Source organism: Orcinus orca, chromosome 16, assembly GCF_937001465.1.
Source record: "Orcinus orca chromosome 16, mOrcOrc1.1, whole genome shotgun sequence".
Taxonomy (NCBI): domain Eukaryota; kingdom Metazoa; phylum Chordata; class Mammalia; order Artiodactyla; family Delphinidae; genus Orcinus; species Orcinus orca.
Window position 1 is genome coordinate 50,283,118 of NC_064574.1, and position 68,709 is coordinate 50,351,826.

The 68,709-nt window shown below is 59.7% G+C and overlaps 3 protein-coding genes and 2 long non-coding RNA genes across 5 annotated transcripts; 3 read left to right on the plus strand and 2 right to left on the minus strand.

Annotated features, from left to right (window-relative positions):
* The first annotated feature begins 5,034 nt into the window (after positions 1–5,034).
* Positions 5,035–6,765, plus strand: SSTR5 (somatostatin receptor 5). The gene has a single exon (XM_004270347.3). It carries the CDS (start codon positions 5,077–5,079, stop codon positions 6,172–6,174), a length of 1,098 nt encoding a protein of 365 aa, XP_004270395.1. The 5' UTR covers positions 5,035–5,076; the 3' UTR covers positions 6,175–6,765.
* Positions 6,766–16,985: 10,220 nt separating this feature from the next.
* C1QTNF8 (C1q and TNF related 8) lies at positions 16,986–19,240 on the minus strand. The gene is given in 4 exon segments (XM_004270475.2): positions 16,986–17,536; positions 18,249–18,330; positions 18,333–18,454; positions 19,132–19,240. Coding segments are annotated over 4 exon segments (864 nt in total).
* Positions 19,241–22,999: 3,759 nt separating this feature from the next.
* Positions 23,000–29,047, minus strand: TEKT4 (tektin 4). Its single transcript, XM_004270346.3, has 6 exons — positions 28,415–29,047; positions 26,306–26,376; positions 25,837–25,980; positions 25,051–25,273; positions 24,134–24,288; positions 23,000–23,284 (listed from the first exon to the last, which is right to left on the minus strand). The coding sequence occupies exons 1-6, from the start codon at positions 28,946–28,948 to the stop codon at positions 23,068–23,070; spliced, it is 1,344 nt and encodes a 447-aa protein (XP_004270394.1). The 5' UTR covers positions 28,949–29,047; the 3' UTR covers positions 23,000–23,067.
* LOC117201510 (uncharacterized) lies at positions 25,311–28,578 on the plus strand. Its single transcript, XR_004483569.2, has 5 exons — positions 25,311–25,778; positions 25,924–26,015; positions 26,344–26,401; positions 27,804–27,899; positions 28,440–28,578. It is a non-coding gene; the product is annotated as an uncharacterized LOC117201510 (long non-coding RNA).
* A 23-nt stretch (positions 29,048–29,070) lies between the features above and the next one.
* LOC117201509 (uncharacterized) lies at positions 29,071–39,842 on the plus strand. The gene is made up of 3 exons (XR_004483568.2): positions 29,071–33,934; positions 35,071–35,361; positions 35,480–39,842. It is a non-coding gene; the product is annotated as an uncharacterized LOC117201509 (long non-coding RNA).
* Positions 39,843–68,709: the final 28,867 nt, after the last annotated feature.

The following is a 68,709-nucleotide window of genomic DNA, read 5'->3' on the forward strand; positions in this document are numbered from 1 at the left end:
TCCGTCCTGAGTCCCTCCCCTCCCCTTCCGTCTGCTCCCCAGCCTCGGCGCCATCCTCTCCCACTCCCTCGCTCCCCACCCTCGCCATCCTCCGGCCTCTGGACCCGATATGCCAGAGTCAGGGCAGAAACCTCAGGGAGACTGGGTCGACCCGCTCTGGCTCTGCCCACCGTGCCTTTCCCGGCCCGACCTCCTCACGGAGGGCGCCGCAGCGGGGCTCGCCCAGGGGCTGGCGAGGGTGGGCGGCGCAGCCGGGAGGGTTCGCGAGGAGGCTGTGGCTGGAGTGGGTGCGAAAAAAGCAGACCGCAGAGGGCGCAGGAGCCGCGGGGGTCCCTGGGTGGGGGGTGCTGGCAGAGGGGAGGCGGTGGTCCGTGAGCGGTGGGAAGAGTGCAGGCAGTGTCGGGCCAGCTCCAGGGCCCTGCCTTGCAGAGCACAAGGTGCCTGGTCCTGGGGTTCCCGGTGTGCTTCACCCTGGACTGGGGAGTAGAGGGGTTGGGGCCCTGGAGGCTGGGGATGGAACCCTGGCGTGTCCAGGCCTTGGCACCTGTGCTCTGGGGGCCACCCTCTCCAGAAGGGAGCACGCGGCCTGGAAGTTCACCTGTGTGCTATCTGCCCACCCAGGGTCCAGGTGGGGCCCTCACCTGCCCACTTGCCTTGTCCCTGCCCCTCCTGCCAGCCTGGGGTTCTGGGGAGAAAGCGAGTGGGAGAGCGCCTGCTGCGCAAAGTGTGAGGCAGTCCTCGCTGCTGCTAAACCTCCTTTGAAGAGAACAGGTTCCTGGGGACAGCGGCCACTCGAGGGGAGGACGGGGAGCCTCCCGGGCAGACGTGGTCGCTGGCACCGATAACAATGACCCACCATTGGTTCCCAGTGAGATAGTGGCTGGGAGTTCTGAGAAAGTCTGCTGGGGGCAAAATGTGGCTTTGGAAACTTCTTGCAGGGCATGCAGACCCTGCAGAGACCCTGAGGAGGGGGCTGTACCAGCCTGGCCTCCCTGCTGCTGCATGGAGCCCACCCTCACCCACCTCGGTTTCCCCCTCATGTGGAAGGGATACCCCAGACCAAGGCTGCCTTAAGGACAGATGGAGCGTGTTTCAGGGGAGGGACAGGAGTGGGGGTTGCCATCGGCTGCACCCACGATCCAGGCCGTCCCAGGGGAGGCAGGCCTGGGTGGGGGCCCTTGGGTGGTGCTGAGGCCTGTCCTCTTAGCCACGACATCCTCCGCCCATTTGCCCCCACCCTGCACAGGTGAGGCCCCAGGACCAGCAAGCCTCGATCTCGACCTCGGTGGCTTCCACAGCTGCCCCTGGGCTGCAGGGCCGGCTCCTTCCTGCTGACCTCACACTGGGTGAGCCTAGAAGGGATTGGACCACGCTGATCCCCCCCCAGGGCATGGAACACTTGAGCACCGAGGCCCCCTCCCAGCTCCCCTGGGGAGGCTCTGGCACATTCTCCACAGAGCCCAGGGCTCCTGGTGCTGGGGAGGAGGTGCTGGGCTGTTTGGGGCACGTGGGCGGGAGCGGCTATTGAGCACTACTATGTGTCGGGCATCTCAGCAGCTATTGAGCGCCACTGTGTGCCTGGACTCATTTCCTCTGCTCAGTGGCTTTGTAGGTGTCACCTATTACAGGGAGCCAGGGCTCAGAGAAGTGGTGTGACTTACCTAAGACCCCTTGGCCAGTGTGTAGGGAAGGGCTGGGGCAGGGGGTGGGCTCTATTCCCTGTGCCACAGCAGTGGGCAGGTGGTCCCTTCCTGGTGGGGGCCTCTGGGTCAGAAAGCCCCAGTGTTGGCCCGTGGTCGTTCCTCAGCTAACCCCCCCCCCGAATCCCTTACCCGCAGAGGGGAAGGGCTGGAGGGATAAGTTCCCCACGAGCGTGTGATTTCTGTGCCTAAGAAGATTGCTCTCTCTGAATGATGGCTCTTGCAGAATTATGTTCCAAGAGGCAGGAGCGGCACGATCAACCTAATTTTGTTCTTCACTTCTCTGAAGTTTAACTCAGGCGTTGGGGTATCTGGGGGGATGCAGGGGCCTGGCAGTCTGCTCAGCACCCTCTGGGTTCTGGGCAGCAGGAACACCTGGCCGCTTCCTGAAGACAAGGTGCTCATCTGATTTAGAATCAAACTCACGTTCAGGTGCGTCCGAGCTCCTTCTTCTCCACCCAGCCCCCAGAAAGCCTCTGCTTTGGGTATCTTTGGGAAGAGGGTGTTGCCCCAGGACTCTCCACCCTGTTGCTCACACAATCCACCTGGCTGTCTCCAGACCAGCGTCCTTCTAGAATTCATTCCCCATTAGCACCTCAAGGGAGCTTTAAACATTATTTTACATTTAATTTCTTTTTAAAATTTGAGGGGGCCCCTCTGTGCCAGGCCCTGGGGAAAGGGATCAACAGGTCAATTCCCACCCACCAGATCAAGCCTGCAGGTGTCCAGTCTCAGAGTGTCTGGGGTGTCCCTCCTGCCACCTGGGCACCAGCCCCACCCACCCCTGCCCCCAACCCAGAGCACAGCCCAAGGGACCCCCAAGCTTTGTATTTTAAAACATCTTTTTTATTATTTATTTATTTATTTTGGCCACGTCTCGCGGCATGTGGGATCTTAGTTCCCCAACCAGGGATCGAACCTGCACCCCCTGCAGTGGAAGTGCAGAGTCTTAACCACTGGACCACGGGGCAAGTCCCCCCCACCCCCACCCGCCGCCAGCTTTGTCTTGAAATGCGTCATCCCTTGGCAGCCTACCTTGGCCTTTTTTTTTAACAGAATTTTTGTCATACACCTCATATCAGGTCATGATATACAGCAGGTGTGCTCAGCACCTGGACCAGCAAATTCAGCAACGCACAGAGAAAGGTCTCTTTCCCCTTCAGGCCAGCTGGAAGCCTCCTCCCGGTGGGGATTCCAGGGGTGACAGCGTTTCTCTCTCCCCCGGCTGCCCCAGTTCCCCCCCCCCCACCCCGCTTACGGAACCTGTTGTCCTATCCTAACCCGCACTGTTCTGGGTTTCCGTACAGGCAGCCCGTCTGCGTTCTTCAGGGTTTTCTCTTCGTCCTCGACTCTCTGTAGGTTGACTCTGACGCTGCTGCATTTTTTCTTTATCCTGTTAGGGACAGGGTTTCCCTTTTGAGCAGGACTCTTGCCCTGAGTCAGTTCTGCAGGTACCTCTGCACCCCCACCACTGCACCTGCTCCGAGGGAGTCCTTCATCCCCTCTTCCGATTCCCCCATTCTCTCTTCATCTGTGTCCAGACTTTTGTGGGGCTTTTTTTTTTGTCCAAATGATGTTTTTCACACCCAAGAGTTGTAATTTTCAAAAATAGACACTTGTTCATTTTACTCCTTAGACAGAAGCCAAATTCATTTCAGAATATTTTTATCCATTCCTAGAGGATTCTAAACATTTTAACACATATCTTAAGCACACTTGTTCAGTCATTTACTTTTATTTCACCTGAAACGAATCCACTGATCCACTTTCTCACTGTTGATTTTCTGGGTCGCGTTTCCCAGTGTCTGTTAGCATCCGGGTGTGTCCGCCCATCTGGAACAGAGGGTTTTTCCCTGTCGTTGTCAGAGTTGGTTATTCTGCCCCCTTGTCTACAAGATTTCAGTTGCCCTCCCCAACCCTGGGGTCCCCAGTCCGGGCCTGGCGGCCTCTGTGCTGAGGTGACTTGGGAGCACGGGGGGTCAGCTGACCCTGGCTTGTCATTACGGCCCTTTCCAGCCCCGCTCAGGCCCTTGTCTTGGTCCCCTGGGGGCACTTAGACTCCCTGCTAGCCCCACATCCCCTGCCGGAGGTGTCAGCCCCCATCTTCCCTTCCTCCTCTTCTCATCAATGGAGGTATTTATTTTCTCCTGAGCATCACCGTTTTTATGAACAATTTAAACATAGAGAAAAGTACAAAAACAATATAATGGATACACGTGTGCCCATCACCCTGACCTGCAGATGCCATTCCCCCACCTTTGCCTTGGCTCTTTCTCTACAAAACCCCATCACCCCGAAGCCTTCCCTCCGTCCACGCTTCCCATATCGTTCCCCCGCCACACACGCACACGTGCATTTCCTCCTGGCCAGTGGCCCAGGCTGTAATTCGTCTCTGCCTGTCATGTGTTTGCTTGTTCATGGTGTGGGGTCCTCATATACCCCTTCCCGCTCGGTGCCCTCTGCCTGGGGCTTCAGACTTGCTGTCCTTGGGCTGGGTGATGGACCTGCCAGAGAGCATGTGCATCTATGTCCCTGGTCGTCTCCTTGGCCCAGTGACATCCATGCTGTGGCGGATAGCTGTTGGGGGCAGGGAAACCAGCTCCTCTTGGCCATGCGGCTGGGGCTTTGCTGGGGTGACACGGACGTGGCTCACCAGTTGGACACTGGCAGAGCCTCTGCAGCCTGAGTTCTGGTTTTTCAGCCACACGGAAGGCCCGGCACCCTCCGATGGTTCCAGGAGGCAACCCAGAGTCCAGCTTTGGGGTCACCCAGGAGAGCGGGCTTGGCCGGTGTCACTGCACTTCTGGCTGGCCTGGGCTTGCAGTGCCCAGTCGATGTTTCAGCCTCCTTATCCCTCCCCCCACCCCTCTCCACCTGTCCTGCGAGTCCCTGGGGAGGTGACTCGCACCATCCTTAGTCCCTTATCTGTGAGTTGGGTGTATCAGTGCCACCCCCAGGACTCCACAAGGCCTCAGAGAGACGGTGCCAGCCACAGACTCGAGAGTGGCCATGGGTGAGCCAGGAAGGGGAGCATTGGGGTGGAGAGGGACGGTCAGGTCTCTGGAAGCCATCGTGGTATCGACAGACGGCGTCTGGGCTCACAGGGCCGCCTGCCCGTTGCCCCCACGGCAGCTGTCCTGCTGCTCCTTCCTCTCTGGGCTTGTTTTCCAAACAATTTGCTTAATGTGATTCCCGGCCCAGTTGAACATGAGTAATCATGTTTACCTGGCGCCACGGGGTAATCCTGCGCCTCCTGGGCCAGTGGGGCCGGGCGCAGGGGAGACACCCTCCTGGTCAGTCACTCCGTGTGCTTCATTCTCTTGCAGTGGATGCGCCCGGCGCTCCCGCTCACCCTGCCCTGCCCGCGGCGGCCACGATGGAGCCTCTGTTCCCGGCCTCCCCACTGACCAGCTGGAATGCCTCCTCGGCAGCCACAGGCAGCGGCGACGAGAATGGGACGCTGGCGGGGCTGGTGCCCTCACCGGGCGCCCGGGCGGTGGTGGTGCCCGTGCTCTACCTGCTGGTGTGCACAGTGGGGCTGGGCGGCAATGCGCTGGTCATCTACGTGGTACTGCGTCACGCCAAGATGAAGACGGTCACCAACATCTACATCCTCAACCTGGCCGTGGCCGACGTGCTCCTCATGCTGGGGCTGCCCTTCGTGGCCACACAGAACGCCATCTCCTACTGGCCCTTCGGCCCCGTGCTCTGCCGCCTGGTCATGACGCTGGACGGCATCAACCAGTTCACCAGCATCTTCTGCCTGACCGTCATGAGCGTGGACCGCTACCTGGCCGTGGTCCACCCCATCCGCTCCGCCCGGTGGCGCCGCCCTCGGGTGGCCAAGCTGGCCAGCGCCACGGTCTGGGCCTTTTCTCTGGTCATGTCACTGCCGCTGGTGGTGTTTGCAGACATCCAGGAGGGGTGGAACACCTGCAACCTCAGCTGGCCAGAGCCTGTGGGCCTGTGGGGTGCTATCTTCATCATCTACACGTCCGTGCTAGGCTTCTTTGGGCCGCTGCTGGTCATCTGCCTGTGCTACCTGCTCATCGTGGTGAAGCTGAAGGCGTCGGGCATGCGCGTGGGCTCCACGCGGCGGCGCTCAGAGCGCAAGGTGACCCGCATGGTGGTGGTGGTGGTGCTGGTGTTCGTGGGCTGCTGGCTGCCCTTCTTCATCGTCAACATCGTCAACCTGGCCTTTGTGCTGCCCGAGGAGCCCGCCTCCGCTGGCGCCTACTTCTTTGTGGTCGTGCTGTCCTATGCCAACAGCTGTGCCAACCCCTTGCTCTACGGCTTCCTCTCCGACAACTTCCGCCAGAGCTTCCGGAAGGTTCTGTGCCTCCGCAAGAGCTACGGCACTGAGGACGCGGATGCCACGGAGCCACGGCCGGCCCAGAGCAGCCGGCTGCAGGAGGCCATGCTGCCCGCACGCAGCTGCGAGGCCAACGGGCTCATGCAGACCAGCAAGCTGTGAGCGTGGAGGCCGCGGGAGGGGACCCCGGGAGAGGCCGTCCTGGGTGTGTGGAGCGGGGGCAGGTGAGGGTACAGGAACCCACTGCCACCTCTTCTGCTTTCCTTCCCGGAGAAGGAGGGGGACTGGAGCAGAAGAGGAGAAATAGCCAGACAGCAGTGGGGGGAGCGGCCTCCCAAGGCAAACAGCAGACTGGAGAGGCCAGGCCGAGTGGGGCGTACGCAGATGCCAAACCCTGGAGGAATTCGGCTTCCTGTCCTCTCCACCCCCGAGAAATGCGCTCCTCCCACCCCCCAGGCCCGAAAACGGGTCCCAGAGAAGATGCCCTGGCAGCCTCGCTGGGAAAGGCCTTGGGCTCCCTGGTGCTTGGGCCTCTTTGCGAGGCTGGAAGGAGAAGAGCCAGAATGTGGGGGTCACTCACCCGCAAGCCCCCATCTGAGACAGCCCTGCCCAGTGCCGCCCCCAACTCAGTTGTCCTCAGTTGTCCCAGAGCAGGATGCCGACACCAGGAGGGTGCGGGGAGCAGGCAGAGCCGTGCTGAGCAGGGGAAAGCCTGGGTCAGCGCTACCTGGGCCTCGGCACGGACCCCAGACAGAGGCCAAGCCCTGGAAACGAGATCACATAATAAGGGCGCTTGTGTTTGACAACCGCTCCCTGAATAAATTAGAGAATAAATGTTTGACTCTTTCCCAGAGCAAATATTGTCCCTGGAGCCGATTGAAGCCAGTGCAAATCAGAGCAAGTGGATCATACTCGGCTGGATGGGGGTAGGCAAACACCCAGCTGGAAGTGGGCAGCGGGACACTTAGATGATAAGGCAGGGGAAAGTGTACACAAGCCAGCTGAAAGGAACGGCAGGGCTGGGGCTGTCCCGGCTCGCCTCCTGGGGGTGGCAGGGTTAGGATTTGGCCCCGGAGGATGCAGGGGATGCATCTGATTCTTCCATGGCTGGTGGGTGCAGGGAGTGGGTGGCTCATTTGGGGCCCCTGCCCCCATCCCTGATCAAGTGGGAACACGGCCGCCTCCTGAGCCCCAGGCTGTCTCTGCCACTCCTGGGCTCCGTCTTGGGGGTGGGGGTGACTAAAGCCACCCCCGCCCGGCCCTAGGGGGACCAGCATCCCAGGGAGGGATGGGTGCCTGGGAGAAACAGGTTTGTTCAAACAACCACTTCCCACCACCCCTGGGTTCGGATGCAAAGTGCATCCACTCAGAATAATTTGGGGGAGCAAGCAGATGGCTCAGAAATATCTGCCCAGGTCAATTTCTCCCAATTGATTTGGCATCTTGATCTCCCTCCCCAGGGTAGCGCCAGCCAAGAGCGCCTGTGTGGGGACTGCAGACACCAGCAGCAACCTGACCAGTCCTGCCTGTGAGGGGTGTGAGGGGCGTGAGTGTGTGTGCATGTGTGCCTGTGTGTGTGTGTGTGTGTATGTGCCTCTGTGCGTGCATGTGCCTGTGTGTATATATGTGTGAATGTGCGGGTGTGTATGCGTGTGCATGTGTCTGCTTGTGAGTGTGTGTGCCTGTGTGTGAGTGCATGTGTAGACATGTGTGTGCCTGTGTGTGTGCCCAGAGCCTGATGGACCCAGTGAGTGGAGGAGCTGATTCCAGGCAGCCCATGGACCCTGGGTCTGGGTGGGAGCTGGTGACCAGGACTGGCCATGGTGGGACACCGAATGGGAGGAAGTGAGGACTAGGCACTGCTGAGAGCCTGTAGGGAAGCGGGGACAGGAGTGTTCCAGGAGAAACGTGAGCCCAGGGAACCGTGGACATGGCACGGTGGGCCTGGGGATGCAGCCTGGACTGGCCACTGCCCTCCGCACCCAGCACAGGCTGGGCACAGCTGCGGGGACCACAGAGCCGCCACCACACTGCTTGCAGGTCCCGGGTCCACAGGCCCTGAGTGGGGCAGGGGGCGGGGAGAGCAAATGCCCTCGGGGGGTGACCTGCTTTACTGTCTCTCTCTCCGCATCGATGGGTTTTATTGGCCACTGGGCTCCAGTGGCTCCCAGAGTGACCTTACTCAGGAAATCCGGCCTGCGGGGCAGGGTGAGGCTTCCTCTGGGATCGGGATGGGGGGGGCTGTTTGCCAGGCAGGGGGTGTGCAGGGTGGGAGGGGTGGGTGACGGAGGCGCAGCCCCCACAGGCAGAGCCGGTATTGTAGCCCCACAGTGAGGGAGACCAAGGCTGGCCCACCCTGAGGGCTGAGTGAGGGGTGCCCTGGGTAGGGCCCCAAGGAAGGGTCAGGAAGGGCCCACCCTCTTGGGCATTTTGGGACAGGAGGAGGGCAGACCATGGGTAGACACCAGGAAGAACTTCCCACAGGAATCTGGGGGCTGAGAGCTGGGACACCCTTTGGGGGTGTCAGGGAGGTGATCGACGTTGAGAATAGGGTCTTGGCTGGTCACCTGTCAGGGCCCCAGCAGAACCCTGGACTTCAAGGACTGGGTGGGCTGAGGACCTGGAGAGACTGCTGGGTCCATGACCCCGCTCCATCCTGGCTGATGGGGATCCCAGCCCTAAAGTGCTGCCTCCCCTCCGCTGCTGTCCTGTACAGACTGGCCCATGCTATCCTGGCTCCTGAGGGCTGGTCTGGCCACCATGAACCTGAAGTGTGTTTGCTGAATGAATAACTGAGTGATTGATGTGATAATTGATTGATAATTGAGTGATGGCGGCTCTCTCCAGTTGGGGTCCTTACCTTGAAGGTCCAGTGACTGTCCAGGAGCCTGACTGGGGTCCCCGTCTCCGTCCTTCCCTCCCCGAGCTCTCACTCCTCTCCAGGGCCCTTGCTCCTCCCTGTCCCAGGCCCGCCCCCTCCCCACTCCCTCAGGCTGCATATCTGGACGTGGTGGTGACAGCTATGCATTTGTTGTATCTGCACTGATGGGGGTCTGGGGGCTCCATCTGCGTGGGTCCCCACACTGGGGGCAGCAGGGTCTCTGCCCGAGCAAACCTCCCTCCCCTGGCCCCTGCCTCTGGGGAGCGGTGTTGAGGCCCTTTCTCAGCCACTCTCTTCCGTGGCATCTGCACAGACAGCTGACCGTGGCTGCGGGGTATAGGGCACTGGGCCTGTGGGTGTGGGCACCGGGGCACCCCAGGAGGGGGAGGGCATGGTCCTCCTGGTGCCATCCACAGGGGCCGGTGCTGGGCAGTGGGGACTGGCCATGATTCCCTTCTGCTCCCACCCTGAGTGGCTCCCCGTGCCCCCCACTTGTCCCCCCCCCCCCCCAGGAAACAGGTATCCCCTCCGTTTGGGCAGTTTGAGGAGGGTTTAATTAAAGGATGTTTTGCAGAGTGGTGGGTGGGTAGTTTTACCACCTGGCGGGTGGGGGATGGGGCTCTCAGGACAAGGACACCCACGGCCCTCCTGCAGCCGAAGGCAGCAGCCGTTCTGGGGACGGAGTGCCCACCCTCTCCCCTCCCCCTTCCCACACGCTGCCAGGCTCCCATTGCTGGGCACCTGAAAGGTGGCCTGGTCCGTAGGGGTCCGTGCCCTTGTGGTCATCAGGCCTGAGAGGGCGGCCCTAGGATGAGGGTCAGCTTCCAGGGTCCCCCGACCTCTCCCCACACTGGAGCCCGGGTCCCACCCTCCCTCCTAGCTGAGCCCCCAGGGGCCATGCTGAGGGGTGCCTGGGACCAGGCAGGATCTGGAAGCTGTTGATGCAAAGGGGAGGGGACCCAGGCTCCCCTGAGCTGCGCTGCTGGGTTTCCTTCTCCTGACCCGCGCTGCTGGGTTTCCTTCTCCTGACCCATGGCTGCGACCTTCTCGGCCCTCTGGACTGTGGACCTGTCTGCCCATGTGTCCTCTGGAGCCACCCTGCTGGGGCCCACGAGGCCTGGCCCAGAGGTTCCCTGAGGGACACAGATGATGGTGGTGATCAGGCAGCTTGGAAACAATATCTGGACGCGATGCCCTCGGTGGTCGGTATAGAAGGAGCACTCCTTCCCTCACGGATGAATCTCCTGTCCTCTCAAGATTTCTCCGTCCATCTGGGGGCTCATTAGAAGGCAGGAACCCCACCCTTGCTCTCCCCAAGGCAGGAGCACTTCCTAGCGTCATGAGTTTTGGCTTCAGGACTGATGTAGAACAATATTTTCTATTTTTACAAAATCAAACCTATCCCTCTTCTGCTTGGGAAATTCCTCCTTTTTTAAAAAAAATATGTCTTTCCCATCCAGAAATTAGCTAAATATTCCCACGTATTTTTTAGTTGTGGTACAATACACACTCCATAAAATGTGTATGGAGGGACCAACAACACTTTATTGGTTCATCATCGATAGATAACCTGGATGTTCCCACTTTTGGGCTGTTGTGCGTTGTGTGTGTCCCACATATTTTTAACGGTTGTATTGCTGACAACTCTTTACTTCACTGATATCTGCTTTAGTCCATGAGGTGACCCTTGAACGCAAACGCCCCCTCATCCCAACCCCGCTTGTACCTCGGGCTCTTGTCCCCCTGGGTGACTGGCCTCTGGGGGTTCCTGTTGTCTGCCTGGTGGTCACTGCACTCATCACCATATCTTCCAAATCTGTTTCCATGTCCAAGAGAGCACACAGAACTGAGCTGGTTCCTGCCTCCCATTCCTCCAAGCGCCCTTCAACACTATTTTACAAAGTTAGAAAATGGGTGTTATACGCAGGTGTTCATCGTAGCACAAACAATAGCCAAACGGTGGGAACAGCCTGAATGTTTCTCAACAGGTGAACAGGCAAACCGTGGTCCGTCCGCACAGTGGGGCACCCCTCAGCCGTGGCAAGGGGTGAGGGGCCAGCACACACTACAACACGGACGGACACGAGAGGCCACAGAGTTTGTGATTCCACTTACACAAAATGTCCAGAAGCAGCAAATCCATAGACAGAAAGGAGGGGCTGGGGGCGGGGGCGGGGGAGTGCCAGCTCGCGGGTTCGGGATTTCTGTGGGGTGATGAAAACGTTCTGGAACCAGATAGAGATGTGGGTTGCACGACGTTGTGAATGTACTAAATGCCACTGTATGGTTCACTTTAAAATGGTAGATTTTATGGTATATGAATTTCACCCAAGTTTTAAAAATGGGTGTTTTGTTGGAACTCCACCAAATGGATAAACTGATATGGGAAACTGGCTCCCGCAGGATCCATCTCTCAGGCTGCCCTGTATTCTAGTCTTTTCCAGCTTTCTTCTCCTGCAGCAGGCCAGTCCTGATTGCACCGAGGCCCCGCAGAGGGTGCCTAGAGGCTGCTGCTCTGACTGGGGCCATTTCCCTTCTCGTCTCCTAAGCGGTCAGGGCGGCAGCCTGGGCATGTGGATTTCTGAGTCTCGGGCCGCTTATCACTTTGCAGAGATAACAACTTCACCTCATCCTACCCTGTTCTCAGTCGCTGTTTTTAAATAAACCTGGGCTGGGGGGATGCAGGCACCGCCGCCTTGCCCTGGACCCACCCACAGCGTCCCCTGGCACATCCCTGTGCTCTGAGGCTCTGGCCGGCTGCCTCCGAGGGGTTCTCGGCCACACTAAGGGGAGCCCCCACCCTGCCCCTGGTTCTCTGAGCATGGGGGTGGCCTTGGATTTGGAGTTGGTCAGACACCCTCTGGCCTGGCCTGCTCTGCTCTCTTGGGTCGCCAGCTGGGAGCAGGTCTGTCCCGGGAGGCTCAGCCGAGCTGCCCCAGCACCGCCCTTCCAGGCACCGTGGACAGAGTGAGTGGGAGGGAGGCCGAGCAGCCATGGGGTCTGAAGCCTTCACGGGAATGCCCACCCCGCCCTGCACCCTCAGGGCCCAGTGCAGCATGGAGGGCTCTGTACCCTGATAAAGGACAGGGGAGCTGAGGCCACACAAGGAGCCAGAAAGAGCCCAGGCTTTGTCTGAAGCTGCTGGACAGGGGCTGCTCTCCTGGCCCCGCCCGGCCAGGTTGGCCTGCAGCATGCAGTGGGTCTGGGTCCCTGTCAGGGTGGCAGGGGAGTCCAGGACCTGGGAGGAGAGAGGGACACTGGGGTCCTTCCAAACCCCTGCACTCCTGTTCGGGCACCTTTATCTCTACAGTGGAACCTTCCCAGGCACCACGGCCCCCATTAGCGCTCTGAAGTGGCTCCTGAGGCCCTGATGGTTGCCAAGCACCTTGGGCGTGTCCAGCTATTCCAGCCATAAAAGGACACAGGCCAAAGGGCCAAAGTGCAGCCTGAGGCTTCTCAGCCCAACTCAGCATCCCGGGAGGGGCCAGGTCCCAGGATGTGGATGGGGGAGAGGGGTCCCGGCCTTTCCTCTGGCTTCCCGAGGTCCCACCCAGCACCCTCTAGTCTCTAGTGGGGCCAGGGCCTCACCAGTCAGAATGTCCTACTCCAACCCCCGACCCCTTGGCTGTAACAAGCCCCCCAGAGTCTTGCTGCCACCTGCCATGTGCCACGGCTGGGCCTAGTCGGGCCTTGGGGCTCCTGGGGGCAGGAATCCCTTTGAGACCCTGATGCTATGCATCTTATGGTACAGACCCCTGCCTGTGCTTGGGGTCTGGAGTCACAGGCCTGCTCTGCCCAGGCCTGAGCTCAGGGGCCCACGTCTCTGAGTCTCAGCTTCCTCATGGGGCTGTAGGGCCTGCACGTGGGATGCGAGGGTCTCATACCTGGGACGCCAGGAGCCCCTATCCTGGTCCAGAGCTGGCCGAGATCCAGCCTCGGTGGGACTGTCACAGCCCTCAAGGGAGGCTGCAGGCCCAGGCCCTGGGGTGGGCTGCTGACAGAAAGCCCCCTCCCAACTTACCTCAACATAATAAAGGCTATATATGACAAACCAACAGCAAACATCGTTCTCAATGGTGAAAAACTGAAACCATTTCCTCTACGATCAAGAAGAAGACAAGGGTATCCACTCTCACCACTATTATTCAACATAGTTTTGGAAGTTTTAACCACAGCAATCTGAGAAGAAAAAGAAATAAAAGGAAACCAAGTCAGAAAAGAAGAAGTAAAGCTGTCACTGTTTGCAGATTACATGATACTATACATAGAGAATCCTAAAGATGCTACCAGAAAACTACTAGAGCTAATCAGTGAATTTGGTAAAGTAGCAGGATACAAAATTAATGCCCAGAAATCTCTTGCATTCCTATACACTAGTGATGAAATATCTGAAAGAGAAATTAAGGAAACACTCCCATTTACCATTGCAACAAAAAGAATAAAATACCTAGGAATAAACCTACCTAAGGAGACAGAAGACCTGTATGCAGAAAACTATAAGACACTGATGAAAGAAACTAAAGATGATACAAACAGATGGAGAGATAATACCATGTTCTTGGATTGGAAGAATCAACATTGTGAAAATGACTCTACTACCCAAAGCAATCTACAGATTCAATGCAATCCCTGTCAAACTACCAATGGCATTTTTCACAGAACCAGAACAAAAAATTTCACAATTTGTATGGAAACACAAAAGACCCCAAACAGCCAAAGCAATCTTGAGAACGAAAAATGGAGCTGGAGAAATCAGGCTCCCTGACTTCAGACAATACTACAAAGCTACAGTAATCATGACAGTATGGTACTGGCACAAAAACAGAAATATAGATCAATGGTACAGTATCGAAAGCCCAGAGATAAACCCACACACATATGGTCACCTTATTTTTGATAAAGGAGGCAAGAATATACAATGGAGAAAAGACAGCCTCTTCAATAAGTGGTGCTGGGAAAATGGGACAGCTACATGTAAATGTATGAAATTAGAACATTCCCTAACACCATACATAAAAATAAACTCAAAATGGATTAAAGACCTAAATGTAAGGCCAGACACTATAAAACTCTTAGAGGAAAACATAGGCAGAACACTCTATGACATAAATCACAGCAAGATCCTTTTTGACCCACCTCCAAGAGAAATGGAAATAAAAACAAAAATAAACAAATGGGACCTAATGACTTAAAACCTTTTGCACGGCAAAGGAAACCATAAACAAGACTAAAAGACAACCCTCAGAATGGGAGAAAATATTTGCAAATGAAGCAACTGACAAAGGATTCATCTCCAAAATTTACAAGCAGCTCATGCAGCTCAATATCAAAAAAACAAAAAACCCAATCCAAAAATGGGCAGAAGACCTAAATAGACATTTCTCCAAAGAAGATATACAGATTGCCAACAAACACATGAAAGGATGCTCAACATCACTAATCATTAGAGAAATGCAAATCAGAACTACAATGAGGTATCACCTCACGCCAGTCAGCATGGCCATCATCAAAAAATCTACAAACAATAAATGCTGGAGAGGGTGTGGAGAAAAGGGAACCCTCTTGCACTGTTGGTGGGAATGTAAATTGATACAGCCACTATGGAGAACAGTATGGAGGTTCCTTACAAAACTAAAAATAGAACTACTATACAACACAGCAGTCCCACTACTGGGCATATACCCTGAGAAAACCATAATTCAACAAGAGTCATGTACCACAATGTTCATTGCAGCACTATTTACAATAGCCAGGACATGGAAGCAACCTAAGTGTCCATCCACAGATGAATGGATAAAGATGTGGCACATATATACAATGGAGTATTACTCAGCCATAAAAAGAAACGAAATTGAGTTATTTGTAGTGAGGTGGATGGACCTACATCCACTCATACAGAGTGAAGTAAGTCAGAAAGAGAAAAACAAATACCGTATGCTAACACATATATATAGAACCTAAAAAAAAAAAAAAAGGTTCTGAAGAACCTAGGGGCAGGATAGGAGTAAAGACGCAGACGTAGAGAATGGACTTGAGGACACAGGGAGGGGGAAGGGTAAGCTGGGACAAAGTGAGAGAGTGGCATGGACATATACATACTATCAAATGTAAAACAGATAGCTAGTGGGAAGCAGCCGCATAGCACAGGGAGATCAGCTTGGTGCTTTGTGACCTCCTAGAGGGGTGGGAGGGAGATGCAAGAGGGAGGAGATATGGGGATATATGTATATGTATAGCTGATTCACTTTGTTATAAAGCAGAAACTAACACACCACTGCAAAGCAATTATACTCCAATAAAGATGTTAAAAAAAAAAGCCCCCTCCCCCTGCAGACAGGGAGTCCCAGCAGCCTTTCCCCAGTGGGGGCCCATCTCCTGCTTCCCCCACTGTCCCAGGCCATACTAGGGGAGACAGCCCAGTCCATGGAGGGGACCAGCTCCCAGCCCACACAGGCTTGGGGGTCTACACCCCCTTGCCAGGCCTCAGTTTCCCCACCTGTCAAGGACGTGGCCTGGCCTGGCCTGTGTGTTTGGGAGGGTGGGCTCTGCTGTTCACGGGTGGGTGTGGGACATTCCTGGCTCCAGCCTCACTCAGGGTTGATGCTCCTGAGGGATAACTGAGTTCTGTGGTGGCAGGGGAGGGTCACTGTGATCCCAGCTGTGTCCCCTCCCTGGGGACAAGGAGGTGCCTGTTTGTGAAAAGGATGAGTGGGCCCCCACCCCCTCCCCACCTCCCCCATCAGCCGATGGTGATCTGGAGAGGATCTGCCAGGGCCAGGTGGATGTGGGGCCCCCAGCCAGTCAGAGATCCATCTCAGGATGCTTTGGGCTCCTGGTGGGAAGGAGTGGGGGCAGGGGTAGGACGTGATGAGGAGACAGGATCAGCCAGGCCGGCATTCTGTGGGCCCAAGACTCTGAGGTGGAAACCCCCATGCCTGTCCAGCACCTGGAAGGCCCTGGCCTGCTCAGCCCAGCCAGCCTGCAGCTCCAGCCACCTCTGCATGGCCCGGGACCTCAGCCAGCTCGCCAGGCTCCGGTGATTCCAGACGCTGCTCTTGCCAGGGCCCCAGCAGCCTCACTGGCCCAGAATCCTCATTCGGAAGGGAGCAGCTGCAGGAGGGGATGTCAGGGGAGGGCCAGAGGGGAGGCGGCAGGTGATGGGGCCACAGGGGCTGGACAGAAGGTCCCAGAGTGGCCGGAGGACACGTGGCAGGAAAGGAAAGATTCAGAGTGGGCTCGAGGGTGGGGTAGCCTGATGGCTCCGACCATGGGGAGGACAGGGGCTTCCTGTGGAGTGAGCATGGCCAAAGTCCAGCCACACCTGTCCACAGGAACGAGGCCAGCCTGGTCACTTCCCGTTGCTGCCAGACCCAGCATCAGCACACCTAAGTAGGAGGTGACACCGTGGGGGTCTGGGGCTCCCCAGGCTCAGGTGCACATCCAGGTATGAGCTTCCTCCCCCTTCCAGCCCATTCCAGACAGACAAGGGGATGCTGAGCCCCAGAAAATCAGCCCACCAGGGCTGGTGGCGTGTTCACCAAGGACGAGACCCGTCCCGGCCAGGCCAGCACCGTAACCTGCTCCATTTCATCCTGTCTTGTGGCCTCTGCTGCCCTCGAACACCCTAGAATCCATCATGCTTCCTGCTAGCGTTGGCTCCAGGAGGGCCGGCATCTGCACTTGACCCCCTTCCCCCCCTACCCTGCAGCCTCCCTAGCAACCAGCCCGGCACCCAATAGGTGCTTTGTAAAGCTCTCCATGGCAGTGGTTCCTGGCACAGCCTTTATATGCAGAATAGGTAGCTCGACCAGGGGAGCAAACTCCATCGTGTGTGGAGGTGCTCCGGCCCACTCCCCATCCCCCGCCCACCACGTGCCCGGAACAAGGGCCTGCTTCCTGAATGTCTTGGTGTGAAACCTTCGTCTGTGTCATCTCCAGCAGGGCAGGCCTGGGTCTATCCTGCTCCTGCCACAGCCCTGTGCTCAGCTCAGCGTCTGCGTGCAGTTGGTGCTCCATCTCAGCTGGCATCAGTCCTGGGCTGCGGGGCTCCGGGAATGACTGCCGTTGAGGGCTGGATGTGGCGTGGGGGCTGCTAGAGCTCAGCGTCCGGCTTGACCAGGTGGCCGCTGAAGGTGATGTAGAGGTCACCGCGCTCGCTGTAGATGGCGTTGTCGCCATCCCTCTGGAACATGCGCACCCAGACAGCGTCACCCGCGGCCAGCGCCAGCAGCGGGCTCTGTGTCTGCATCCTGCTGCGCTCACTGGGCTGCGCATACAGCACGGCTGCGGCCCACCAGTTGCACGTGATGTGCAGGTACGTCTCCTTGTAATTCCAGGTGTGCACGTTGAGGCTCAGGACGTAGACGCCGGGCACGGCAAAGAGGAAGGGGCCGGAGGCCAGGTCGAAGGCACCGTCCAGGTCCACCAGCTCCGTGTCGAAGGGCACGGCCTGGAGGGCATCGGTGCTGTGCAGCCCCTCTCGCCAGCCCACCGAGAAGGTCACGTAGGCACGCTGGCACAGGGTGCCCGGCGGCCCCACCTGCCCCTTCTGGCCCTTGTGGCCACGGAGGCTCCAGGAGCCAGGCGGGCCCTCCTTCCTGCTCCTGCTGGAGCGGCCTCTGACCCCCGCTTCACCCTTCTCACCTGTGAGGGGGTGCGGGTAAGGGGAAGCCCCTGGTCAAGGTTTCAAGGGTCAGATTCTCTGGCCACACGGCCTTGCAAGTGACCTCACCTCTGTGAGCCTCAGTCTCATCTGTCAGGTGGGCGCTAACCCGCCCTCCACGGGGCAATGAGAAAGAAGCCACACCCTGAGGTCCTGGCAGTTCTGAGGCCTGTGCAGATGGTCACATGGGGATGGCTGGGATGGCGGGGACAATGGGGGTCCAGTAGCTGCCAGAGGAAGTGTCTGAACTGGGTTTTGAAGGAGGAGAGGCCTGGGAAGTTGGTAACCAAATCCAACCCAGTGTGGCCTCCGTCCAGCCTTCAGGGTGCCTCCCTCTTAGAGCTCAGCCTGTCTTGCCTCTCAAAGGGGGCGCTGCTCCCAGACCCCCTTCCCACCTCCCCTTGGGGTGGGGGAGCAGAATTGAAGGGAAACTCAGCCCCGCCTGCCACCCCACCCCCACCCCCCCACCATCTCCCCAATCCACAGCCCCTTCCCCAGGGCACCCTGTTCCCACAGGAGGAGGCGGCTATGGGGAGCAGGGAGCAGGCCCTTGTGTGCCCCCCTGGGGCCCAGCCTTCCCAGAGCTAGCCTTGGGCCGTCGCCCTGCTCTCCTGCCTCTCTTCCCATGCCCCTCATTGCGGAGTGTCCCTGCGGGGCTGGGGGCAGTGGGGCCACCTCTCCAGGAACACTCACCTTTGAGGATCGAGATGTCGATGGTGGGCCGCACGTGGGGCAGTCCCACCCACTCATCCCTGTTGCTCATGCGGGTGTGTGGGCATGCGGGCTGGGGGCAGCCGGGGGCCAGGGTGGGCAGCTGCAGTGCATACACAGCCAGCAGGGCAGCCCCAGGCCAGGCCAGGCCCCTGCGGGCAGCATCAGCAGGAGCAGGAGAGCAGAGGCTGGGTCGGGAGGGCAGGACGGGAGGAAGAGGATGGGGGAGGAAAACGGGGAGTGGAGAGGGGACACCCCTGCTGAGCCCCCACCGCCGCAGCAGCCCAACTGTGCCCCCTTGTGTGGGGGAGACTGCGCTGGTGGGACCAGGGAGCTGCCTGGGTGAGGATGGACAGTTGGGACCCCTGGAGGGGCTGCAGTGGGCGTGGCCAGAGCCTCATCCTGCACCAGACAGGGCACCTGGCAGAGCCCTCCTGGACACTCAGACCCCTGCCCCGACAGACATCACTAATGGATCCCCACACACTTTCCCCTGGACCTGGATGTGGCCCCAGCATCCCCCCTAACACAGCACCTGGGGACCACCATCGATCGGAGGGGCCAGCACGGGGGACCATTCACACCTGCCCTTCCAGAGCCCCAGTGAGTGACCAAGGCAGCCCCACCCCATGGGAGCTGGTGCTTCCAGATTCCTTCTCCGGGGCTGCTCCCTCCTCCCCATAGCTGCCTCCCTCCTGGGGCCTTAGGGCCTTAGCTCTGGGCAGTGGCAGGCACCCTAACTGCCTATAGTTGGGGAGTCCCGGTTCCCAAACCCCCCATGGCTGGAGACCCCGCACCTGGTAGATGCAGGGAGAACTGTATGGAGGTGGGGGCTCTGAATCAGCCCTCTAAGTCCCCCACCCACCTGGGCTGGCCAGAGCCCTCCGGGAGGGACAGCTAGGCTGCTTCAGGGAACGGCAGCACCCCACCCACTGGTGGCTGGGCCCGGGGCCCAGGTGGTTGGGGTCAGACATGAGGCAGTTTCTGCCCGGCTGCCTAGCTTGGCAGAGGGCAGCACCCTCATCCTGACCTCCCGTGGGCCAGGCCAGGCCCCTGCGGGTAACTTGGGGGGTTACCCCATGTGGCCCCCACCCGTCTGTGGGTAAGATGGTCTTTAAGCCCTACCAGTCCTAGGCCTCTCGCCTCCACCTCCTCTCCTTCGGGAGACCCTGCCTGACACCTGGTTCATCCATGCCAGGTGGAGGCTCCACTTTCCAGCTCAACCAGCAGCTGCTGGGGGGCCCTGGGTGAGCCCCACATCATTTGGGCCTCAGTTTCCCTGGCAAGTGGGTCCTGCCTGCCCTGGTTTCCCCATGTACATATGAGAGGCTCAGCCAGTGTTGGTCTCCTGCAAGGGCAGGCGTGTGAGGTCGGGGTCCTCACTCTTCCCTGTACCCTAGCCATGCTGAGCAAAGACTCAGGCTCCCTCTTCCAGGAAGCCCTCGGGGACTGCAGCCCAGGGTGAGGTCCTTCTTCTTACATAGTAGGTCTGAGACCCACTCCCAGGCTGAGCTTCTCTGGCAGGTGGGAACCCTCCTCTCCACCACCTCCCCCTCAGAGCCTAGCAGACCCTCACCCACCCCCCTAACCCCATTGGACTCTGCAAGACCCTCCTGAATTCCTCCCGTGGAGGAACCTTACAGGAGTGGGTATCTCCTGGGGAGCCCACTCCACACACAGGCCTGTGTTGCTGGGGCCCTTACCTTGTTCCCCCAGAGGTCTGGGGTCCCAGGCATCCTGGCCACCTGGCCCTGCTCAGGATGGCTGTGAAGACCCCCACCCACCCCCACCCTCCCTGTTACCATTTCATGATCAGGTGCTGCTGCCTGCCTGGCGTCTCCGGCATCTCTACCCAGTGGCCCATGAAAGAGCTCTTTCATGCCCGCCCCAGGTGCCCATGGCTTCCCTCTGGGTCATCCAAGACCAACAGGCCTCAGGTCAGCTTCAGAGCTCCCGGGCAGGAGGCTCACGTGGCCCTGTCACCCACCGCCCAGCCTGCCACCTGCCGCAACGTCAGTGCAGCCCTGCCACAGGGGATCCAGTATCCTCCTGACAGCCCATGGGCCACAGCATGGCTCTGAGGGCCTGGGGTGTCTGGGACTGGGGAGTTGAGGGTGAAACCATGAGCTGGCAGCCATCCTCTGTCTGGGGTGCAGTGACTTAGAGAGGAGTCAGGGAGGCTGGTGAGGAGGCTGGAGGCCAAAGTCAGGGGAGACAGATCACCATGCCTGTGCTGAGCCCACCTGGTGACGGTGACGCCCTCCTGTCTCTGGCTGGGACAGGAGGGCTGAGACTTTTGGGTGAAGCATGGGAGAGAAACGTCGGGCCAGGTCCACTGTGTCTGCCGCCACCTCCCGCTGCACCCTCCCAGGGTCACGGTGCCCAGCGGGGCAAGAGACCTGCCGTGACACTGTGTTGGGGGCCCTCGGCATTAGCCCAGCCTTTCAGTGGATAAGGGTTGTGTCCCTGTGATGCCAACCCCCTGGCAGCAATGACTCACAGGCCCCCCCGGGCAGTGGCAGGCGTGGGCTACGCCCACACCAGGGCCTGGCCTCATGCTTGCTCTGGGCCTGAGCAGCTGGATACTAGGTCCAGGGGCAGGGCCTGGCGCCTCAGCCTCTGAGCACGGGGACATGTGACTCCCTGGGAAGCGCCCCACGACCACCACCAAGCCAGGCTGCCTGGCAGAGGGAGGCACAGATGTGGCTTGGGGAGCTGTGGCCGCTGTGCCGGAAGAGAGGCCGTGGGCAGCTGGGGCTGGCTCTCTCGCCTCTGCACATGCAGGCACAGCCCCGGGTCCGGCTCTCCCCTCAGGCTCCCCATGTTGGCACTCCTCACTGATGACCAGGGAGGGGGCAAGGATGAGGGTAGAGGGCAAGACTGAGGGGCTTCTCGTGCCAGGCTGAAGGGGAGCAGAGCTGGTGAGGGCTGTGGTCGGGAGATCATGCCAGCTGGAGCCGGTTCCCAGATATCCCCCGGCCTCCCTGAGATGCCAGTTCACACTCCAGTGGGGCTCGGTGGCCTCCCACGCCTTGTCAGCAACCACTGATGGAATCTGGATGTGGGTGGCCTGGACGGAGGGCTTTCTGTAGGCATCACCCAGGGCTGGATTAGTCCAGACTCCGGCGGGAGCTGCTGACTGGCCTCAGTCAACCTGCGGAAGCTCCTCTCTGCCTGCCCCACTCTTGTCTCTGGGGTTTCTGGGGCTCCCAGAGAAGGGCAGACGCCCAAGCTCTGCTGCTCCCTGCATCTGACCTCGGTTTCCCAACCTGTTAAATGGGCACCAGTGGACTCAGAGTGGCCAGAGTGTCCTCTGTGGTGGATGGAAATGCCGCAGGCTTCAGCCACCCTCAGGGCCCTGATGTCCCCCCGTGACTCCCCGCTCCCCACTCCTGCAGGGGCCGAATCCCTGTGGGTGGGTGTAGCCATCTGGCCACCCTCCAGACTCCCCAGGGAGGCTAATTCTCCAGTGAGACGCAGCCGCAGCCTCGGGAATTCGCCGTGTGGCCCAGAGCTACCCATCAGCTCCAGGGCCTGGTCATTCGTCTCTACAAGGGGACACAAGTGCCAGCTCACGGGTGGTCATGAGACAATTGCAGGCAACGAGTGCCCGGCCCCCTGGGGCTGTACCCGAGCCCTCCCAGCTTTGGAGATAATGACCTTCGCACAGCACCTCCACTTAGCTCCCCATTAGCAGCCACCCGGCAGGGGTGGGGCGCAGGGACAAGGAGGCCCTCGTAGCTGCTGATGGGGACGCTGTGCTACACAGCCAGCCCGCCTCGGCCTCAGGCGGTAATGGGGCTCTGAGTGGCTGGCGTGCATGCGGCCGAGTTATTATCTCCCAGCCTCTTAATGGACACTTCCCGAGTCCTGTTGATGAGCTGCCATGGGCGAGGGGCCAGTGGCCTGGAGCTCGTCCCCAGGGGGCACAGTGAGAGGGCCTCATGGCCACCGTGAGAGCACCTGGCCCTGCTTGTGGGTAGTCCCTGATGCTGTGCCCAGTTCTGCCCAGAGCCATGGACACAGAGTGTGGGGCCAGGCGGGCAGCAGGGCTCTGTGGCCCTCACCCACCCGCCCACAGCCCGGCCTAACTCACTTGCTGGCTAAGGAGGGGGCTGGATGAGGAGCCTGGCCACAGAGGTGACCAAGGTGCTGGGGGTGGAGGCCCCTCCAGCCCTGACCCTCCACCCCCCAGCTCAGGGTCTGGTGCACACCCTGTGCCGGGTGGGAGTGGCAGGGAGAGGTCCCACAGTTCCCCCGGCGGTCACTGCCCCAGGCCCCGCCCCGCGTGGCCCCTCACAGCCTGGGGGCCAAGTCCCTCAGGGGAGAGCTGGGCCAGCAGCGTGTTCTGACACCGCTGCTCCAGGCTCACCCCCCACTAATGAGGGGAGTGCCGGCTGGCCTCCGGTGACAGCGTCCAGGGCACATGGAGGAAAAGGAGCAGGGCTTCAGTTATCACTGCAGCCACCAGAGCCTGTGACAAGTGGTGACAGGAGGTGACACTCCCTCTGAAGCATCCAGCAGGTGGCCCAGGTGGGCAGAGAAACTGTCAATGCTTTGGCTGTGCCCCGTGTGGTCAGCAGTGAGCAATGAGGGGGGGCCTCGACGGTTCTTGGCTGACCCCTCTCCCCAGGTGGTGACTGGGGGCGCCCCAAGCAGGAGACCCCTGGCCCACCATGGCTGAAACATGGGGTCAACAGGCAAAGCCCACCTGTCCAGGTACACTCTCTGAGTAGAAAGCTAACATGCTCTTTATTTGAGGGGGAGATGGGTCTCTGCGCCCGCCAGGGTGCCCGCCCGGTCACTGGTAGCCCGCCAGCTGGAGGACGGTGGGGTAGCGGGTGCGGTGGGCCATGCACTTCTGGCGGTCGATGAAGAGGCTGTTCGTCTTGACAGCGATGTCCTTCTCCAGGCTCATGCGCGTGTCCTCCAAGTTGTGCAGGGACTGCTCTGCTTCCAGAAGCTTCTCCCTCAGAGCCGCCAGGGACAGGTTCAGCTCCTCTACCTCGCTCACCAGCCTGCGGGGGTGGGAGGAAGGGGTGAGTTGGGGCTGCCCTGGGACGCCTGGTCTTCTGGGTGGGGAGAGCGAGGCCCAAGGTCAAAGCCTGGGGGCCCCTGTTGGGGGTCTTGGTCAAGACATTTGGCCATAGAAGGGCCCCCAAAAGGCCCAGAGGGAAACCCAGCAGCCACACTGGGAGAGCGCCGGGCCAGGACACCACATGAACTTCTATTCCTCTATTCCTGGCATCTGGAAGTGAGATGGGCGCCCCTGGACCCGAGTGAGGACCCAGTTTTCTGAAGGAGTTGAGGGACAGGGAAAGAGGGATGCCCAAGGCAGGGGTACTTCTGCTTAAAAGGCGACTGTGAGCTCAATAAGTTAGAAAACAGAAGACGTGACCCCACCTACGCCTCAAGCCGGGGATGTGTGTCCACCGTGACATTGGAGGTGTGGACGGCCACGAGCAGGATGGTCAGGGCGGCCGTGTGGCCTGGGGAGCTCTGCCTCCCAGACCCTGAGATTCCTCACCAGGGTGAAGCAGGGAGTGTGGCCGCCCCTGGCACTAGGAGCCTGGCACAGTGTCCCCCAAGGGACACATAGTATCCAGTCGTGCTGGGGCAGGTTTGGGGACGTGGGAACCGTGTGTGTGTGTGTGTGTGTGTGTGTGTGTGTGTGTGTGTGTGTGTGTGTTGTGCTTGTGTAGGGCCCAATGTCTTTCCTCTTCACATCTGCAGAGCTGTGTGTGGGGGTGGGGGGAGGAGTTCAAGGGGGCCCCAGAGGCTGAGGAAAGCCCGGAGGTGGGTGGACGGCACCCTATGGTGGTTGGTGACCAGGCCCAGCCCAGGACGGCCCCAGCAGCAACAGGCACCTGAACTGGACAGCGTCTCGGCACAGCTCCATGTTGGGCCGGTGGGAACGCTGGTACAGGCGGGTCTGGGCCACTTTCAGAGGCGCCTCCTTGTCCCTGATGGCCTGCTTCAGCGCTGAGACATTGTGCTCCTGGTCCACGATCTCCCGCAGTGTCTGCACACAGGACAGTCCCTGTGGGTCTCCCCCACCACACCCCAAGCCCTGTGCCACGTCGAGCAGGCGGCTCTGTCCGCTGGCTCTGGGGGAGGAGTGGAGGCAGGGAGGATGTGCACGGCCACCTCGTCCCTCCCATGGGCACCCAGAGGCCTGGGGGCGGTGAGGACAGCAAAGCTTGTGGCACAGCAGCTCTGGCCTGAGAGCCCCCAGCCCTGTGGTCACCAGCCCCCGACCCTGGTCGGGAGCTGGAGAGACAAAGGCAGCAAAAGTCACCCTGAGAGCTTAGGGTCAGAGCCCTGCCAGGCCAGGGGCCAGCACCAGGGACACCCCACTAGGCAGCCAGGCCCTACCTCCTTCCACCCTCCTTGCTCCTGCTTGCATCACCCGCTGGTCAGTCACTCCAGTGACAATGCCACCCCCCCCAAATGTCACTTGGTTTCTCATCAGCTTAATGAGGGCCCAGGGAGGAGTGGGGGCCCTGCTTCAGGGGTCCCTCAGGATGGGCAGGGCCAAGGAGGGGCAGGAGCCAGGCCAGGTCGTGACAAAGGCATAGTGGCCAGTGGGGGAGGAGTGGTCTGGGTTACCCAGTCTGGGCCTGGTCTTTCTCTGTGGTTACGTTACCAGGGGGTGTCCAGCCCTAGAGGCTGCCCTGAGCGAGGTCAGGTCGTGGGCTGGGCGTGGCCTGGCGGCGGGATGGGCGTGGCCTGGCAGCGGGATGGGCGTGGTCTGACGTGGGTGGGCGTGGCCGGGCGGCCCCACCTTGCGCAGGTAGTGCTCCAGCTTGTGGCGCGCGTCCTCCAGCTCCTCACAGCGCCGCCCGAAGGCCAGGTTCACGGCGTCGCACTGCAGCCGCAAGTCCTCGGATGCGTCCTGCAGGATGCAGTCGACAAGCTTCCGCAGGTTGACTGAGGCCAGGCGTTCGCGCTCGGCGCGGTACAGGTTTTCCTGGGTGAACTTGGCCCAGGTCTCGGGCGTGGAGGCACTGCGGGCAGGGAGTGCGCGGGCACCGCGGTCGGTGGGGGCACCTGCCAATGGCTCCGGTTTGCACCAGGGCCTCCCCGCGCCCGCCGCGCCCAGTGTACCCTGCGTCGCAGCATAAACTACCACCCCCAGTCCTAGCGCCACTCCCCGTCCCGCCCCCCGCTAGCCCCGCGACCCCAGTTCCCCACTCCGTGTCTTCCGTGCCTCCTGCGCCCCCAAGTGGTTCCCGCGCCCCAGTGCCTCCTACGTCCCTGGGCCCTGCGCCACCCCGGGGCTGTGTTGCGATGGATGGTGGCCCAGCGCCCGCTGCCGGCCTTATGCGGAGCTGCAGTCAGCCGCCCTGCCTCAGGCGGCCCCCCACCCTGGGTCCTGCCTCCCTCGCAAACCCCAGCCCCTGTGGTGAACCGTGTGTGCTGGGCACTTGGGCGGAGGTCCCGCTCGCCTGCCCATCCCCAGGAGCAGAAGAGCTGCACAAAGGACCCCCAGCGGAGGAACTAGGAGCCCAGGTGGGATCTCGCAGGTGGGGGCGGGGCGTTTGTGCACAGCCCCTGCGGAAGATCCCACCTCTCCTCGAACTTGGTGGAGTGCGGGTAGAACTGCAAGTCGGAGCTCTGGTTGTGGTAGTGGCAGCAGGCTTCGTCGATGTTGCAGGCCTCCACTTTGTCGGACCAGTCCATCTCGCACGTTTCCTTGTGCTCGCGATTCATCCTGGGGAGAGCGGGCAGGGCCTGCTGTCTGTGCGGGTGGGGAGCTGGGCCCACCTGGGCGCAGGGCAGGATAAGCCCCCCAAGTGGCAGGGTAGGCCCTGGGATGCTGGCCTGGGTTCTGGATGCCCAGGCCCCTTGGCCATGCAGCAATCTGCCACCCCTACCTACCCAGTGCCTCCACCCAGCCCCTTGCTTCTGGCTATGACTGGGGACAATCCCTCACTTCTCTGAGCCTCAGGGCCGGGTCACCCCAACTTCCTGCCCATAGCTAGCCTGAGGGGTAGGGGGACATCCCGAGGGCAGCCCTAGAGGCCACTCAGACCCACCGAATCTGGTTCACGACCTGCATCATGGTCCTTTTCAGGAGCTCCTGAATGTTCCGGATGAGGTCTGCCTCCTGGGGAAGAATACCCCCGTCCCTGGTGAGAGTCTGAGGACAGCCAGGCTGGTGGGGCCCACAGGCAGCCTCTCAAACCTCTAGGAGGAGCTGAGATTTGGGGTGACCCCCAGTGGAACTGGGGGCTCTGCCAGCACCTGACCTCTGCTGGTGGCCTTGGGCCCCAGCTTCTTTCCTGGAAATGGGACATGAGCCTGGCTTTCTCGCCGGATTTATTCTGGGCTGTTTGGGGTGGTGCAGTGGGTCTTTTCTTCTGGGGGCTTCTATGGGCTGTGGGGAGGATCACCCAGAAGTGGTTCCCACTTGCTGGGCACTTAGCACCCCCTGGGCTCTGGGGCCACCCCTGCAGCCTGCCCAAGACACTGAGGGCACCAGCCTGCCCACTGGCCCCTGGACAGCCTGGTGACAGCCTTTGAGGACCCCGGCCACTGGGGACCAGGAGCCCCCCTGGGGCTGCCCCTTGGGGCCTTGGGCTCAGAGAGGCCTTACCCAGACAAAGGACACAAGGGGAAACCCTGTGTTTCCTCCTGCTACCCTGACAGTTTCACTTTCTGGGCAGGAAAAACTCTTACCCCCTGATTTGAATTTCTCCTCTGTTGGGCTCTAAACCCTGCGTGCCCAGTTCTGACCCGTGGGTCCATCTCCCTGTCCTGGCCCCTTTGTTGTCCATGTACTGCTGGGCAGGGGACCTGGCTCAGGGCAGAGGGTTCACTCCCAGAGCCTTGGGAGGTTCTTGAGTGAATGAGTGTGCGGGTGGGGTGTTGGGGGGACAGAGGAAGGGCCTGGGGCCAGGAGGAGGTAGGTACTCAAGGTTCTGTCCTGAGCTTGGGGTTTGCAGGGGGTCCCTGGGCACCTGGGCTGGCTGTCTGTCTCCCCCATATCTCATGAGTGCCTGTGGCCTACAGCCTGTTCGCAGGTGAGGCTCTTCCCGGCCAGCATCAGGGGCCTGGCCTGGGTAACTCCCTGATCCTTTGGGGGCTTCCCCAAGGACAGGTCCTGCCAGGTTCGGAGGGGAAAGGGCTCTTTGTGGGATGCATGTGGCCCCCACCCCCCTTTATCCCGTCCACGCTTGCACACTGGTCTGAGGCTGGATTTCCAACACGGGCATGGGGGGCGGGGCATGGGGGGCTCTGCCTCTGGGAACTCAGGGTCAGGCTTAATTTGCATGACCCAGGGTGACCAAAGGGGCTGTTCAGCAGGTGCCAGGACCCAGGGGTGACTGAGGGACCACACAGTGGGTGCAGGCACCACCATGACCCAACCACATCCCAACCTCAGCCACTCCTGGGGCTCAGCTCAGGCCCTTCCTGGTTTTCGGGGGTGTGTGGAGGGGCATCAGGGCTTATGGGGTACTGGCCAGGTCCCGCCCTGCCTCAGTGGCCTCTGACTGTCTCAGCCTCAGACAATCGTCCCAATATACATTCCAGGTATGAATGCTGCCACGGCCTGGGCCCTGACTCACCCCCACGTGGGAGCCATAATGGGGCAGGGGGCAGAGCAGGAACCCTGGACCCGGAGCTAAGGTGAGTGGATAAGCACCAAAGTCCAGCCCCGCCCCCAACCATGCTCAACCCCCATGCTGGGACCTGCCCCCAGGCTACAGTGCACCCAACCCAGCATGTCCTGGCTGGGCCCACCTTGCAGGGAGCAAGGCCTTGCCCAGCACCCACTATAAGGACCAGACTGTGGGAAGGCCAGACCCAGCACCCTCCTGGGGCCAGGGATGGCACCTCCCCCTGGGCAGTCTGAGCCCTGCCCCTGCCCCCAGCTGGGACGGCCCCAGTCGGTTCTGGTCCCCCACCTACAAGCACAGCCACCTTCTCTGCGCCTGGGCATGTGCTTGTGTGTCCCTGCATGTGCTGAGGGGAGCAGGCTCCCTGTGCCTGTGTGCAGCCACGTGGTACATGGGCACCAAGGCATCTGCCAGCCGTGTCGTGGGGGCACACGGGTGCCCACTCTCAGCCCAGGGAAGGTCATGCTCCCTGGGGAGAGGTGGGGCGGCCCGGTCTGCAATTCTGGGGGCTGGGAGGGGCCGAACCTTCAGCAGCTCCATCTCCACGCAGTCACGCACAAGGTCGGGGTGCTGGCGGCGCTCCCGGCACTGCAGGTTGTCGGTGGCTATGGAGAAGGGCACGGCCGTGGCATCCAAGGTGCGCTCCAGCCGCTGCTTCTGGGCCAGCAGCAGGTCAGTCTCTGCGACCAGCTCTTCCACCTGGCGCTGCAGCTCCGACTTCCAGCAGTGCATGTCCTTCAGGCGCTGGCCCACCTTCTTCGTGGAGTCCTGCTGCGTGCGCTGCGCCAGCGCCTCAGTCTCGGCCACCAGCTGCTGGCTCTCGTGGTGCTGCCGCTCCGACTGGTCGAGGTCGGCAAAGGCCTGGTGGTAGCGGGCATAGCAGTTCTGGAACCACTCATCCACCAGGTATTTGGCCGTGCGGAAGCCAGCGGTGGCCAGGCCCGAGGACATGTGGGCGCCTGTGTTTCGGGCCACATCGTACAGCTTGCGGGGCAGCTGGCATGCTGGCACCGTTTGCGGGGCGGGCTCCTTGGTCAGAAGTATATCTGTCTGCGCCATGGTGTGCCCGGGCACGGGGTGGGGGGAGAGGGAGGAGGGCCGCTCAGCACGGTCAGCAGGGCAGCTCCAGCCACTCTGTCCCCAAGCAGGACATGGCTTCTGGTTTCGTAGACAGGTACCCACCAAGCCCTCCTGTTGCTAGGCAACAGGGATCCGCCCCCCCCCGCCCCCGCGGCCCTCTTAAAGGGCCAGGCAGGCCCCAGCCCCACCTGTCCTGGCCACGTCTGGCACCTGCCTGGAGGAACTGCATCTGGACCACACCCGAGGCCAGGCTCTTGTCTCCTATGTCTTACCGGTTCCAGTGGGGCTGTACCCCTGGGCACACAGGTGTCTCTGACGGGGAGTTGAATTCAGCCTCCAGTGGGTATCTTGAATCAGATGCCCAAATCTTCCCCACAATGTAGGTAGGTCCTGTCCTGGGAGCAGTGTCCCCAAGGCCACCCAGAGCCTGGTGTGTGTCTCCTGGTCCGCGGGGAGGGGTGAACATCTCTAAGTTCCCCATCCTGGGCTGGGAGCCTAAGTGTCAGGGCGATGCCCAATATGGCCAGCAGAGGGAGCCATTGGCCGTGAAATACTGTGCAGCTGGCAGGGCAGCGGCTCCTGGGGTTCTCCTGAGTCAACCCAGCCGGCAACGCTGTGGCCTGGATGACCTCTGGCACCTCGCACTCTGACCCATCCCATGGACCCACCAGTCCTCGTAACAGGACATACACACCCCACCCCCAGCACAGTCCCGTGGTCCCTGCCCCTCCACCTCTCCCACTGCTGCCCCATCCCCCATTTGGGCCACACAAGCCCCCAGAGCACCTCAGATGCACCAGCCTGGGCTTGCCCTTGGCCTGGGCACCCATGCCCTCCTCCCAGGACCCTGAGCTTTGGCACTGGCACCCCTTACTTGACAGATGACATTTGTACCACCTGGCACACAGTAGGTGTTTCAAAAATGTAGGCTTTGGAGACAGTAGCCCAAGACCTCCTCCAACTCAGCCCATCATCGGGGCTGATGGCCTGAGGAACCACCTTGAACTTCTCTGTGCTTAGTTTCCCAAGTGGCAGTGGATACACAGGGCCTGCTGGTGGGGGAGAACCACGGGAGGGACCACTGTCCACCTTTGACTTTGAACCTGCTCTTCACACACCATCTTTCCCCTGTGGCCAGAACAGGATGGACCTGCCCGGGGTCCAACCCAGGGAACCAGCCAGAACACGTGGGACTGGAACCGAACTCCCTGACATTGCACGACCCTGGGGTGTGGCGGGTGGGCCAGCAGGGGGCCCTCTTCGCATGTGGGGGTCCCAGTCTAACTCTCCCTGTGATAGGACATGGTCCCCAAGGCGGGGCTCTGGGCCAACCTGGCCCTGACCCTGGACAGCAGTAGATCCCACGGCCTCCGGCCTTTAGTCCAGAGGCGAGTGGCGCTCATGGGATGAAGACTTCTGGGATGACTCAGGCCCTGCGCTTTACCACGTGGCTGGACAGGAGGCCCACCCCCCCTGCACCCTGAGCCTCAGTTTCCCCATTCGGGGAGTGAAGTTACACCGGCCTCTGCATGGAGCTGCTGTGGGCATGGCCTGAGTAGAGGCCAGGAAATGGCTGGCCTGGTACCCGGTGCTGGGAGTGACAAGCGCCCCCCTTGGCCCCTTCCCACCCCCACACAGCACCCCTCCCCGACCCAGCCTTGCAGGGTCTCTTGGGGTGAATCCCCCATTGCAGGAGCTGAGGTGAGCAAGGTCTGTGCAGGCAGGTGGGTACAGCCACGTGTCAAGACGCAGAGGCGGGTGCATTGATTTATTAAATTTATGTTTCCAAATTGCATTAGCGTCGGGAAAATTGAGTCTCAGGACATGCCGGGACTGCCCAGCACCCTTCTCCCCAGCAGCATTCAGGCAGTGGCTCAGAGGCTGCGGTAGGGTCAACAAAGCCCTGAGGCCCCAACACTCCCCTCCTCCCAGGGCAGCTCTGGAGGGCACCCCCCAGCATGCTCCTCCCTTGGGGTCGGCCCCTTTAACAAACCCTTCCCAGGCCTGGGCCTGATCATTCTGGAAAAACTGAGATAGGAGGAGGCAGATGAGGAGGGAGAGGATGGCGGGGTAATGACACCCCTTCCTGAGAGCTCGCCGGCAGGCCTGCACCAGCATCCTCGGGGGCCCGGCAGCTACTCTCCCTCTGTGCAGAGGGGACACTGAGCCGTGGCCCCAGCAGCACAGCTGGGAGGCAGCAGGCCGACTTGGCACACAGGCCGCCAGCATTTGCCCCAGGATCCAGCAGGGGGAGCAGCTCAGAGAGGACAGGGCTCGGCATCTTGGCGGAAGCCCCTCGCAGGGCGGGGGCATGCCCAGGGTCCCCGATTTGGGCCCTCTGCGCCCCGTGGCTGGACCTTCTGACCCCAGTGCCCCCTTCTATGGACTCAGAGTTGGATGGGTCAGCTGAGTCCCTAGCAGCTGGGGGTGGGTCTTCAGTCAGCTGGGGGCCATGGAGGGCACTCTGCCTCAACTGAGCCCCCGGGGTTGGGACCCGAACACGGGGAGGGCGGGGCCAAGTTCACCTGGGCCACAGATGGGCCTTCCGGCAGGGGATGGGGGACAGGGTTACAGCTCCATCAGGGCGTCCCTGTGACAAGGACGATTAGGAGGGAGAGGGCCCACCTGGAGGACGGTCCAGAGGCTGCCCTGGCCCGCACCCCGAGCTCCCAGCAGGCATCCTGCAGCACAGCCCGGAGGTGGCTGCAGAGCACCGACCCCAGCTGTGCAGGATAACCAGGACGCAGGGCAGCCCAGGAGACACACACCCCTGCCCCAGGCCTGGGGTCCTGTCCCCACACAGGGCCTACAGCAGGGTCACTCTGGAACGGCTCTGACCCATTCCATGTCACCGTCCCTGGGGACCCCTGTGGGCACCAGTAGTGGATGAGCCTGGTGAGAAGGGCTCCTCCTGCTGGGTCCAGCCCAGCTTGCCCCTGGCCCAAGGCCCCTGCTCACTCGCGGTCCAGCCTGAAATTTGCCAGATGGGGAGACAGGAGCCTGTCACTTCTGCTCAGCTTCACAGCCTGCAGCTCACCCTGAGAGGCCCAGGTAGCCATGATGGGCCCAAGGTCACTCAGATGCCAGGGGCAGAGATTCAGCCATCTGACCTCCTCAGACCACACACCCCCACCACGCCCTCCCCACTCTCCCACCTGAAATGACAGCTCAAGGAGCCTCTGGCCACCAGCAGACCACCTGCCAGGCACAGGCAGGAGGTGCATCCTCACCTGTCTCTCCTGGGGCCAGTGGAACATTTTAATAACGGGAGGATTTGCAACGGTTCAGACAGCCCTGAGCCCGGCCTTGGCCACGGTCACAGTGGATGCCGGGGAAGCCACGGAGCAGGGAGGGGCCCCACATGTAGGAGGGGAGGATGAGCAGGCCCACTCCTCCAGGTCCAGCAGCCCACAGTGTGGACAGGAGGCCGAGGGGGAGGGGGAGGGGGCTCAGGAGAGCTTCCTGGAGGAAGAGTCCCCTTGGCTGAGGCTCGAAGGGCACACAGTCCAGATGGGGGCAGGCACCCCCAAGGCTGTGGGGGGGGCATGAGGGTGGTCTGACCCCCAAGGCGGCCGTGGAGCCCCTTCCCTGGGGGCTGTGAGGCCCGGCAGAGGCACTGGTGCTGCAAGATCGGACAAGTAGACAGGACTTGAGTGTGGGCAGGCAGGCAGGCGGGAGCGAGGCTGCAGCCAGAGGCCTGGCCCCCAGCTGAGGTGGGCTCCATGCCACATCCCTCAACCAGGCAGCCGGGTGGACAAGAGAGAGTCTGACAAGCTGAGGACTCACTTGGCTCGGCTCCCCGGCCTGGCCCTGGGTGGTGGGGGGAGGGGGGGCTGAGGGCCACGAGCACTGTCCTGCCCACGCCTCACCAGGGAGGACATCACACGCGGGACGCAGTTCATCCACCCGGAGGTGGGCGCTACATGTGGCAGCTGCAGGTGGCCGGGGCCTGGTCACCCAGAGGCTGTGTGGCTGGGAACCATCATGGGATCATGCCTCTGTTTCCCCATCTGTGAAACGGGGATTCAGGTATTCTCTCCCTTGTGGTATGTGAGGATGGAGGGAGGCGTGTGTGCAGCTCCTGGCACGGCTGTCCCCTCGTTTGGGTGGCCTCACCCCCCTGGCCTTGTTCCCACCCTCAGGTCCTTCCTGTGTGAGGTCTGTGGCGTGGAGAGGTGGCCACAGGTGGAAGAGAAGGCTGAGAGGGTCCAGAAACAGGTGGTCCTGGGTACCCACCCGGGGCGGGGGGCGGCAAGGAGCTGATGGTTGTCGAGCAACAGGGGGCTGGGAGGTGGACACCATGCCCTCAACCTTCACCGCCGCTCAGGAACCCTGCTCTCCAGAACTAACTGCACACATGTCCAAGCTAAATGGGTTTTATTTTTATGTATGTGGAAGGTTAGTTATGCCTCTCGACCTTGGAGAACTGGCCCTCCGTAGGGGACGTCCTGTGTGCCCCCGCAGTGCATGCCCCCTCTCATCACCCAGGGGCCAGCGGGTCCCAGGGTAGGTTCTGGGCTGTGTTTGTGGATTTGCTCTGCAAGCTGCCGGATTCTAGCTTTCTGGCTTCTGGCTTCTGTCCCCAGGTGGGTGAGGCTGGTGTAGAGGCTTAGGCCGGCTTCCTGGGGGGTGGGCCCAGTGCCTGCTCACTGGTGGGAGGAGCTGGTGGGTAGGGCGGGTCAAGGGGCGTGTTTAGAGCTGGCTCTGGGCTCAGGAAGTCTTAGGCAGCCAGTCTGCTGATAGGTGGGGTTGTGTTCTCGACCTGTTGGTGTTTGGCCTGCGGTGTCGCAGCTCGGGAGCCTACAGGCTGTTGGGTGGGGCCAGGTCTTGGTGCTAATGACCCAAGCAAGAGATCTGCCTCCAGCGAGAGTTTAACGCTCCGGACATTTCCGTCACCAGTTTTTGTGACCCCAGAGAGAGCCACAGCTGCCCCCACCTCCCCAGGAGACCCTCCAAGACCAGCAGGTAGGTCCCTCCCAGGCTCCTGCGGAGTCACTGCCTGGGTCCTGGTGCAGGAGACCTTGTGTGTGCCCTCCAAGGGTGTGTGCGCCCTCCAGTCCTGTGGAGCTCCTGCGATCAAGCCCCGCTGGCCTTCAGAGTCAAATGCTCTGGGGGCTCCTTCTCCGGATGCCAGACCCCCAGGCTGGGGAGCTTAGAACTCTCACTCCTGTGGGAGAATTTCTGCTATATAATTATTCTCCAGTTTGTGGGTCACCCACCTGGCAGGTATGGGACTTGATTATATGGTGAGTGCCCCCTCCTACTGAAACCATACAACTCACGTGGGATTTGAACCCAGCCAAAACCCAGATTGGGACTTGAACCCACAGGCTGGGACTCAAACCACTGTCTTTTAATTGACACACACCTGGTCTCAGGACTTAATGAAGCTCAGGTTCTTTATGTCTCAGCACAGAAGGAATTCAGCGAGAGGCAAAGTGATAGGTAAGAAGTGGATTTATTTATAGAGATACACATTCCATAGACAGAATGCGGTCTGTCTCAAAAGGCGAGAGCAGCCCCAGAGCATGGGGTCCTCTTGGAAAGTGAGAGCAGCCGGCCCTGAGAGAAACACACTCTGCAGACAGAGTGTGGACCATCTCATAAGGCGAGAGGCCCAGAAATACAATGCGGTTTGTTTTTACGGGCTGGGTAGTTTCATAGGCTAATGACTGGGAGGATTATTCCAACTGGGAAGGGGTGGGGATTTCCAGGAGTTGGGCCACCACCCACTTTTTGGCCTTTGATGGTCAGCCTCAGAATTGTCCTGGCACCTGTGGGGCTGTCATTAACTAATGTATTACAATGAGCATATAATGAGGCTCAAGGTCTACTGGAGGTCGAATCTTCTGCCAACTTGGGCCTAATTGGTTCTAACCAGTTTATAGTCATAACCACAATGGCTACGTCATTCATAAAGGGTTGTACCATCTCATCTCGTTGTGGTTTCTTCTTTGTCTTTGGATGTACAATATCTTTTTTCATAGGTTCCAGCCTTTTTGATCGATGGTTGTTCAGCAGTTAGTTGTGATTTTGGTGTGATCATGAGAGGAGCTCAGGTCCTTCTACTCTGCCATCTTGTCTCCTGTTCTCCTAAACAGGTTTTAGAAGAAGCTTTAAAACTCCAGAACAGACGAGATAGCGTGTAGAACCCAACTGCAGGACGCATGTGGATGTCTGGCTCTTGACGGAAGAGGAGGAATCACTGGGCGCAGGACAGACAGGTGAATACTTATTGAAATGGCTTTACAGAGAAACTTCTGCCCAAGGAAGAGGAGCGGGACGGAGCTGCAGGGACCTAAGGAACGAGGCGCGGATGGGTGCCCGCCAGTGAGGTGACCCGGGAGAGCCTGTCCGCATCTGTAAATCGCAGTAACGAGCCACCGCTGGAGGTAAGAACCGTGCCTGGCACAGAGCAAGCCCTGAAAGAGTGTTTGTTACTACTGTCACTGCTTCTTTATTGTGTATAACACACATAACAGAAAATTTACCATGTTTACCATTTTAAAGTGTACAAGTTGGCAGCATTGAACACATTCACAAGGCTGTGCAAGTACCACCTTCATCCAGTTCCAGAACTTTTTTGTCACCCCAGATGGAAGCCCTGTCCCCATGAGTACTCACTCCCCGCCCCCTTCCCCCAGCCCCCAGCAGCCCCCAGTCTCCGTCTGTCTCTGTGGAGTTCCCTGTTCTGGATGTTTCCGGTAAATGGAATCATAGGTATTTGTCCTTTGGCATCTGGCTCCTTTTGCTGCACAAGCTGTTTTCAGGGTGCATCCAGGTTGTAGCCTGTGTCAGTGCTTCACTCCTTTTCACGGCTGAGTAATACTCCACCACCTGGCTCTAGCTCATTGTGTTTATCATCTTCGGCTGGTGGACCTTTGGGTTGTTTCCACCTTTCAGCTTTTGTTAACAGTGCTGCTGTGAACGTGGGCATCAGGTTTTTATTTGAACACTGCTTTCCATCCTTTGGAGTGTGTTACTGTTTTTATTACCCAGACACCACTTGAAAATAATAGAAACCTGAAGGACTTCCCGCCACCAGCACACCCCCATCGAACCAGGGGAAACGACAGCAGTTTGAAACCCAGTGCGGGCCGGGCTGCGGAGAAACCCACATTTGTCTGTCCTATGGGCCCGGCCAGCTGGGTCAGCTTTTCTGGGAGCAGTTTGGCAGGTGATGTCGAGAGCTATTCCTGCACCCGACATGGCAATTCCAGCCCTTGAAATCCAGTCCCAGGAAAGAATTGCAAATAAGGGGGAATCTTTAAAAAAAAGAAAAAAGTCACTTGTACCAAGCTGCACAGCACTGAAATTTATAATCAGAACAAAGTGGAAAGAAGCAGTGTATCCAACAATTGGGCTGGTGGAGCCACAAGGAAGATTCAGTTCCAGGGACACGAGTGTCTGGGATCTGGACACAGATGAGCAATGCCTGAGATGTGTTCATGAAACAGAGGGCCCTGAGACGTGGGGTGACTTAATCATAGCATGGTGCTACAAGGTTGTGCTTCCCACAGAGCGTGAACTCCCCATCCGTGGAGGAGTTCAAGCAGCCATGTGTCAGGTTGCAAGGGAGAAGCCTGGAACCGGAATGGGTAGGCTGTCCGTGAGGCCTGGGAGAGTTCACACCGCCCACTGCAAGGATGCCAGCACACAGCAGGCAAGGGAGTGGGACCTGGAGTCAGCCCACAGGAGCTGGACAGAGGCCAGGCAGCTGGGAAAAGCCCTGGCCATCCCGAGGAGGAGGCGGCACAAAGGGAGGACTTGCCCTGGTCTCCATGGGCTCCCACGAGAGATGAGTTCCTGGGGTCCTCCATCCACTGTCTAGTGGGCCTGGACTCCATCCGCCCACCCCGCAGAATGACAGAGGGATCGGGGACAGCTGGGGGACGCCAAGCAGCTCACAGAGTCACCATCCCCACCAGGTGTCTCCTTCCAATGCCCCCGACATGCAACACTCAGGCAGCTTGCACCCTGTCCTGTGCACATGTGCCTTGCCCCTGGGGAGAAGGGGACCAGCCTCGGATGCAGCACCTCGCTCCGTTGAGGGAGGCCTTCGGGCAGACGCTGCAGGAAGGACCTGCGCCAGGCCCACCGGCTCCGTGTCTCTCCTGGGGGCTCTGGATTGCCGGTGTCCCCAGTCCTTGGGCTCTGTCCCTGTCTGTCCACTCCACCTCGTCCTCTGCAGGAGTGTGTGGCCCACCGAGACCCGGGACTCCCACCCTCGGGCTCTGAGGAACGTCCCTCGAGCATGCCGGCTGGTGGAATTTTGGGGGAGCCATGGGGTCCAGAGCCGCACACCCCACTCTCACTTATGCCGGCCTGTTCCTGCTGACCCCCACTCCTGTGGCCTCCGGTGGCCCCGCCCCAGCACCTGCTGGACAGTCACCCTGAGTGCCGCTGGGTCCCCTTTACAGATGAGGAGACCAAGGCCCAGAGAGGAGCAGTCGCTCTGGCAAGGCCGCACAGCTGGCATCCATCTGGACTGGACAACTCTAGAACCTTCTCCCAGGGCAGCTGCTGGGGCATCTCTGGACAGCCGGCCCCTGCCCTTCTTTTAATTCCTCAGCCTTCTGGGAATGGGGGTCTGCAGCTGCTCAGGAGCAGAGGGTCCAGGGACAGCCCCTGGGCAGCAGACTTGCCGCTGTCCAGGCTCGGCTGCCATGGGTCACTTCACTTCCATCTCCAGAGGCAATGTTAGGAGAAAGGTCACGGCAGGAATTTCAAGGAAGATTTTAAATCATGTCTCTTACCAGAAAGGTTTCCTCCTGGGGCCCCCAGGCTTCTCGCACTCTCTGACTTCAGGGGCCAAAGGCTGTGTTCCACCCCAGATGTCTGTTCCTCCAGGGCATGCCCCCCCTGGCACTGCTTCTCAGTGGGGGAACCTGCAGGCTCTGAGGTTAGGGGTGGGCCCAGTGCACCCACCTGGACAGCAGGGGTTTTCTTCTCCTGGCTGGAGCCAGACCCCGAGTGCCCGGCATCCTCTGTTCAGCAACAGCCTGTGGCCCCACATCTGGGCGCAGGGGGCCCCCAGCAGCCCCCTGAAGCTAGGTGAAGCCCTGGGCCCCACTCTGGTCAATGACAGGGGAGCAGAAGGGACCCGAGTCACTCATGGGCAGAGCATTAAAGAGCTGGCGCCGCTTCTCCACCTGCCCTGCCCCTGCTAGGTGGCTGGTGGTGTGTCCCTGAGTGAGGATGGCATGGGGCAGGCCCTGGATGGCCCACCAGGGACCTGAAATACCTTTGCTGTGGGAAGCCACCAAGATGACCAGACCTCTGTCACTACTGCAAAACCTGGCCCAGCTAGGACCTGGGTCATCCCAGGCTTCGGCACACCCACCCTCCCCACATCCACACCCATCCTGGAATGCTCTCCAACACCCTTCTTTCTAATTCACCCCTCCCCCAGGAAGTCTGCCCTGATTGCCTCCTGCGGTCTCAGAACTGGCTCGGGCCTCCTCCTTCCTCTGCCTTCAGTAGTCCAGAGACAGGGACACATCCCAGCATTCACAAACCTTTGTTGGAGTAAAAGGAACTCAGACCCAGCTAAGGAAATGCAAGAAACCAGCTAGAGGTGTATGCAAGGGAGAGGTGAGAGGCAAAGGGAAGACAAGGGGGCCAAGTGGGCAGCTCACAACACAGAGCACACTCTTGGGTTCGAGCCATCACCTGCCTGCTTGCTGAACACCACTCCCATTAAAAAGACAAATCCAATAATAATGAGCAAACCAGACGAGAACTGCCCTACCCACCAGGATTTCTGAGGCCCCTGGTGGACATCAGCCAATAGGTTTCAAGGCTGACAAACCGAATGTCATTCAGGGTCACATTAAAAGAGGTATATATTCCCAAATGAGGGAGGTTATCATCCTACTACTCCACTCTACACTGGCCACAACTTGTGTGGGAGGTTGGAAGAGACTATTCAGGGGTGGCAGTGTTGGCTAAGTGGGGCATGCCCAGGGCAGAGCAGCCAGCGAGGGCAGGGACTGACACCACACCCCCCAGGGAAAGGGTCTTTGGAAGCACAACTTTGAGAAGAGGGTTCAAGGGATGGCTGAGCATCAGCAACTCCCCTCCCCCACGTAATTCAGCCCCTCAAGCTCTTGAAGTGCGTGGACCCACCTTCTAACAGCGCCTTGGGGGTGCTCCTTGGGGTCTGACCCCCATGTGTGTCATGCTCACCCTGGTGTCCTTCATGCCCATCACCCTGGGGAGACTGCTGACCCAGCTGTAGACTCTCTTCAGTCCTGTTGAGGGGGGCCCTGTGGGTGCTCCGAGGGGGGACTCCTAAGCCAGACCCGGCCGACTTAGGCATCCTGGGCCTGCCTCCCACCTCCCAGTCCCAGAGTTTTTGCAAGAACAGCCAAATCCCTGATTTATCAGCTCAGCTTTATCTCCAAAACCTCCTACAATTTCCCAGAGAACAAAATTAAATACAGGATTTAGGAGAGATTTTGCAGGGCCAGGAACAGGCTGACGTCTCGAGGCCGCTTACGCCTGGGCTGAGTGTGGGAGGGTGGGCAGAGGGTGCCCAGCCCAGCCCCCACCCAGCCCTGGAGCTCAGTGGCCACAAGGCACATGCAGGGGTCACAGGCCCCCTGCACCCGCGTTCCCCTTCACCACCCCTGCCCCATCATTACTGGTGAGCTTTTCAGAACTCGTAGAAGCTCCATCACCTGGGCCCCAACGCCCAGCTGGAGTGGACACACGTGTGGTCCTGCCAATGGCAGGGCAGGATTTAACCTACCTCCCAACCAGCCCTTTTAAGGGCGAGGAAACTGAGGCTTAGTGAGGTCAGGGCATCTCCTGACTCTCAGACCCCAGGCAGTATTGAGGTGCTGGGACGTGGCCTCAGATGCAGCGCTCAAGCTGCTCCCGCAGGGCTCTCCTGCCTGCCCACCCACGGGGCTCCCCCACCTCGCCACATCCCCAGTAAAACCCCTGGACACGGCTCGGGGAGCACCCCCAGCTGGCACTGCCTGTGTGCCCTCACAGTCTGTGCCAGGGGGGAAGGTGTGCTGGCTCCGTGGGGGGTGGGGGCAACAAGGGCTCTGGTGTCTGGTGCCTGGACCCTGCCCCAGGGGGCCTGCACCCTGGCCCTTGTCCGCCAGTGCTCTGTCCCCAAGGCAAACCGCGCCCGTGAGCATCATGGGGCTGTGCGCCCTTCTGGAGAATCATGCAACATCAGGGTGGTCTTGGGGACCTCTGGGCTTGCAGTGGGGTCAGAAGTGAGGGTCTTAGGATGGTCCCTAACTTCGTAGCCTCCTACAGGCTGAACAGGTGGAAGCCGGTGGGCCAGGCAGGGAGCCTGGGGGAGCACTGCCTGCCCTGTGTCCAGGCACCTCAACCCCAGGCTGGTGTCCACTACCGGGGGGCTCTGCTGGCCTCAGAAGGACTGCAGGCTCTGGCGCCTTTGCCCGGTCACCCCTTAGCCAGGCTGGGCCCAGCAGACCCCCGTGGAAGTGACTGGACTGACCAGCGATGGTCACATCCCCGTCCTGGAGGCCCTGGTCCTGGGGTGGCAGATGTGGCGTCATGGTGGAGGCAGCAGGGGGTGTTGGACGTTGGGTCGTGAGCAGGTCCAGGGTCCGCCGAGCCCCCCACCGACTGGGGGACTTTGCGGGAGCCTCTTGCTGCCTCTGTAACAAGAATAACAGGACTCGCAGGCCTTTTCCTGGGAGCGAGGATGGACGGGGCGATGGGGAGTGGGTCCAAGGGGCCCAAGGAGGGGTCCAGGCAGCTTGGGGTTGGGCTGAGGCCTTTCGGGGTATTGGTGAGGTCAGGCCCCATCTTGGGGACAGAAGGGCCATTCTGACACTGTTAGTGTTCGGGCCCGAACCCTGTCTGAGCCCTGTGTCTCGGGCCTCAGCGCTGGCTGTCCTGGATGCCCTGACGTTCTGCAGGTCTCAGGGGCTGCTCACACACCCCTCCCCATCTTATGCCTCTGCAGCCCCAGGAAGAAAGATGTATGGGGTCCTGGGGCGGCCTGGGGCCACACAGCAGTAACACATCCTGGGCCAGCCGTAAGCTGCAGACCCTGAGATCCAGGGGACCGGGGCCTGGAAGGGGTGTGGGGGGGCCCCCTTTCCCCCACTGTACAGGGGAGCCCGGGCTGCAGCAGGGATGCCTGCCCCCCCCCGACTCTGACCTCAGCTGGCCTGTCCCTGGCACCCTCGCCCCTCCTGGCCAGCCCCCTGAGGCAGCCACACTCCCCACCCCCAGTTCTCCGCACCCCGCAAGTTGTGGCCCCAGCGACCTTGGGCCGTCCCGGTGGAGTGTCGGCGAGGGAGCCGCTTCTGATGTTAAGAGTCTCCAGCAGCAGCATCTGGAAATGCCTCTGTCGGCAATCGGGCCGATTAGGGGTGTGCAGGCTCCAGATAAGAGCCCAGGGGTCATTTGGAGGGCAGACACAGAGGAGCGGTGCAGAATGCATACTCTCCACCCAGCCCCTGCCTCCCGCCCACCCCTCCCTCTCCTCCGGCCCCTCTGGAGGCTCTGGTCAAGGGCACGGAGCTGCCCTGAAGTCAGGCCTCCCGGGTGAACCCTCATCCCGCCTGAGCGCTCTGTGGCTTCTGGCGAACCCCTAAGCTGTCTGTGCCTCGTCTGCGAAATGGAGCCATGGTCTGCTTCTCTGGCTGTGGGGTAACTACAGTGAGGTGTCTAGCCCTCTACATGGCAGGCTGCAGGCTACGGTGGGCCAGGGGCTCCTGTCTTCTCGGTGCTGGGGGGTTCTGGGACCCATTAGGGAGGTGGGTGAAGTCTGACCCTCCTCCCGTAACCCCGAGGCGCTGGCAGTGGGGTCTGGGCCCGATGCCTATTGGGCTGGGCTGCACTACGCCCCCCGTCAGACAAGAGGAGTCAGGGTCTCACATGCAGTGTGACTGGGGGGTCCCCAGTCCCCAAACATCCCCACACCGGGGACCCCAAGGGACCCTCCCATCACCTTTCTGTGGTCAAGCCCCATGGGACCACCTCATGCTCCCCCTGCAGCAGCAGCTCTCAGCGGGGGGTGACTCTGCCCCGGGGACCCTTGGCAACGTCTGAAGCATTTTTGGTTGTCACAACGCCAGGCGAAGGGGTGCCGCTGGCATCCAGTGGGTAGAAGCCAGCCCTGGGCCCCAGTGCACAGAGGCGGGGATACCCTACCCTGGAAGGGGCATTGCTTTTCCTGTGGGAGATCCTGAGAGAAAGGGTTCTCTTCTCTCCAAGACAACACCTTTCCAGCAAGAAAGAGGAGACGGCGCCCACACACCCCCAGCCCAGTGTCCTTGGCCAAGGGCATCCCAAGTGCGTCTGAAGGGATGTCAGGCCCGAGGCGGCGCCAGGAGACCAGTGGCCCCAGAAAGGATGCAAACAGCCCCATTGTAGCCCCTCCAGGGCTGCGGCGGGAGGCTGGAGGCCCGGCTCCACCCAGCACTTAGCCCAAAGAGGACCTGAAAATAGACAGAGGACGTCGGCTGGACGGCACACCAAGCCCCGAAGGCCCTTGCGGGAGAGGTGGACGTGGTGTGGAGCCGCTTAGCTGAGAACCAGGGCCACTCAGAGTCTCCAAGAAGGAGCAAGTGGCCGGTTAAGTGCTTGGAGGAGAAGGGCAAGGTCACCACAGGGCCTGGCCAAGGGGTCAGCTGTAACCCTTCCCATCCTGCCGACCTCTCACTCCCTGGCCTCCCCGCACCGGCACACCCATCCTTCCCACAAAGCCCCCCAGCCCTCCACCCGCTGCCCTGCTCCGGGCTCATGTGCACCCTCCACTGACGGCCCCCAGCCCTGTCTGGTTTTCCAAGCTCAGGGGCCAGGGTGGAAGGCACGGTCCCCAGGTAATGTGCGCCTCCCTGCTTCAGCTCCTCGATTCTTGATCTCTGTGGCTGTGGGAAGCAGCCTCAGGTGTAAATTTAGCTCCTGGGTGTTGTTCCTTCCCAGGCAGGCAAGCCGAGGCAAGCTGGGACACGGATCTCCGGCCTGGGGTGGCCAGCCGGGGCTCCAGAGGTCAGTGCAGACACAGTGTCCCAACAGTGACAGGGACCCCAGGAGGCAGGGGCTCAGTTGCTGCCCTCTGAACTCTAGGTGCTCCCAGAGATGGGGGGGACCACCGTTCAGGCCTCCATCCTGGAGACCATCCTGGAGGGCCACAGCGCAGGGGCCATGGGGGTCACAGGGAGGCCCCCGTCCCAGGCCCTGAGCCTGTCGGAGGCCAAGGGGAGACCCTTAAGTGGGCCTGGCCAAGGCCGGAGCCCTCCGTCTCTCTCCCCACAGGCCCAAGTCTGCTCAGCCTGGGAACCTCTGGGAGGTAGGTGGGCAATGGAATCCAGGTGGGGCTCCCCCCTGCACTTGGTGATGCTCGCCCGCCAATGGCAGTGAGTCATGCTGGTTTTCTAAGACCCTGTGAGCACCCAGGGTGTGCCTGGAGCTCTGGGAGTTAGCGAGGGATTGGACGGGCCTGACCCCACCAGCCCATCAGAGACCCAGTCTCTGCCTGCCTTGCACCTGGGCGCCTCATGACCACAAACCCAGCTAACGTCCACCCTCTGGGTCCCCCAAGAAGGGCAAGGAGGTTCCTGGGACTTGGGGTATTCTTTGTGGGTAAGGTAAGGTCAAATGTGGCCTCCGAGGAGGGGGAAGACCTCTCCCCCAACCAGGCAGGCCCATGGAGGGAGGGCGCACTGGCATGGGGTGTGGGGGGCAGCCTCTGCCCGCTCCCAGCCCCCCATTAGCGCCGCCCCTCCATCACAACCCTGGGCAGCTCTAAATAGCCGTCAGCCAAGGCATCGACCGACCGCAGCCCCGCTGCCAACACAAAGGCCAGTCAGGAAGCCCAGCCGCCAGCTGGTCCAGACCCCCTCCCGCCCCCGCCGCACTAATGCACTTTGCATTATTGTAAATCTTGCTTTCCTGAGAAGAGCGGGAAGGGTGCTCTGGGGACCCTGCCTCTGTAAGGGAGCTGGCGCCTCGTCCTCACAAACACCATTTACTCCTGATTTACAGAAAGTTCCTTCCTGGTGGGTTTTGTGTGCCCTATCCCGCACCCCCGCCACAATGGCGCCTGCCAGCCCCCAGCCCCAGCCCCTCTGCTGGTCAGGCCGACCTCGTGGCTCCTCAGAGCTCAGGTCATTCTGCCCCCAGGCCTCCCCCAGGCTGCTCTTCGTCCCATCTCTCTCCATCCTCAGGACCGGCCTTGGGACCCCTCCTCCAGTAAGCTCTCAGGCAGCCCCAGCTCCTCCTGGGCATCCAGCTGGGCCTCCAGCTGGGCCTCCGCATCTGCCTGCACCTCTGCCTCCAGCAGCGAGTGGTCCCATGAGTATACAGGCTGACAAAGTGGAGGGACCCCACCAGGCTGAGCCAGTGTCCCTCCTCCAGGTGACATCGTGACCACCGCCAGAGGGGCCACCGCTGGCTGGACGGACACTGGCCAGCACGAGCTCCGCCCTGGAGTGGGTTGGGCGAGCCACCAGCCCAGCCTGGCCCAGCTGGCCAAGCCCCGGCCACCCCGTGGCCAGCTGACGGGCCCGCACGGCGTCACAGATAGAGGGAGACCCTGGCCGGAGGCACCCGAGCATCACTGCTTCCCGGAGAGCTGGCATTGCATTCCTGAGGGAACCGGGGGGGCTGTCTTGAGTATACAAGGTTTCCTTTGTATATTACAAACCAGGAAGAGCACCAAAAGATGTAAAGATGCATTGTTCATATTCTACATGAGACAGTAACTGTCCATGTTGGAGAGTACCATGATAACCATTATTTAAGGTAGAATGTTAGCTTCCAAGGGCTCTCCTAAAAAAGGACCACAGCCTGGGGACTTAACCCAGAAATTCATTCTCTCGCAGTCTGGAGGCCAAAAGTTGTAAGGCAAGGTGTCTCGGAGACGTTCTCCCTCCGCAGGCTCCAGGGGAGGATCCTTCCCACTTCTCCCAGCTTCTGGGGGCTCCTGGTGTTCCTTGGCTTGTGGCTAATTTGGGTTCTGAGCCCAGGATGGCCTTGGGCTCAGCGTGTTGCTGGCCAGCTGGGGGCTGGCGCCAGCATGGCACGTCAGGGGGACGGGGGAGTTGGGGTCAGGGGGAGGATTGATTCCTGCATAATGGGAAGCTGGCACAGGGGGGCCGTGTGAGCGGAGACCTGACCCTATTTGTCTCATTAACAAATCCAGTGGGGAGAAGCCACCTGTCCCCACCCACTCCCAGCCCTGGCCAGAGAGGGACGCAGATGGCGGTGGTTTACTCTGGGAACGTGGTCCGTTTCTATGGCGACGGGGCCTCCTGGTCTTGGTGGAGAATTGCTCACCAGGCCTTGGGAATGGGGTGAGGGGGTGGGGGCTGAGCCAGGCCCCCCCATCTTTGAGCAGAGAGCACACCCTGCTTACTGGGCATCCAGGGCTCCCGGGACCCATGAGGTGGGGGTTGGGATTGGCTAGAGCAAAGCTTCTCGGGCCCTGAGTGGACTTGAGCTCCCAAGCAGAAGGTATGCCCCTCCCGACCACCCGGGGAGACAAGTTTCCCCCCAGCCGGGGGTGACCAGATTCACAACATCCCCTCCCCCACGTCCAGAGCGGCACCCTCACCGTGAGCCGCAGAGCATCCTGCCCTGAACTTTGGCCTCGGCATCAGTGATAAAGTGTTATTTTTAAATTGTTTAATGGTGCGTGAGGACCTAATGGGGTTTGCCATCTGGAAATTGTCCTGGATCAATAGGGAGAGTCAGGGTTTTGTGGCCCCACCTCAGCCCCGAGCTGTCTGTCTCCCGAGCTCAGCCTGGAACACTCCAGAAGGTTCTAGAGACTTGGTGGCTGGGAAATCGTTTCTGGAAGGACAGAGTTGTGGAGTTGGGAGTAGGGAGAGCTTGGCTGTGTCCCACGACCACCATGGCCTGCAGCCCCACCCACCTGTCTGCAAGCCACTCCCATTCTCCTGGAGGCATCAAAGGCCTCAGAGCCCCCACGAAAGGCGCCCTCCTCATGAGGTGCCAGTGACAGGCAGAGACTCCGCGGTCTGCGTGGAGCTGAGGAGAGGGGTTGCATGGCCTCTGCCTCGAGATTCTGCACTGCCAGGTCAATGAAACACTAAAACAAACTGCTTCAGAGTGTGGCGTGCAAACACACACAGGCAGGTGGGTACCAGGAAGGCACTGATGGGGCAGAGTGACCATCTGAGAGAGGAAACAGGTTGCCAGGCTTGTGGGCAGCTCTTGCTGGACCAACAGGTGCGTGAAGTGGCCTGATGCTGGGGCTGGTTTACCCCGAACGTGGGGGTGTGCATCAGGTTAACCTCCTCCATCAGGTTAGAGGCTTGGGCTGCCCCATGTTTTCCAGGGTGGGCTCAGCGGAGTGTCTCAGCCTGGACAGAAACCCTGAATCCTCCGCCCCAGGGGCAAGGGCTGGCCCAGCTCTCAGGTGCAGGGGGTTCTGCAGGGGCTTCACAGAGGCCTGTGTGAGCAGAGCCACCAAATGGGGAGCAGACCTGGATGCAAGAGGGATGGGGACGTGCAGCTTGGCCCTGTCTCCCTCCGAATGCCCCTCGGAGAGGCCCGGCTATCGGGGTGTCAGTCCCAGGGTTCCCCCCACCAGCTTTTCCAGGGCCCCACAGTGTCTGGTCTCTGGTGTACCCAGTCTGCTCCCAGGGCCTTGGACAAGCCCAGCGTTTGTCCAAGGAATAATAAACCCATGGCAGCCGGGCCTTACACAGAGGGACAGTAGGAGCTGTGAGCCTCCCCAATCCAGAGGCTGGAGGGAGGGCTGCACTTAGAAATCTCATGTATGCGTTTTATGCTCAACAAACAGAAGGTCTGTCTGACTCACGTGTGTAAATCTGCATGTTTGTGGCGGCCCCACCTCCTGAGCCCACAACCATCTGCCGGTTTGGACTGCGACTTCACGGGCTGGGGAGGGACCTTCCTCCCAGGAGATGCGAGTCCTTGGGCCTCGGGAAACCCAGGACCCCTCAGGGAGGCTCAGGTGAGGCTGCCAGCCTCTAGACAGACCAAGGCCTGGGGTGTCCAGGTGCCCTAATACCCGGCCGCCCTGAGCCAGTGTGAGGAGGGCTGTGCCTCCAGGACCCTTGGAGGGAGAGTTTGTCGACTCAGCTGTCTGACCCCCACTGAGCGACACCCCATCGGTGCCTGGACAATCCTTAAGACCTGAGAGTCCCCGTGATACAGAGACCCCCACATGGACCTCAGAGGCGGCCACCTGTTAACGAGGCCCGGCATAGGGGGCACGGAGATCCCCTACCCCCCGGGGTGCTGACCTAGAAGCCCCAGGGCAAAGGGGGTCATCACGTCACTTCCCCCTTCAAAGCCCCCCACATACACACACTACATCTGCTTCTTCTGGCACTTCCTGATTCCTGCCTCTCCTTGAAACTCCCAGACCTACAGGAGGGCCTCGGGCTTGCGTGGCCTGGAGCAGACCCACTGTTGGGCTGGGCGGGATGCTGAATGCAAGCAGGGGAGAGCCTGCAGCCAGGCCCCAGTGTCCCTGCTTGCCTCGCTCCTTGGCTCAGCGCCTGCTCAGGGGACACCCTCAGATCAGGGATGCCCTGATCTGTGTGAAGTTGTGGACATGGAAGGAAGAGGTAATCCAGGTGTGCGGCCAAGCACAGACAGCCCAGGACCTGGGGAGCTTCCCGGGGGCACATATCAGGGCACCTCCAAACTGCTTAGAGGGGGTGGGGCCTGCGTGATGGGTGGGGAGACCAAGGCTCTGTGTTGCCTGCAGGGTGGGGGGTGGTCCTCCTCGGTGGCGCCCACGGATGGATAGGGTCACAGCCAGTGGAACCTCCTACAAGGCTAGCCTCCTCCCTCATCCGGCCCCCAACGTTCCCCATGTGCCAGCAGGGACCACCCCCACCCTCAGCCCCACCCTGGGTTGGCAGGAGGCCCGGGTGCGGGATGGAACAGGACCACAGAAGGTGCTGGAAAACCCAGACACCCAGCAGGGTGGACTGTCCAGTTCACCTGGCCAGGTGCTGGGGTTTGGCCACAAGGAGTGGACTGGGGTGGACCAGGCTGGAACCTTGTCAGGCAGTGTCCATGTCCTGCTGTCCCCAAGCCTGGATGGAGACCCCCACTGCCCTCAGCCCTCACTCCCCAGGAAGCCTGGCAAGTAGTCAGTGCCCCAGGGCAGTGCTGGGCCTCCAGGGAGGGGCTGTCTCTGGTCACCCCAAATCCTCAGGGTACAACCAGGCCACAAGGACACCTATTGCACTTATGGGAAAACCGGGGCTTCGGGAGCCTGGGGACCACTCCCTGGTCCCCCACTGGCTGTGGAGTCAAGCTCAGAGCACCACGCTGGGGAGGCTCGGCTGGTGTGACACTTGCCGCTGAGGGCCACCAGGAGTGGCTGGGCCCCGGGTTGGGACTGTCCCTCACTTCGGCCAGGCAGAGGGGACTGCAGCAAGGCCTCAGGCCTGAGTTCCACTGTCACATCTTCCCAGCCTGCAGCTCTAAGCTGCTTGGAGAACTTCTGGGACCCTCTCCTGAGAGCAGGACTGGGGGCGTGGGGCATTCTCTCCGGGGACCCAGGGCATCTGGGACATGGTCCCATCCTGCCACCTTAGCAAGTGGCTAAGCACGGCTACTGGAACCTGGGCTTCCTCCACCCCACGGAGCCCAGACACAACCAGATGCATGTGGCAGTTGCGTGGCAACCCCACTGCCAGCACCGCGCCCCCACGCCCACACAGGCTGGTCCTGCCTCCTTCAGCACCTCCAGCTAGGCCAGTGTGAGGGAGGGGATGGTGGGTGGAGGACATCCCGGCATCTCAGCCGGGGTTGGCCTCTCTGCAGATGAGCCAGACAGCCTCACCCCTGTCACCTGGCAGGGTTCTGGGCTGCTGGCCCCGGGGGAAGGGGTCCTGGTTGATGGGGGTGTCTGCTGGTCCACCCTCTGTGCTCAACGTCTGATGCCCAATCCCCGGAAAAGGAAGAGCAAATGGGGCCCCAACCACCAGGAGCACCTGGGACGTCCTTAAGCCTCCAAGTGATCCCTGGCACTCAGGCATCTGGGGTGGCCTCAGACCAGGAGACGGAGGCCAAGCAGCGGTGCTGGGCCAAGGTCTCAAGCTGCTTGGCCCCAGTCGGAGGCCAGACTGGCTTTTTTGAGAAGTGGAAACACGATTTTAGGCCGGCAGGTGATGTGCCCCACCCCTCACATGTGAAGTGTGATCTGAGCTCACCTGGTACGGAATGATGCTCCCAATTAGAGCCAGTGACATCTTCAGAGTGAGAGGTGAGGCCCTCCCCAGCCCCATCACACCTGGAGATGGAGCCCTCATGCCCTGCATCACCCGAAGTCACACGCTGGGCCAGAGCGGGGACTGGGACCCAGGCCCACCATGTCTCACACATCCTGGGCTCTGGGAACAAAGGAGCCCTCTCCCCACCCTTTATGCCATTTGCTCTCTGCAGGGCCTCCCCAGCCCTGGGTGCCCAGACAAGCCCTTGGGTGGCCCTCCAGCCACCCCCACCCCCAGGGCCTGGGGCTTCCCCTCCCTGCAGCCCCCACTCCGACAGAGGTCTGGGGGTTTTGCTGCTGTCTACCTGGAGGCAGGCTGACCACAGACACCAGCTCTTCCCTCGTGGTCCCAGGGCCTCCCTGCATCCTGGCCAAGACTGTGTCCCCTCAGCAAGGAGGGGCCCGGCCGTCCCTCTCCTCTGGGGCCACACAGGTTGTTCTGGGGGATGGAGGATCGGGGAGCAGGGCTGGGCCCAGGCTGCTCCTGCCTGAGCCCCACTGACGCACCGCGTCGGAGACACGCAGCTCCCCGTGTGTTGTTTATCTCTCCTCTGATGTCTGAGCTCTGGACGAGGTTGAGGGGCTCTTTAGGCTTAGCTGTGCAGGACACCTCAGGTCCTGGGGAGATTGCGGAGAGTGCCTGAATGGGCCTGGCATCCTCCCAGGGGTCCCCCGCTTTTTCCACTGGGCCGGGAGGGAGTCCAGCCTGGGCCCTCCTGCCCCATCCTCTCTGCGGCACCTGAGAAGGTGTTCCAGGCAGGGGCGGGGCCCATGCAGCCGCCCTGAGGGCTCCTGGCCTCAGCACAGGGAGCGGGGTGTGTGGAATTTCCAGGAGCCTCCCTCTCCTGACAGCCCAGGGAAGGGCCCTGCAGGTGCGGTCTGTGCCTCTGCCACTGCCCCCATCCACCCCTCAGGGGCTGCCAGCAGGGCTGGAGCTGAGGAGCCCAGGAGTTCCGCTTTTCTGAGATGAATCTCTTGGCAGGTCCTGAGTGGGAAGGAAGCAACCTTTCCTGCCTCATCTCACTCAGCAGGTACCCCCACCCCACCCCACCCCTGCCCCGGGCCAGGACAACAAAAGTCCACACCTGCTTGCAGATTTCTACACTTAAACTTGCCTCAGACTCCCCTGGTCTCCTCTGGAGAAAACAGAGTGGTTTTCGGTGTGGAACCTCTGTGTCGTCCGTCCCCCGAGTCCTCACCTGCAGAGCCCACATGCCTGAGGGTCTTCGGATTAATCCACACGCAGCCCCTCCCTGTGCTGCCCTGACCGTGTGGGGAGGGGCTGGAACGCACAACACAGCACAGCAGTGCGGGCTCAGGGTGGCTATGCTGGCAGAGATGGGATGTGAGGAGACAGAACGGAGGAGCTGGGGGGCCCCAGCAGGCTCGGGCCTCTGTGTCCCCAGACCCACTGCGCAGGGCTGACCTCTGCCCTCAGCAGGCTTCTGGCCAGCCATGTTCAGGCAGTGTGCTGGCCTCTGGGTCCTGGAGGGGAAGGGTGGGGTGGGTGCTCATCCCTGCTCGCATCCATTCAGGCACGAGGGCAGTGCGCAGCCCCAGCCCCACCCCCACCCCGGCAGCCTCTCTCCCTCCTTGTCTTGGCCCTGAAGTCCAGGCGGTACTGAGCTGCCGTCTGTGGTTCCCCACGCCTGCCCACTTGTGAACAGCCTCTGGCAGGGTCATCTGGCCAAGACAGACCAGTGTGACCAGTGGACTGGGCAGAAGCATCTGGGGACCGGCAGCCCCCTCCAGTGTGGGCCCCTCCTGAGAGCCTGGGGGTCCCAGCGAACCTCAAGGAGCCGAGGCTGGCCCCACCCAGAGCTGGGAGCTCTTCTGGCCCTTGGGGCCTGAGCCTCCGTTTCCTTACCCACAAAATCGGTGGTGGGGTCCTGCACCACTTCCAGGTTGCTGGATGGTAGAGGGGCCACCCCAGCCTGGCTCTTGGCAGGGCCAGCGGACACTGGTTATCTCAGCCAGGAGCCAGCTCAGGGCTCCAGGAGCCCAAATGTGACTGCTGGAAACAGAGAAGCAATATTTGCATTTCAAGGCCGTCAACCCTGGAAACCAAATATTTTGTTTGGGGATCAGACCTCATGCACCATGATGAGCAGATGCCCAGTGCCAGTTTGGGGCGGAGGTAAGGACAGACTCTGAGGGTCCCTGGCATCTCCGAGTGCCCACCCCGAAGCGAAGTGGGGACACCCACACCCCCATTGGCCGGTGGTGCCCTGTGACCTTTTCCTGGTCCCCCCTGTCCCCTCACGGTGATCCTCTAGACATGGGGGGGTTGCTACCCACACACTTGGGGGACAGCCCCTAAGAGCGCCTGACCGGGACACTGGGTGTAGCCCCAGCCATCCGCAGGGCTCCTGGGGTCCCCTCCGAGGCCTTTGCACCTGGCCTGTGCCCCCACGATTTTCCTGGAAGCCTCCACCTGAACCCTCTTCTCAGGGGCCCAGTGGCTCTAAGCCTCACTGAGTGTCCGTTTCTCCCACTCTGCTCCTCAGAGCCCCCCGGGCTCATCCTGTGCTAATACATTTACTAGGGTGTTATCTTACTTAACCTTCAGGATGAAGTTCTGAGACTCGGTTTAAGGAGCCTCCTGGCAGGGATTGCCGGTGGAAGCAGTAACCTCTAATCCTGAGGTCCGCCCAACCTCCACTTCCTGTTGGGGGCAGGGGGCGTCCTGCCTTGCTCGATTCTGCTTTTCTGCCTTGTCCCCAGGACCCTGTCTGTCCTCATCACCATGCTGCCTGGCAGTCGGGCAGTGCCTGGCACACACGGGCGCTCACTGTGTGCTTGTGGAATAAAGGAGTGATTCAGGGCGCCGTAGCCGGGGGTCTCTGTTCAGCCCCTGAGAAGCACAACTTCTCCTCTTGCCCCACTGTCCACCAGACTCTAGCTGAGCCAGTCTAGCCCTCTGCCTCAGAGGCCAGCTTTGCCCACTCCCTGGGGCACTGGACAGTCTACCCCCACAGACCGGAGGCACAGTTTGTTTATATGAACTGTGTGGGCAGAGGGTCTTCGGTCCCTGGGGCCTACAGCAGTCACAGCTGGCCATGCACCCTCCTTGAGAGAACCCAGGGTTGGGGCTGGGATCAGGTCACCAGGAGGCTCCACCCTGGGCTCCGAGATGCCAGATGAGACTTTGGCCTTTGTCAGCCTCAGTTGCCCCTCTGGGAGGAGGGGTGGAGCCCCCACATCTCATGGGGTCCATTTATCCAGGTGAGAGCTCCCCCTCCCCAGCACACTTCTGACTTCCAGGCGCCTCTAGAGCCATCTCCGCTCTCTGGACCCCCAACATTGGACGGCCCCGGGGCAAGCACACTCTTTCCCCTGGGCCTCCCAACCCCATCAGGCTGTCTGGGGGTGGCTGAGGAGTCAGAGGTGGGCTCTCCACCTCATCACTGGGTGATGGGCACTCAGGTGGGATGCATGGAGCGACACAGGGGGTCCACGGGGCTGGTGCTGCTCATCACTTGTGCTGGTGCCCCAGAGTGCGGGGCCGGGGCACAGGGATCCCACGAAGGGAGGTGTGGGCCTCCCTAAATTCATGCTGCTCTGTACGCAGCTTCAGAGTGCCTCTGCCTCTGCTGGCTCAGCCCTGGGCTGTGGAGGGAACTGATCTGGGCGTGGCCTGCTTGCTGCTTGCCAGGTGTTTGAACTCTGTGGTGTCTGGACATGCAGCCAGGTGGAGCACGTGATTGGGACACTCCCCAGGCCCAGCTGGCCGGCAACGGGCAGGGGCGGGGAGGGGGGGTGTCGGTGGTGGGAACGGAGCGGGGGGGCGCGGAGCAGCCCGTTCCCAGGCTGGCCCCTCCTGCTGGGCTGTCACTGCTGCCCTCTGGAGCCACCTGGGTGGGGAGCACCTGGGCACTGCAGGACCACCAGGCTGATGTGGGGGCCAAGGGGCTGCATTAGGAGGGAGCCAAGCTCTGCCTGCCAGCTTCAGCCCCCAGCCCAGGCCTCCCCCACCTGCCCTGCAGCCTGCCAACCGATGCCCCCAAACTCTGGCACCAGGTCCCCACGTGGCCTCTTTCTGGCCAACTTTCTGCCTCTGGATGGCGTCAGGAGGCCTTTCGCAGCCACCCACGACTGGTCGTCATGGATGTTTCCGTGGAGACCACCCCCCCGGCCACTCCCAGGATGGCCATGGAGGCAGAGATGGACACAGCGAGGCCTTGAGGGGAGAGAGGGCAGGAGCTGGCACTAAGGCCAGACCAGAGTCCCCACGGTCCCTCGGGACACAGGCAGAACTCAGGACTCGGCCCAGGACCCTGGGAGCAGCAGTCCAACAGGAAAGCAGGACCCCCTCCAGCTCCTCTTGGTGGGGACGCCTGTGGTGACAATAACGCCTCCCCCAGCCACCTCTCTCAGAGGGAGGAGTGGTGGCTCACGGTCAACCCAACAGGTTTCTTCCAGGGGCCCACACTGTCCACACCTTCCCACTCAACCTCGACTCCCAGAGAGGGAAACAGAAGGCACTTCCTACTTCACTAATTTTTCCGAGGTCTTTACCTCTATTAAGGAATAACTGCATGCAATGAAAAGCTCAAAATTTAAGAGTACATATCTCATGGGGTTTTGAAGACTGAATAGGAGTTTGTTCTGGTGGCCAGAATGAGGAAGGACATTCTTGCTAGAAAGACTGACCAGCAGCAGGTCAGTTTGTTTTTTTCAATTTTTTTGGCGGGGGATGAGCCTCGATGTGCGGGGCACGTGAGATTTTAGTTCCCCGACCAAGGATTGAGCCTGCTCCCCTTGCAGTGGAAGCCCAGAGTCTTAACCACTGGACCGCCAGGGAAGTCCCAGCAGGTCAGTTTGCTGATGTGAACCATGAGGGAACAGTGATGCTATAGGCTGCTTCTACGGTCACCCATTTATCAGAGCTACAAAAGAGATTTGCTGAAACTAAGAAGAGGCTGCTAATTAACCCCCTTGCTTGGCCTCTTCCAGGTCTCAACATCTGTTACACTCCAGTCACCGCCAAGTAGACAAACAACTTTGCACGTGAAGCTTGAAGACCTTTCCTGGGAGAGCAAAGAGGCCCTTGTCCCCCACCCCCACCCCCCACCACTGTCCCCACGGCCTTCACACAGAGCTGGCCCAGGAGCGGCGTCACCGCCTGGTCTCCGCCTCCAGCCTGCTCCCTGCCACACAGCATCTCATGGGCTCTGGGGCCCCTGGGCATGGGAGGGCCCCCTTCACCCAGGGTGATGTGAGGCAGGCAGCGTCTCTTCTTCCCGTGCCCCCTCCACAACCTTCCCTGCAGCCCCAGTGCTCCCGCCCCACTTGACATCTGTGAGGGGGGTGGCTCCATTCCCAGGTTCTTCTCAATGAACCCTGACCCCTGACCCCTGACTTGCCTGCCACCTCAACAGTGTTGCCCCCTTTGGACCACAGGGTCCAGGGCCCCACTGCCACCGTGGATGGGGAGCCCGCAGAGCAGGGCAGAGCCCAGAATGAGGGTCGAAAGCACGGAGTCAGGGTGCAGAGTGGCAGGGGGGCGGGAGGTGAGCAAACTGAGTATCCTGCCTGAGAGCAGCAGGGCGGGGGAATCTGGGTCGCAGCCTTCTCCCGGCCTGGCTGCCACCTCCCAACAGGCCTCTACTCTTCCTGGGCTCTGTCCTGCTTCCCTCTGTCTCTGTGTCTGTCTCCCTCTGGCAGGAAACCCTGACAGATAACCAGGGCCCAGCCTCAGTGCTTTGTTTGTTAATTTTACAGCCCTGTGACCACCCTGCGGCAAGCACGATTCTCCAACCCATTTTACAGATGAGGAAATGGAGGCTCAGGGGGCAAGTCGCATAGCCATGAGGCAGAGTGCCCAGACAGCGTCCCTGCCAGGCCTCAGGCCTGAGCCCACACCCGCTCCCAGTGGCCAGAGGAGGGTTGAGCCAGGTTTGCACGTGTCTCCAGACCAGACGTGCGATGGGACTGCCTGCTCACGAGTGCCCCCTGCCCCCTGTGAGGATCCAGGCTCCTTCTGGGCCTCCCCCTCCCTGCTCTGTGTCTCCTTCAGCCCTGTTCATGCCCTCGGGTCCAGCCCCAGACCTGCATGGCCTCAGGAAGCTCTGGGTCCACTTGGAACACGGCCGTCATCCTGGCCTGCGGTGTGGGCTCTGTCTCTCCCGGTTCCCAGGGTCTGCAAGACATCACGAGGGGCTGGCCGCCCTGCTCACTTCCTCTGTGCGGCCTTGACATTCCGCAGACTCCGCTCAGCTGGCCACGTGGGGTGCTACATGTGGGAAGCTTCCCCCCAGGGCGGGAGCGAGCAGGCGTGGGCGGGGGCTGATCCAGACACCTGGCGCCCCTCCAACCTTGTTCCTCCTGCACACCGGCCGCAACGTCTGCAGCCGCCCACAGGCCCGCAGGTGCAGAGGGCCGCGAGGTCTTGCTGGCCCCCTTGGAGTCGCTGAGGCCTCGTGGGGTGAGGGCTTCTCTGAGAGCCCTGTGAGGACCCTGGGCCCTGCAACTGGACGGCTGCCTCCTGCCGACCATGCGGGGACAGTGGGGCTGGAGACTGAAGGCCCAGGAGCTCCGCCCAAGCGCCATCCGCTGTCTAGTCCATCCCAGTGCTCAGCTCACTGACACCTTTTGGGGGAGTCAGGGGATGGGGTTCGGGGAGGACGGTGCCACCTGGAAGTTCCAGAACAACTGTTCCGGCGGCACCAGTGCTTTCTTGGGGGATAAAGACCAAACCTTCCAGTTCAGAAGGAAGATTGAATGGAGGGGGTAGTTCTCAGTGTCTGGGGGCAGGGTGGCGGGCACAGACCGACGTCTCTGGTCACTGAAGGTCCCGGCTCTCCCCAGCACAAGCCCATACCCTCCCTGGTCTCAGCCCCCTCCATGGACTCCGAGTCAGGAACCTCTGCCCACGTCCTTGGCCATGCTTGCCAATCCGCATCGAGGGACTAGGGCCACACACTGTTGGGCCCCCACCTCAGTGCAAGTGACCCTGGATACTGGGTTGAATTGTGTCCCCCAAAAGATAAGTCCAGGTCCTAACCCCCAGTACTTGCAAATGGGACCTTATTTGGAAATAGGGTCTTTGCAGATGAGGTCATTTGGGGTACCCTAGTCCCACGGCTGGTGTCCTTACAAGAGAGGAGATTTAGACAGTCAGACACACGGGGAGGCCATGTGGTGACGGGGGCAGAGGCTGGAGTGACGCAGCTCCCAGCCAAGGAAGCTGGGAGGGGCAGGAAGAGCCCCTGGGGCCTCCTTGATCTAGGATTCTGGCCTCCAGACTGTGGGAGGATGAGCTTCCATTATTTCAGGCCATCTGGAAGCCCCAGGAGAGTCACACGCCCTGTGTCCTCCTCACCCTGCGCCCTGCGATTGTCCCTCCAGCCGCCCACCCCCAGGCAGCCTCCCCAGCTGGACAGTGCCGGACGTGAACCAAGTCTGGTCCCACTGCACCCCCCACCCCCACCCCCTCCCCCCATGTCACAGACTCTGGTGGGTCACTGGGACCCCAGACGGGAAGCCCTAACTGGCACTGCCCCAAGAGAGCTGGCGGCGGTGGGGAGCTGGGCTGGGCCTCCCTCGCAGCCATGTCCTCCGGCTAGGTCCCCCGTGCCGCAGGCTGGGACCTGCTCAGTCGAGGACGGAACTGAGCACCCACTGCGTGCAGGGCGCTAGAGGTACCGCTGACCCTGCAGCATTTGGGGTCCTTACAAATGGCAGGGTGCAGGGGCCCGTGCAGGAGGTGACAGTGTGTGGGAATTGGCCCAGTCCAGGCAGGCTTCCCGGAAGAGGCAGTGCCTCACTGTCACAGGAGCGCTTGCAAGGCAGTCCCAACCCCCAGCCCTGCTTGGCACAGTTGGCACTCAATAAACAGGGCTGCACAGAGGGGGCTAGAGACGTCCTCTGCTCACCCAGCCAGTGGCCAGCACGAACCTCCTCTGGTCAGCCCTGAGAGCTGGGACCAAATCATCCCCTCTGAAGGGAACCTCCTGAGCTCCTGCTGTTTCCCTGGAAGGCGGGCCTGGGTGTCTGAGGCCTGCCCCCATCTTCAGGACCTATCCCGCCGTCTCCCGGGGCTACAGCGCTCCCTGTCAACTCATCCTTTTTAAATATTTAATCCTGTTAAATATTAAACCTCTTCCAAGCCCCAATTATAATCACATCGATTCTAGGCTATGGCTGTGCTGCCCCCTGGCACTCTGCCTCCTGGTGCCCGGGTTGGCCTGGGGTGTTGGGGGGTGAGGGCCTCATGGCGAGGGCGGCCCTTGGCCCCACAGGTGCTGTCTCGGCCCAGCAGTGCCACCCAGCACCCACCAGGGACAGGAGCTGGTGCTCCTCCCTGGCTCCCTCAGCTCCCAAGGAGCCTGGGACACCAGAGAAGGTTTCTCTATAGCCCGAAGCAAGCGTCAGCCCTGAGCTCCAGGAGCAGGGATCATCAAACCCGTGTGACTCTCTTGCTTTCCTGGTCACAGCTGGAAGTGGATGGAAACATTCCCAGGAGGTGGGGCGTGGGGGAATCCCATCTGGAAGGGAGACCCTGGGAGCCAAAACCAACCTCTGTTTAAAACCAGTTTCAAATTGTGAGATATTGAGACTTCCCTGGCAGTCCAGTTGTTAGGACTCCATGCGTCCACTGCAGGGGGCAAGGGTTTGATCCTTGGTCAGGGAACTAAGATCCCACATGCCACGTGGAGTGGCCAAAAAAACAAAACAAAAACAAATTGTGAGATATTTCCAAACTGCTAGAAAGTTCAGAAAATAACAGTGCTAACCCTGGACACTCCTTGGAGATTAAACACACACATGCATCACGTGGCTTCAGGTGTTGGGTTATTGATGGAAGTTACCTTGAGTTTATAGGTTAATTTTGGGAGAATTACCATCTCTGCCATATTGAGTATTCCCACCCATGGACCTCATAGTTCTCCAGTTTTTTAGATCTTCTTCTATATCTTTGAATAACATTTCTTATTGTTTTCTTCGTAATTGTCATGAGCATCTTCCCTCTCCCTCAGCAGTCCCTCCAGCAGGAGTCAGGGAGTAGAAACCCTTTCGGTCCAGGTTTGTCTGAAGTGTCTTCACGTCTTCACTGACTGGTGGCCACACGCAGAGTCTCGCCAGCCCCTCCTCCCTCCAAACCTTGGGGATGCTGTCCCATCGTCTCCAGGGTCTTCTGGCCGTTCCATGAATCACCAAACCCCCCTCTCAACTTTCACCAGGACCCTGTCTTCACCTGGGTCCTGCAGCCCCACCTGGCCCAGCCTCGGTGGGAATTTGCTCCTGTTCATCATATTTACCCATGTTTGTGTCTCTGGAATCCGAGTCTTCTTAGCTTTCATCAGTTTTAGAAGAAGTCTCACCTGTATCCTTTCAACGCTTGCATCTCCTTCCTTTCTTTTCTCTCTCCTCTGGAGCTCCTTCTAGGGCAGGGATCAGAAGTATTTTAGGCTTCATGGGCCCAAGTGTCTTTGTCAACTATTTGACTCACAACATGTGTACTCCTGGGTGAGGCTGGTTCCAGTAAAAAGACGGCGGGGAGTGGGGGCAAGAAGGCAGACGCAGCCCTGGTCACCACCCCTGGTCTCCTGGCCTCTCTTTCAATTATTCTGTCTTTCGGCCCCTCTGTGGGGCACTCAGGGTTGTCCCCAAACCTTTCTCTTCCAATTCACTAATTCTCTCCGCAGCTTCGCCCAGTTTGCCATCCAACCTGCCGTGCACTTTGTACTGTCAAAGGTCGTCTTCACATCTCCGAGTTCCACTCCCCTTTCCCATGATGTCTCATTTTTCCCTTGGGTATTGGCTCCTTCTTTCGTGTTTTTCACACTCTTTGACACCCTCTTGCTGGTGCTTGTCTCTGACGTTGTGTAAGCTCATGTTTTGATTTAATTAATTAATTTAATTTTTGGCCACACTGCAAGGCATGTGGGATCTTAGTTCCCTGACCAGGGACTGAACCCATGCCCCCTGCAGTGGAAGCACGGAGTCCTAACCACTGGACCTCCAGGGGATTCCCCAGCTCATGTTTTTGAGCTCACGGTGCTGGTTTCCTTGTGAACTGAGCCCCAGCAGGACCTGGTTGGAGGGTTATCCCTTCAGAGGAGTTGACAGCATGTGGTCCAAGGGCCTGGGGTGTCGCTGGCCGGCTTTTATGTCATGCCTTGGCTGGAGGATTTCTAGACCAGCAGGGCCTGTGTCAAGCCAGCCTGTGGTTTCAAGTTCCAGGACACACCTCTCTCTCCCGCCCAGGGGCCAGGCGGACACAGACAATGCCTGTGCCTGGATCTTTCCAGCCTCCTGGGACCCCAATTCCAATCCTGCCTCGCCTGGACGCAAAGCCTTGTCTCCTCATAGCAGTCAGCACCAAATACCCTGGTTAGGAGACAGGAACTCATGCTGCTTCAGCCCCTAATCCAGACCGTGGATGCAGATTCCAGGCTCATCACCTGGTTCTTCGTACCCTCAGCTGTGGTCTGAGTGTCTGTGTCCCCCTAGATCCATGTGTGGCAACCTGACCCCCAGGTGATGGTGTCAGGAGATGGGGCCTTCGGGAGGTGACCAGGTTGTGAGGGTGGAGCCTCACGGTGGGATTAGTGTCCTTACAAACAAGACCCCACAGAGCCCCTCCTCCCCATAAGGACACAGAGGGAGGTTGGCTGTCGGCAATCCGACCACGTTGGCACGTGGTCCTGGCCATTCAGGCTCCAGAACTATGATACGTAAATTTCTCCTGCTTATAAGCCTCCCAGTATGGCATTCTGTTACAGCTGCCCAAGCGACCATGACACCCCCTTCATTTATTATCCCCTTTCTTTCCTGGTGAGCCCAGCTAAGCCCTTAAAGTAGCCCTTCAAGTCTGTGGTGGTTTCTGCAGCATTTCTCGGTGTCATTGGTTGGGATTTTCAGGTTACACTTTTCTCGTCACTGCTGCTGCCCAGGACACCCCGGGTCCGTCCTGTATATGCCTGCAGAGCCTGGAGCCCCTAGGCCAGACCCCAGCTCCCCTGAAGACAGGGAGGCAGAGTCCACGGCTTCAGACAGGTACCCAGTGGCCAGTGTGGGCTCTGGGGACACAGAGCAGGCTTTGTCCTCCTCCCAGCGGGGCTCTTAGACACAGACTGTCCACGTTCCAGATGAGGAGAAAGAAAAGAGAGCGAGGAGGCCAGGTCTGGCACCACCGGGAGGTGACTGGCTAGGCGGCTGCAGCGGCTGCTTGATAAAGCTGCCAAAAAGCTGCAACAAAGGAGACCCACGTGACAGTGGAGGGCATTTCCCGGGGATGCCTGGGACAGCCCAGGCCTCCCCCAAGGCCACAACGAGGCTTGTGCACGGGTCAGAATGCGGCCAGGTCTCCAAGGGTGACCAGGCAAAGGAGGGCTGAACGCGGAGGGGAGTCGGTGGTGGACGCTGGGGGTTCTTTCAGTGGTCAGGCGATGGGCTGTCATGTGGGTAGGGACCTCGGAGAGAGCCCCATGACCTGCTCCCCACCTGGCTGTGTCGTGGGACAAATGCTGCCCCCCAAAGACACGGCTCCATCCTAATCCCTTAACCTGTGAGCGGGACCTCATTTGGAAGAAGAGTCTTTGCAGATGTAATTAAGGATCTTGAAATGAGATGATCCTGGGTTATCCAGGTAAGCCCTAAATCCAGTTCTCTATACGGTAAGAGAGGGAGAGACAAGACAAGACACACGTGGGGAGTGGGCTGGGTGACAAAGAGCCAGGGATGGGGGCGATGAAGCCACAAGCCACGGGACACCAAGGATGCTGGCACCTCCAGGAGCTGCAGGCAGCAGGACAGGGCCTCCCCCCACATCTTCGAGGGAGCGTGGCCCTGCAACACCTCGATGTTGGATCTCCGGCCCAGACCGTGAGAATGGATGCCCGTTGTTTTAAGCCCCCTGGTTTGTGATGGTTTGTTACCATGGCCCCCAGACACTCACACTGGGCTCTTCTAGAACAGAGACCCCTTGGTGAGCACGAACACCGCTGTTTTGGGCACTCACCCAGCATTTCCCGTGTACAGACCGTGCACGGTCACAGGGCCCTGTGGGGGAGTGACCACTATTCCCACTTTCAGAGGGAAAACCGAGGCTCCCAGAGGTCAGCCCCTCAGCCCTGGTGATGTGGGCCTCAGGGACAGAGTCGGGTCTTGAACCCAGCCCTGCACGGAGTGGGGCGTCAGGTTCATCTGACCTCAGGTTGGAGGGGTGTCTGCCCCTGAAGGTAAGGTCAGCCTGCTGAGATGGACACACGGGACTCTGCTAGAGGGGGCCTTCAAGAGGTGGGGCTGAGAAGGGGCCTCCCGCCTGCCCCTCACGACAGCCCTTCCCTCGGACCTTCCCCAGCTGCCGTTGGAGGAGGAAACCCACTGCCCAAGGTCCCTGGGCACCTTCGCCCACCACCCCCGTCCTCCAGGAGGGCCGCACCCAACCCTCCCCTGGCCACGGAAGGAAGCACATGCTAGAGGCTGCAGGGCCCCAGGGCAGAGGATCCCAAGTCCCTGAGCCCTTTGCTGCCTTCATCAGGGCTGAGATGTTGCTTCCTCTGCCTCAGGTGCAGGATCAGAGGAGAAGGAAAAGATAAGAGCATGAGTGAGAGAGGATGTGTGTGGCCTGAAATCAAAATCTCTCCAGGAACCCTGTTCGGTGGGAACCTCCGCCCCATCAGGACATGCGGCCTGGTGCTCAGGCCCGTAATGGGGCTGCCTTCCCCCTCTGTCCTCCAGCACGTGTGATTCTCTCTGGGAGCCTCTTCATGCATGAGAACAATGAGACCTAGAGGAAATGCACTGATACAAAGTGTTCAATTCACTGAAGGTGGGGGGCCATTATCTCTGAGCACAGATGGTTTTTTTTGTTTGTTTGTTTGTGTATTTTTTTGCGGTACGCGGGCCTCTCACTGTTGTGGCCTCTCCGGTTGCGGAGCACAGGCTCCGGACGCGCAGGCTCAGTGGCCATGGCTCACGGGCCCAGCCGCTCCGCGGCATGTGGGATCTTCCCGGACTGGGGCACGAACCCGTGTCCCCTGCATTGGCAGGCGGACTCTCAACCACTGAGCACAGATATTTTCAAGCGCTCTTGTGAAGTGTGATTCACGTGCAATGAGCTGCGCACGTTTGAAGTTTGACACACGCGGAAGCCTGTGAAACCGTCACCACAATCAAGACAGCAGAAATGCCAATCTCCCCAGAAGTCGCAAGCCCTCCCCCTCCCCCTCCCACGACCTGGCTCTGTCACTGCAGTTGGACTTGCGTGAACAGGATGGTGTGTAGAGTGTGTCCCCTTTCTGTCTGTCTTCTTTCCCTCAGCATCTCTGCTCTGGGCTCCATCTGCATTTACTCACCCCTCCCTGCTGCATCCTCGTGCTCTGGGGTTCCCCTGGTGAGGGCATTTGGGTAGTTTCCAGTGTGGGACTTGAATTTGGGGTCTGAATATTTGTGTCCCTCCAAAATTCACACGTTTACACCTGACCCCCAGGTGATGGTGTTATGAGGTGGGGTGTTTAGGAGGTGATCAGGTCAGGAGGGTGGGTTAGTGTCCTCATAAACGAGACCTTGGAGAGCTCCCTTGCCTCCTCCACCCTGTGAGGACACAGCAGGAAGATGGACACAACAGAACCTGCAGGCGCTGTGATCCTGGACTCCCAGCCTCCAGACAGTGGGAGATAAATGTCTGCTGTTTGTAAACCACCCAGTTCGTGGTATTTTGTTCTGGCAGCCTGAGCCGGCTGGGACGGGGGATTACAAGGAAGCTGCCGTGAACCTTCAGACAAGTCTTTTTAAGACTTAACGCTTTCGTCTCTCCTGGGTAAATACCCAGCTGCAGAAAGACCAGACTGCATGTGTGAGTCCATTTAACTTTTTAAGAAATGGCCAAATTCTTCCCCAAGGTGGTCACACCACTTTTGAATCCTGCCAGCAGTGTGAGAGCTCCGGCTGACACTTGGTACAGTGGGCCCCCACTGCAGCCCACCTGACAGAAGAGGGTCTCTCCTGTGGCTTGCGGGTTGGGTCTGCGTCTACCCAGTGACTAGTGATGCTGGGCTTTTCTCCGTGCGCTTCTCTGCCATCTGCATGTCTTCCTTGGTGAAGTGTCTATTGCAGCCTTTTGACCATTTCCAAATTGGGTTATCATTTTAATGTGAATGTTGGTGTTTCTTTATCCATCCTGGACGTGAGCCTTTCCTGTGGACCTGCACTGTGACTGCCCACTCCCAGTCTGTATCTTCCTTTGCGTTTCTTTTGATGGGCAGTTTATTTATTTATTTATTTATGGTCTCGTGGCATATGGGATCTTACTTAGTTCCCCCACCAGGGATCGAACCCCCTCCCTCTGCATTGGAAGCACAGAGTCTTAACCACTGAACCGCCAGGGAAGTCCCTAATGGGCTGGTTTTAGTTGATGAAGCTCGATGTATCAATTTTTTCTTCTATGGCTATGTTTTTTTTTGTTTTTTTGTGTTTTTTTTTGCGGTACGCGGGCCTCTCACTGCTGTGGCCTCTCCCGTTGCGGAGCACAGGCTCCGGACGTGCAGGCTCAGCGGCCATGGCTCACGGGTCCAGCCGCTCCGCGGCATGTGGGATCCTCCCGGACCGGGGCACGAACCCGTGTCCCCTGCATCGGCAGGCGGACTCTCAACCACTGTGCCACCAGGGAAGCCCTATGGCTATGTTTTTGTGTTTTCTTTGAGAAATATTTGTCCACATCAAGGTTGCAGAGATATTCACCCAGAACTTCTACGGACAGTCATAGTTTTAGGTTTTATGTGGGGTCTATGCTTTGTTTCAAATTGTCTCGTGTGTCCCCGGGTCATTTTCCTGCTGAGTTTGCCAGTTTTTCTGGCACAAGTTTTGGAGAAACTTCCTTTCTCCCACTGAACCCCCCACCCCCACCCCCTGGCTCCATCAAGGCCACGTCTGCCCTCAGTTCTGCACATCCCCTGGCATCCATGTGACATTGTCATGGCGTCCATGTGACATTGATCACCAAAGCTTCCCCGCAGATCATGGTTAGTTGAGTGTGAGTCCTCCAACTCTGCTCGTCTTTCTCAAGGTTATTTTAGCTCTTCTATGCTCTCTGCATTTCCATGTGTATCTTGGATTCAGCTGGTTAATTGTTACAAAAAAGCCTCGGGGTTTTGTTTGGGGTTGTCCCAAATCTCACAGGGCAACGTGGGAGGGGTGACAGCTTGGTGACAGCAAGGCTCCTGGCCCCTGATTGTGGACAGAAATCTGCGTCTCTTCCTGTTGAGATCTGGATCCTCTCGCAGCAAGTTTCTGCTACTCAGTTCACTCCAGAGGTCTGCACATCTTTTGTTAAATTGATTTTTACATGTTTTATGTTTTGTGATATTTTATTTATTTATTTACTTATTTGATTATTTATTTTTGTGGCCGCGCTGTGTGGCACGTGGGATCTTAGTTCCCTGACCAGGGATCGAACCCATGCCCCCTGCAGTGGAAGCACGGAGTCTTAACCACTGAACTACTGAGGAAGTCCCTGTTTTGTGATATTTTAAATGGAAGTGCTTCTAATGTTACTTTGCTGTTTGGTGCCGATCCACACTTTTGTATGTGGTTCTGTGCTCTTGCTAAGCTCCATATTGGTTCTGGCTGATTTGGGGCAGATTCTGCAAGATTTCCAGACAGTCCTGATGTCTGTGTAAACGGTTTTACTCTTTCCTTCCCAAACTTTCAGCCTTCTATTTCTTGTTCTTGCCTAATTAAACGGCCTAGGGGGGCTTCCCTGGCGGACCAGTGGTTAAGACTCCGTGCTTCCACGGCAGGGGATATGAGTTTGATCCCTGGTAGGGGAACTAAGATCCTACATGCCACGCAGCAGAGCCAAAGAAACAAAACCACAAAAAATCAGGCTAGGCCTCCAGCACCGTGTTGAAGAACAGTGGGCAGGGCGGGCATCCTCGTCTCATCCCTGATCTGAGGGGAAAAGCTTCCAGCCTTTCACCATCGACTGTGAGGTCCACTGTGGGGTTTTCACAGATGCCTTGGTCAGGTGGACGAAGTGTCTGCTATTCTGGCCCCAGTGGGAGGATACCTAGCAGGTGACCAGCAGGCCCTGGCCACTGCCCTGAGGCCCAGGGGCCCGCTTGCCGCCTGTGTAGGATGCCCAGCATCAGTGCTGGTCTGCGGGGCAGCTGCACATCCCGAGTGGAGCCTGACAGCGATGGGCTCCATCTTATCTTGGTAATGAAGTCGCAGAACCCGCTATAAATCCAGGGACATTAAAGCATCGGCATCTGCGGGACAGAATCCCCATCTCCTGCAGCTGCTCTCTGGCCAGGCAAGCGGGCAGGAGCTGGACGAGCCTCCTGCCACTTGGACGGGGTGCTTGGAGAGGCCGTGCAGTCATTGCCTCCAGCCTGCACACAAACCCTCCTGGACTAGCCTGGGGACCTCCAGTGTCCAGGGTCCTGTCCCAAGGCCCAGCCTGTGGAGGCGAGGTGTTTCATAGAGGCTTGGGGACCAGAGAGGGACCCCGAGGGGCTGAGCTGCCAGCACGGGTCCAAAGCTCAGTCCCAGACTCGCCCCCACCCCCCACTACACCCCAGCATGAGTCCAGGTGTGCGGGCGTCCCTCCCCAAGGCCCAGGTGGTGGGCTGCTCTCAGCTCAGGGGAACTTCCACTTCACATGGAGAGGCCCCTGGAGCCCCCTCCCCTGGGAGCACTTGGCTCAAGTCCCCAGCTGGACCCCTGTGCGTCCCAGTCCACCCCTGCTGCCCCCAAGCCCTCATCCCCTAAAAGCATCCCTGGGAGGCCTGATCCCGCCTAGCTCTGCAGACCCACCCTGTGACCCTGAAACACGCCCTGCTTCTGCACTAAAGTGGGTCTCCTCGGGGACTGGGGCTGCCCAATCCCCAGACAGCTCGGCCCCAACTGTCTCTTACCCCAGCAGCACCTCTATGCCCTTCCCCACCCTCATCACCCCTCTCATCACTGTTGGTGTGATGGGGAAAGGATTTGAGAGACTAATTCACACTAAAATGTCAGTGGTTGCTACAGCTCATGACACAGCCCCTCCCAGAAGGATGTGGTTTTTTTTTTTTTTAATTTTTTATTTTTTTAAACATCTTTATTGGAGTATAATTGCTTTACAATGGTATGTTAGTTTCAGCTTCACAACAAAATGAATCAGTTATATATACACATATGTTCCCATATCTCTTCCCGCTTGCGTCTCCCTCCCTCCCACCCTCCCTATCCCACCCCTCCAGGCGGTCACAAAGCACCGAGCTGATCTCCCTGTGCTATGCGGCTGCTTCCCACTAGCTATCTACCTTACGTTTGGTAGTGTATACATGTCCATGCCTCTTTATTGCTTTGTCACCGTTTACCCTTCCCCCTCCCCATAGCCTCAAGTCCATTCTCTAGTAAGTCTGTGTCTTTATTCCTGTTTCACCCCTAGGTTCTTCATGACATTTTTTTTTCTTAAATTCCATATATATGTGTTAGCATACGGTATTTGTCTCTCTCTTTCTGACTTACTTCACTCTGTATGGCAGACTCTAGGTCTACCCACCTCATTACAAATAGCTCAATTTCGTCTCTTTTTATGGCTGAGTAATATTCCATTGTATATATGTGCCACATCTTCTTTATCCATTCATCCGATGATGGACACTTAGGTTGTTTCCATCTCTGGGCTATTGTAAATAGAGCTGCAATGAACATTTTGGTACATGACTCTTTTTGAATTATGGTTTTCTCAGGGTATATGCCCAGTAGTGGGATTGCTGGGTCATATGGTAGTTCTATTTGTAGCTTTTTAAGGAACCTCCATACTGTTCTCCACAGTGGCTGTATCAATTTACATTCCCACCAACAGTTTTTGAAAAGAAGAGCCCAAGTGGGGCAATGCTTAACCCAATACTGGAACTTCAGGGGAAAGGCTTTCCAATGCTCCACACACTCACTGTGAGTCCCTCCCTCCAGGAGAGGATGAGGCACCCGTGAGTCCTGCAGGCTGGTGGCCAGTGGGGGTTGGGTTGGATTAACTTAGCAGGGCATGCTGGTGGCCGGCAGAGGTGTGGACGAGATCAACGAGGCACGTGTGTACCCCAGGCCATGGCGGCCAGCCAAGGAGGGCCCATGCCAGCTCAGTGATGTCCGCCTTATCACAGCCGCTGCCAGAGCACACTTGTTACAACGGCAAATGATGCTGTTTTCTTTTACCTTCACCTGCTCTGACAACAGTTAGAAGATGATTTACTAATAAACACGGGAAGGAAAAAAGCCTCGGTTCTCTCCTTGCTGTCTGAAGCCTGAGGGTGATTGAAAGGCCAGCTGGAGTCATCGCTCAGACCTACATCAGGGCTGGGAACAGGTTCTGGGTGGGGGTCTTTCCTGGTTACCCTCCGAGGCTGGCACAGCTATTGGCAGGTGGTGAGGGGCAGCTCATATCTGGAGGGGGTGAAGGAGGCAAGCCCAAAGGCTGGTGCTGTGAGAGTGCCCCTCGCCCTCGTGGACAGGTCCCTCCTCTCTGGGTGCCAATCTCTCTGACTGGTTGGGAGGCAGGTGCCTTCGAGGCTGCTGGAGGCTGGTAACTCTGAGGGACCTTATCTCCCGGCCATCCTGTGCCCCAGCCCTACAGTGGCTCCCACGGGGTTGCTGCTCCCCCAGCCACACCCCCCCAAGAAGGCTGGCACCGCCTGGCACTCTCTGAGACTCGACAAGCTGGGGCTGCCCTCTCACCCTTCATGCTGTACCCTGAGCATGCTGGTGACAAGATGGCTTTTGGGGGCCACAGTGGGGCCTGGCATGGGTCTGCTAGTGTGGCCGTGGCCTCAGAGACTGCAGGGTTGGTCCAGGAGCCAGGAACACTGAGCCATTGGTCCCACCCTTCCCCAGCTTCCGGCCGCGCCTGGAACCTGGCCTGGGAAACGCCTCTCGGAGAACTGGCTGTGAGGGTCACCCCTCCAGTGATGGGGAGACAGGACCCACCCCAGCAGGGGCTGGAGGCCTGGGGGCTCAGAGCCTCGAAGGACTCAGGAGAAAGGCTGTGTCTCTTCATGCTTCAACACCGTGCAATAGGGAACTGGAGGCAGGGAAGAAGGACCAGTGCTGCAGTGGGCAGCCCCCAAACTCACCAGCCAGGACTCCATGTTGCAGGGGGTCGGTCCTGGGGCCCAGAGGCTCAGTCAGGCCTGACCCTGCTGCTGCTTGTGAGGGAGACCCCAAATTCCGCAGGCTGGGTCTCTATGGGCTGGGTACCTTCCTGGGTCCTTCAGGAGAAACCCTGTCCCCGTCGGGGTCCTGGTATATCCTGGGGCTGCACCAAACCCCTCGGAAGGCCACCCCAGGCCCTGCCCCCATGCAGGTCGTGTCCTCCCTCTGCCTCCCAGCACTACCTACCCTTCACCTGCGGTCCTGCAGCCTCCCCCGCTGTTCCCGCCTGGCCCACCCACCTGCACAAATGCACTTCCGGGCAGACAGACCCTAACCCCGCGCGATCTGAGTGGCCCCATTTCTTTGGGGTACAACAAGACTAATTTGGGGGTTGCAGGCCACCTCCAGGGACCCAGGCGAGCTGGAT

Bases quoted from the DNA above. Each gene is read 5' to 3' on its own strand.
- SSTR5 (XM_004270347.3), top strand. From the start codon at position 5,077: ATGGAGCCTCTGTTCCCGGCCTCCCCACTGACCAGCTGGAATGCCTCC.
- TEKT4 (XM_004270346.3), bottom strand. From the start codon at position 28,948: ATGGCGCAGACAGATATACTTCTGACCAAGGAGCCCGCCCCGCAAACG. The intron at 26,377-28,414 runs GTTCGGCCCCTC...ATTCTTCCCCAG, and splicing joins TGGAGATGGAGCTGCTGAAG to GAGGCAGACCTCATCCGGAA. The intron at 25,981-26,305 runs GTGGGTCTGAGT...CGCTCTCCCCAG, and splicing joins CAGGTCGTGAACCAGATTCG to GATGAATCGCGAGCACAAGG.